This window comes from Petaurus breviceps, unplaced genomic scaffold, assembly GCF_028583685.1.
Source record: "Petaurus breviceps papuanus isolate PSGF00001 unplaced genomic scaffold, PetGlider_PUasm1.0 180, whole genome shotgun sequence".
Lineage (NCBI taxonomy): Eukaryota > Metazoa > Chordata > Mammalia > Diprotodontia > Petauridae > Petaurus > Petaurus breviceps.
The window spans coordinates 3,301,975-3,374,063 of NW_027185782.1; the positions used below are offsets into that span (position 1 = coordinate 3,301,975).

Sequence of the window (72,089 nt, forward strand, 5' to 3'; positions counted from 1 at the left end):
ACTCTCATCCTTTTGCTGTCAATGAAGCAGTTTTGTGCTTACTCCCATGCTTTTTAACATGAAATTTTAAACAATGTTGTTGGACCTCTTCAATGAGGATAAAAACAACATCAAGGTCAGCTACTGATCTAGTTCTTTACATTGAGAAGTTTACAAGCAAAGACCAAAGTGGAAGCAGAGTTGGTATGGGACTTTTGGTTTGCTGATGATTGTGCAGTCTGTGCAGCCTCTAAGGCAGAGATACAATGGAGTATGGGCTGATTCTCTCTTGCTTGTGCAAATTTTGGCCTGATATTTAACATCAAGAAAACATGTTCTCCACCAGTCAACATAAGACCATGAATATGTGGAACCAAACCATTGATTATGGCACATGGAAAAATGTTGAATAGTGTGTATAAGTTCACCTACCTTGGCAGAATTACATTCCAGGAACATACCCATAGATGATGACATTGATATGTGCATTGTCAGAGCTAGCTCAGAGTTTGGGAGGCTCTGAAGAAAAGTGGGAGAGAGAAGAGGTAGTAGGTTGCCTACCCAATGGAAGGCCTACAGAGCAGTTGTACTGACCTCATTCTTGTATGCCTGTGAAACTTGAACAATATGGCAGTTCTATGTCAAGAAATTGGCCTTCTTTCATTTCAATTGTCTTAAAAAGATTTTGAAGATCAATTGGCAAGAGAAGATCCTGGACATTGAGTCTGAGTTGAACTGCCAGGCATACAAAATCTTCTTCAGAAAGCACAGCTACAATGGGTTGTCCATGTTGTTTGAATGCCAAACTACCGTCTCATTAGGGTCAAGCCATACCTTCTTCTTTCCACATCAAAGGACACTAGAGACAAGCCTCTTCTGAAGCCTGAGCATACTCATGGCTGCAGCCACAGCACAGAAAAGGAAAGGAGAGAGTCCCTCCCTGTCTTTAAAGCTGAGAAAAAGAAGAGTCATTTACTTTATTCATCTCTCTTGCCTGGGTAGATGAGGGAAGGGTTGCAGCACCCAGTGTATATGTATGGAGTTAAGGGAAGGGAGGGTAGACTTATTATAGTTATAGCTATGGGATGCTCTGAGCTCGTCTCCGTCCTGAACCATGATTATGTGATCAAGTTGAAGAGAAGTCACTGTATGCATCATACATTACTTGATGTCTCTATGGAACAACAAATTTTTTTTGTACCAGGTGCAAATAATTACTCATTCTGTTGATTAATGAAAATTCTTCCTCTCTCGCTGGAAAGCAGGTGAGAGCAGATGGAAGTGAAACTTTTTGCTAGTTACTGAGAGAACAGATGAGGTCACTAGCTCTGATGCAGAATTAGAGAGTCTCTTAGCTGGAAGTAACTTTAGAGGCTAATTTTAAAAGCCAATTAATTTTTTTAAATTTATGAAATAAAGTAGGCATTTCTATAACACAGAACAATAAAGAAGATGATTGTACATGAAATTGAATATTGTGCATAATTTTCTATTCCTTTTACGTTACACAACAAAATTATCATAGAAATTTCTCTTTTTTTCTTCCCTCCCCTTGCCTTATCCTAGAGATGTCTACCATTACACACAAAAAGGTAGATATATGTAAAATTATTCTTTACATACTTCTATTTATCAATTCTTTCTCTGGATGCAGACAGCCTCTTTCTTCATGAGTCCTGTATAGTTAATTTGGGTATTTCTAATGACAAAATAACTTATTTGATCAAAGTTGTTCTTAAAACCATATTGCTCTTAGTGTATATGATGTTCTCATGGTTCTGTTCATTTAGATCTTCATTACTGAAAGCAAGTCTATGTTTTTCTAAAATCATCAAGCTCTTCATTTCTTTTAGCATGATAGTATTCTATAACAACCATATCCTACAACTTGTTCAGCCATTTCCCAAATTATGGGCATGCCTGCAATTTCCAGTTGCTGTAAACATTTTAAACAATATAGCTTCTTTTTCTTTTTCCTTAATCATCTTTGGAAATAGAACAAGTAATAGTATTGTTGGGTCAAAGAGTATAGGTAGTGTAATAATTCATTGGGTGTAATTCCAGATTGCTCTCCAAAATGGTTGGATCATTCTACAATCCACCAATAATGAATTAGTGTCCCAATTTTTCCACATACTCTCTAACATTTGTCACTTTCCCCCTCTCATTTTAGCCAATCTGTTAAGTGTAAAATGATATCTCAATGTTGTTTTCAGCTGTATTTCTGTAATTAACAATGATTTAAAGCATTTTTATATGACTATAAATTGTTTTGTCTTCATTGGAAAACTGCTTGTTCACATTCTTTAACCATTTATCAATTGGGAAATGACTCATATTCTTAGATTTGACAAATTTTTTTATATATTTTAGATGTGAGACCTTTATCTGATGAACTGTCTATAAAAACTCCCCACAATTTTCTGTTTTCCTTCTAATCTTGGCTATTATTTGTACAAAACTTTTAAATTTAATGTTATCACAATTATCCATTTTATACCTAACTTTGCTATTTATTATTTATTCATAAATTGTTCACCTATCCATAAGTCTGATAAGTAATGTGTTCCACACTCTTCTAATTTTCTTGCAAAACTTCTCTTTATATTTAGGTCATGTGTCTATTTTGACCTTCTCTTGGTAAATGATGTGAGATATTGGTCCATGCACGGTTTCTTCCATACCACTTTCCAATTTTCCCAACAATTTTTAAGAAAAAGTGACATCTTATCCCAAAATCTTAAGTCTTTATACTTGTCAAATACAAGATTATTATGTTTATTTGTTGCTCTAAATTATCTGTCTACTCTATTCCATTGATCTACCTTTCTATTTCTTAGTATTGTTTTATAACAGTTTAAGATCTGGTACTGCTAAACCTCCTTCCTTTACAGATTTTTTTCATTATTTCCTTTGATATTCTTGACTTTTTGTTTTTCCAGATGAAATTTAATAGATTTAAAGGAATTCCTGATCTAGCAAATTCAACATGTGGTCCTCCAGCTTCTACTTGAAGACTTCCATTGACCAAGAACCAGACATTGACCAGAGTAGCACTTTCTAGTTTGGGAAAAACTTAGCTAGTAAGAACATTGTCTTGACAGTAATTCTAAGTTTGTCAGTTTACAACTTTTGCCTATTCTTATTTAGATTTCTGGGGCCAAAGAAGCTAAGTTTGATTCCTCTTTCAACTGATACTCCTCCCCATAAATGAGGAATAGCTATCATGTCCCCAGCCCTCTGCTCTTTTATTTTCCAGGAGAAAGAGGTCTACTCGTTTGAACCTCTCCTTACACTCAAGGACTTCCATGATCCTGTTGCTCCGCTCTGGGCACTCTCGGGCTTATTAATATCTCTAAGAAGAGAAAAAAACAATCATCATAACTGAAGACTATTTTAATGAAGTTGATATTGTATGTTATGTTCCACATTAATGAACTTTACCTTTAACAAAAGAGCAATGAAGGTGCCTTCTCATTCATCTTCTTGGGAGACCAGTTTGCACTTTAGAATTTCTCATTTTTCAGTTTTTATTCTTAATTGTTATCTCAACTTTATTTCTGTTTATTACCAAGAAATGTATATTATTTTTTGTGTTTATCTTGACTTTCTTTTTATCCTTGACCTCCTTGGTTTCTCTATGTTCCAATGGAATCTTGTGGTCAAAAGGGTCTGGATAGTATACTCATTTTATTTACATAATTTCAAATTGCATTTCAGAATGGTTGTACCAATTCACATCTACACCAGCAATGAATTCGTTTGCCTGCCTTTTCAGAACTCCTTCAGTGTTAGCTATGCTTGCTTTTTGTCCTCTTTTTCAATTTTATGAGCCTGAGGTGGAATTTGTTTTTAGTTTGTATTTCTCTTATTATTAGTGGTTTGAAATAGGTTTGAATAATTAAATCATTTAATAATAGTTTCTACCTTTGAAAACTATTTTTTATATCTTTTCACTACTTTTAAAAATTCGGCAATAGTTTTTGGTTTTGTATTATTCTTCTACTTGTCCATCATGAGGCTTTAGGAGTTGTGTTATAACCTTACATTGCTGAGAGGAGTCCAGTCTAACAAAGTTAGTCATCACAGATATGGTGTGTATATAATTGTGTACAAAGTTCTCCTGGTTCTGCTCTCCTCACTCAGCATTGCTTTATATAAGTCTCTCCAGGTTATTATAAGTTCATCTGCTCCTCATTCCTTATAGCACCATAGCATTGCATTACATTCATATACCACAACTTGTTCAGCCATTCCAAAATTGATGGGCATCTCCTTGATTTCCAATTCTTTGCCACCACAAAAAGAGCTGCTATAAATATTTTTGTACATACAGGACCTTTTCCCACTTTTATGATTTCTTTGGGGTACAATACTAGAAGCAGTATTGCTGGGTCAAAGGAAGGGGTAATCATCCTTAACAAAATCATCCTTAAGGGGTAGTGGAAAGTACAAAGATCATCCACCCCTAGGTCACAGTAAGTTACAATATCATCAGTCAGCACTGAGTACTCAACTAAAGTCTCCCTTCATCTTAGCCCAAGGCTGACTCCCAAACCCCAAGTTCCACTTCCATTCTCCCATTTCTTGCCTGGATTCACCTGACTGCTGCCTGGATTCACAGGTAGGCAGCTTTGCACTCCTGTTCTATTTCACAGTTCAAGGGGACTGCTCCACTCCAAGCTCTTCACAGTTTCTAGGAAAACAAAGCTCAACAGGGCTACAATAATATTTACACACATTTATACACATTATCATCTCAATTCACTTTCTGTCTGAGAAAACAACACAAATCAACAGAGTGCTTCTGTCTGACAAAGTAAGACCAATACAGAACAATAGACAGAGTGCTAAAATCACAGATATTCTCTCTCTGAGCTCTGCTTGGTCCCAGCCCGTGCTGGAGCTTTTATCTGCTCTGCTACTTCCTGTTCCACCCTTCCTGTTCTGCTCTATCAGGAAGCTCCTCCCAATGTGGGCTCCATGTGATAATGTTAGGCCTATCAGGGGCAACACAGTGTATACTGTCTCCAACAAAGACTTGACACAATCAAAGCTGGGGCTCAAAGGGACTTGAATAGCTGAAACAAACAGCAAAGTACTACTTTATTTGCCATTACACCAAGTGAATGGAGTGCCATGCCTGAAATAAGGAATACTGATATTCATGGGTTCAAATCTATTCTCAAACACTTACTACCTGTGCTACTTGTGTGATCTTCAGCAAGTCATATAACCCTGTTTGCCTCAGTGCACTATCTGTAAAATGAACTGGAGAAGGAAATAGAAAATTATTCCAGTATTTTTGCCAAGAATCTCTCAAATGGGGTCACAAAGAATTGGACACGATTGAAGTGATTGAAGAACAACATGAATATATATACGTATATATGCATATTTTTTGTTTTATACGTATAAAAATTATCATATATACATATATGTGTGCATATATATGTATGTACATATCTATATCTATATGATGCTTTGAATGGGACTTCCTTTTGTATTATTATCCCCTGAATCATTTTTACTATTCGATAGAAATGTGATTGCCAATTTTTGGATGGTGGCTATGTCATGTAACTTTGTTGAAACTAGGAATTATAAAAGATTTTTTTGTTGATTCCCTAGAATTTTCTAAGTGTAGCCTCTTTAAGCACTTTGGATAATTATCTCAACTGACATATTGATGAGTTATATCCCCAGAGCAAGGTTTTATCTTCTTATCAGGATTTAGGGGCACTTTTGAGGAGTCATCTTAACTGATTATCTAAATGTATGATTATTAAATGATTATATAATGTATTCAGTTTAAACTTTCTCCAGTGTGTTCTCCCAAGACTAAGCAAATAAGAATCAATTTAGACAACAAGCATTGAGTCATTTGTAGGAAGTGATCTTTACTAAGGTGGCACAGTAAAAAATATTTAATGTGAAACACCCCTTAACTTCTGTATGAGAATCTGTGTCAAATTCTCTCACAAGTATATTTAGAGACCAGGGGAAAGTGTGCTCAAAGTCAGAGAACATATATGGCAAATGGGCAACTCATAGCTCCTGATTGCAGGAAGTCCTGTTTTTTTTTTTATATATACTTGCAGTATCTTTAAAATGAATCTTAGGTATCATGTAAATTCTTTGCTGGGTTTCTTGTGAAGGTTAGTATTTATATCATCTCTCCTAGACTCCTAATGTAGTCAATTAATCAACAAACTTTTTTTTTGCCTTTTTTTTGGAGGGCAGTTGGGGTTAAGTGACTTGCCCAAGGTCACACGGCTAGTTTTTGTGTTAAGTGTCTGAGGCCTCATTTGAAGTCAGGTCCTCTTGACTCCAGGGCTGGTCCTGTATTCACTGTGCCATGTAGCCACCCCCAAGATTCATTATTTTAAATGAGTATCTGGGATATCTTACTGGAAGAAGAAAAGCAGGGGCTACTTTTTGTCCAGGTTTTTAAATTGAATAATGTTCTTCTGGGAGACTTCTGATGCTTAATTTGTGTTTTTAACTCCTCTTATTTTGGTGGTTGGCATATTTCTGTGTCTGGACTGCAAAGCTTCCTATTTCCTGCCACACTGAGAAATTTCATTTTCTCTTATTTTGGTTTTAATGGCTTCTGGTTTGAATTGCTGACCAAACCTACCTGAACTTTGCTCTTTTTTATTATACCTCTAGGAATATCATGAGGAAGCTCATCACTGAACCTCATCACCCTTTGAGGTTCCATCAATCTCTTCATTTCTAATTTGACTGTCTTCCTATGGAGTTCTTCAGATCTTGAGAACACTCATCAACTTGCAAGATTTCATCAGCCTTGATATTCACTTCTCAACAGTATCCTCTGTCTCTCACCTAATTTCATGGGTTCTTCTTGTGTGTTGAGCTCCTCTGTTACATCATATGCTCCTTGTCGGCAGGAATTCTTTTTCTTTCTCGTATCCTCAGGGCTTCGCACAGTGCCTAGAACATAGGAGGTGCTTAAGAAATATTTAATGCCTGACTGGTGGTCAGTAAGCAGGAAGATCCAGTGACTCAATGGATCATTACAAATGGAGTGATGCCACTCCCCCTGTTTCTTCCTGTGACACTTCAGATGGCATTATGTAGGTATGAGATTTCCCATAAAGAGTGAAAGAAGGGTGTTCCTTGACAACTTCTCCCACATTGAAGCTAGATAATGGGATTGAACCAAGTGAACTTGTGGGTTTTCTACTTTGTGTTTCCTGAGTAGGTATGTAAATATCATTTTTGAGTTGCATTCTGTATTTGAGAGATTCTGGAACCATTGGCTGAAGCTGACTGGCAGCAAGGAGAATTTCTTTGAAAGTGAAAAAAAGTTTTTTAACCTCATTTTTTTCCTGAGAAGCCTGTGATTCTCAATCTGGAACACTGAGATCAACATGAGTTACTGTCTAGAGATTATATTTTCTGTATTTTAACATCATTGTTTTTTTTTCTTTCCTTCTTAGATTGTCTATGACTTTAGTGTATTTGCATGTTCCTATGTATTGTTTTCTTTTTCACTTCTTCAGAGATTTGCCATGGTAAATTAAAGTATCTCTATTCTGCAAATACTTTCTGCTATGCAAGTCATACAAGTTGCCATTTATTCTCATGGGGTAGAGTGATGACTTTGCTGACTTCACTTAGTTTTGCTTCTTACCCTCGATTCCTATGCATGTCAATCACATAAGGTCCTGGGAGGGATTCAATCCCTTGGCATTTTAGTGTCTACATAGCTCCTATTGGTCCTTTTATGTAGATAAAAATAAGGAGGAGGATTTGGGAGATGCACATAATTCATGATTTAATAGAAATTAGAAGGAATTCTCTACTTTTATGTATGAAAGTTGTCTGAAACCAAAGATATATGTTGAACTACAAACATTCTACAATTTCTCCCCACCACATTGTCCCAGACCCTATCCCATGCAGACTAGGCTAGTTTTTCCTTTAAAGATTACAAAATTCACCTTGAGACTTAATTGCCCTAGTGAACTAAGGATTATTTCTATAAACTAATTTCTTGGTGGTGCAAGTAAAAAGTCAATGTATAAGAACTCATTAGATTTCTGATCAACAGATGATCATGTTCAGCAAATGACCAAAAATGAGGAGACCAACTTAATTAACGTAAGCACACTGGGAAAAAGTATGCTTTGGGTTGGGGTTTTTTGGCTTGTTTTTGAACCCTAAGAACTTAACACAGTGTCTTACATATAGTAAGTACTTAATAAAATATTGTTTATTTATTGTATCCTGGCTACATTTCCTTTCTCATTGCTGGATAAGTAAATACCATTGTGATAATTGTCCTATAGTCTCTCAGTATTTCACCTAGTTTCTATTTTGAAACTGCAATATTTGAACAGCTTACATTGGGCCTAGTCCATTACAATCTCAAGTCATCAAGAAGCAAGGACACACAAAATACCAGATGATCATAGCCAGTATTGTTCTGGCTTTTGTTGCAACCTACCAGAACAACTCTGTGAACAAAAATTCAGTGTTGGAGATACTGTGAGGGATTATTGAAAAGAAACTCACAAATAAGATGATATTTTAACTTTAAAAGGTGAATTAATGTTGATTGGATAGCCAATATATGATGCTCAAGAGCAGTGGCACTGAGAAGCATTATAACATATCATCATATGCCTTTGTCATTAATAATTGACACTCTCCTTCTTGGTGGCAGTGAAAGTCCTATCTTGGTTGAAGTGCAGAGGTGAATGGGAGAGAGTTTTAGAGATTCAGACCTCTGCCAGTCCCCACTCTGGGGGCTCTTCAAGTGGTAATCTTCCACTGGAACTCTCAATGTGTGTGTCTTCAATCATAGTAATGAATTGGGTTCCAGTTTTTAGAGAAAAGATGGAATAGGCCAACCATGCATACTTCAGGTTGTTAATGGAAAAGACTTTGGGAAGACATGAGAAGTACAGGCAGTCTCCATCATTTCCCTGTTCCTAGCTTGCTGCTATAGAGAATCTGGAGAGTTTCTTTGTGATTGAGATCCAGGGTCTTCTCTCTCAGTTGACCAGTTAGATTACTCCCAATGGGAGATCTCCTTCACTCTATATTATCTGGTCCATATTCTCCTAAATGCATAGCTTGTCTGATTTCTGCTTTGTTCTAATTTAGATGAATGAGTTTCTTTGCTATTTGCTGTATATACTTATTGTAGAAGTTGTAATAGGTGGAGAAAGGGTCAAGCCTTGGATTGTGGTCACCCTCCTCAATACAATAAAGTGATCAAAAGTTAAATGGAACCTGATCATATCCCCTAGAGAAATAATATTTAAAAGGGCAAATATATATCATTACCATTTAGTTCCCCCCTCTCTCTCTGAGAACTGAATAGTCTCTGGCACCAAACTTCTGCTTATCTTCCTGGCAGAAATAAAAACCCTTCTTGGAGAAGGGAGGGGGAAGAAGAAACTAGAAACATCTGATCTGCCTCTTTTGAGGCACACATACAATAACAGTGTCTTCATCATGTGGGAACCCCTCTCTACACATATTGAGTCCATATTTCTTTCTTTTTCCAATTTATTATTTTTAGTTTTCAACATTCATTTCCACAAGATTTTGAATGACAAATTTTTTCTCCCCATCTTACTTCTACCCCCATCCCAAAATACCAAGCCTACTGAATTCCCCTTCCCCTAATCTGTTCTCTCTTATATCCTCCACCATTCCCCCCCCTAACTTTCTAGTAGGACAAGATGGATTTCTTTGCTCCGGTGCCTGTATATATTATTTCCCAGTTGCATTTAAAAATTAAAAAAAATATTTGTTTTTAAAACGTTGAGTTCCAGATTTTTCCTCTTCTTCCTTCCTCACCCACCCCCCACTGGGAATACAAGCAATTCAATATAGGTTGTACATGTGTAGTTTCCCAAAACATTTCTGTAGTAGTTATATTGTAGAAAGATGAACTATTTTCCATCCATCCTATCCTGTCCCTCCACTTATTCTATTGTCTCCTGTGACTCTGTCCTTTTTCAAAAGTGCTCACTTCTAACTACCCTCTCCCCCAATCTGCTCTTCCTTCTATCATACCCCCTTTTATCCCCTTCCCCCTATTTTCCTGTAGAGTAAGATACCAAATTGAGTGTATATGTTATTCCCTTCTTAAGGCAAATTCAATGAGAGTAAGGTTGACCTATTCCCTTTCATCTTCCTGCTCTTCCCTTCCATTGTAAGTTTTCTCTTGCCTCTTTTATATAAGATAATTTACCCTAATCTATCTCTCCCTTTCTTCATTTCCCTTATAAATTCCTCTCTCACTTCTTAATTTTAGTTTTTTAGATATCCCTTCATATTCAACTCATCCTGTGCCCCATGTCTATGTATACATGTACATACATACGCACACACTAACATATATGTTTATACATGCATACATCCTCCTCTATATACATATTCATGTATGTATACATATATACACATATATTCCCTTCAACTAACCTTATACTGAGAAAAGTCTTATGAGTTACAATTATTGTTTTTTGATGTAGGAATGGAAATGGTTCAACTTTAATAAATTCCTTATGATTTCTTTTTCCTGTTTACCTTCTCATGCTTCTCTTGCTTCTTGTATTTGAAAGTCAAAATTTCTGCTCAGCTCTGGGTTTTGCATCAAGAATGCTTAAAAATCCTCTATTTCATTGAATGACCATATTTTCCCCTGAAGCATTATACTCAGTTTTGCTGGGTAGGTGATTCTTGGTTTTAATCCCAGCTCCTTTGACCTCCAGAATCTCATATTCCAAGCCCTTAAATTCCTTAACGTAGAAGCTGCTAGATCTTGTGTTATCCTGGTTGTGTTTCCACAATACTAAAATTGTTTCTACCTGACTGCTTACAGTATTTTCTCCTTGACCTGGGAACTCTGAAATTTGGCTACAATATTCCTAGGAGTTGTCTTTTTGGGATCTTTTTCAAGAGGCGATCAGTGAATTCTTTCAATTTCTATTTTGCCCTCTGGTTCTAGAATATTAGGACAATTTTGCCTGATAATTTCTTGAAAGATGGTGTCTAGGCTATTTTTTTGATCATGGCTTTCAAGTAGTCCAATAATTTTAAAATTATCTCTCCTGGATCTATTTTCCAGATCACTGGTTTTTCCAACGAGGTATTTCACATTGCCTTCTATTTTTTCATTTGTTTGGATTTGTTTTATAGTATCTTGATTTCTCGTAAAGTCATTAGCTTCCATTTGCTCCAATCTAATTCTGAAGGAATTATTCTCTTCAGTGAGTTTTTGAAATTCCTCTTCCATCTGGCAAATTTGGCTTTTAAAGGCATCCTTCTCCTCATTGGCTTTTTGGGCCTCTTTTACCATTTGAGTTATTCTGTTTTTTTTCAGGTGTTATTTTCTTCAGTCAGGCTGTTGATGCATTTTTCATTATTTTCTTGCATAATTCTCACTTCTCCCCCCAATTTTTCCTCCACTTCTCTTCCTTGATTTTCAAAATCTTCTTAAGCTTCTCCATGGTGTATGACCAGTTCATATTTTTCTTGGGAGCTTTTGATGCAGGTGTTCTGACTTCATTGTCTTTGTCCCATTCCATGCTTTGATCCTTTTTATCCCCAAAAAAGGAATCTATGGTTGGATTGCATTTCCTCTGCTTGCTTATGTTGCCAGTCAATTACTTGACTTTTGAACTCTTTGCATGGTAGAACTCTGCTTTCAGAGTGGAGAGAGCTTTGATCTTAATTGGTGGGGTTTTGCAGTTGCTGGAGCTATTAGAGAGGATACTCTCCCTGAAGCCCCCACAAGCTCTGTCACACTGGCCACACACCCCAGGACCATCACCTAAGACTAAGTCCAGATCCAAACAGTTTAAAGGAAGAGCAATTACCCTCTGAATGGTCCTTTGGTCCCCCTATGATCTGCAGGCCAGGAGCTCTGGAGGCAGCCATGTGACAGTAGATACAGCCTCTGTGGCTCCACTGCCTCTTGCCCTGGGGCAGGGGCCACACTTCACTCTTCTGTCTCCCTCTTCCAACAGAGTTCCCAACTGACCTTTTACTTTCTCTTTGGTGTTTATGGGTTGAAACGTCTGGAAACCACCACAGCTGCTGTTGATTCACTCTCCTAAAGTCTGTTCTGGCCACTGCTGGTTAGGGATGCCCCAGGGCTTGAACCACATGGTTAAGTGGGACTGTGCTTGGCTCCCAGCCCAGTACAATAGGCCCTTCTTGTTGGCCTTCCAGGCTGCCTTCAGTGGGAGATTTGTTTCTCTCTGTCACTTTGTGGGTTCTGTAGCTCTAAAATTTGTTTAGAATAATTTTTTATATGTATTGGAGGTGGTTGGAGCTGGAGCCACATGGAGGTCCTGTTTTTACTCTGCCATCTTGGCTCTGCCTCTCTGGAGTGCATATGTCTAATAGGATATGTTTACTTCATTCATGTTTCCTGGTTACCTGTTCCCTTGAATGCGTACCTTTTTGGAAACATGGTATCTCAACATTTGTGGGGACGGCTAGATGGCACAGTGAATAGATCACTGGCCCTGCAGTCAGGGGGACCTTAGTTCAAATCCTGTCTCAGACACTTAACACTTACTAGCTGTGTGTGACTTTGGCCAAGTCACTTAGCCCCAATTGCCTTACCTCCCCCCTCAAAAAAAGAGAAATTGTCACATTTGTGCTTGGAGGTAATCTTTTCTTTTCACATTATGATATTGCTTATTCAATATTATTGAATCTAAAGTGGCATTTTTGAAATGATGAGTCTCTTAGGTGGAAGATTTTTTTTAAAAAGGACATATTAATAAAGGTTATATTTTGTGCATTGTTCCCCAATAATGGACTCCAACCTTTATAAAGGAACAACAAAGGAATCTTCTCATTTGTCTTCTTTGGGGACAATTTTGTGCCTCATAATTTCTCAATATTTAGTTTTAACTATTTTGTGATTGCTGTTCTCTTCACTTTGTTCTGGTTTATTGTCATGAAATGTATGTAGATATTTTTTTGGGAATCATGTCTTTTTTTTTTCTTTGACCTTATTGTTTTAAATATCTATCATTGGAATCTCTGGATATTTTAGTTCCTTTATTTACACAGTTCCAAATTGCTTTCCAGAATGGTTGTACCAGTTAAGATCTCCACCAACAATGAATTAGGGTACCCATTTTACCACAAACCAACCAACATTGACTATGCTTGTCTTTTGTTATCTTTCTCAATTTTATGGGTCCAAGGTGAAGCTTCAGGGTTCTTTTGATTTGTGTTTCTCTTTGTCAACATGGTTAGACAACAATTGATGGAAATAAAAGCAGGGGTTTTTCGTGACATAAAAGTTCAAAATGAGTCACTTGCCTGATATGGTAGCCAGAAAAGATAATTCACTCTTAGACTGCAGTACAAAAAGGAGAGTACCAAGGACAAGGTAGGTGTGACAAAGTTATTCAATCTTTATTTCTCAAACCACATATAGAGTACTGTGTTAGGTTCTTGAAAGACTAGAGACCATCAAGAATAAACCAACCAGAATAGTACATATCCTCCTGACCATATTAGGAGTATTGTGTTAGGTTTTTGAAAGACTAGAGAACATCAGGAAGAAGGAAATCAAAATAGTAAGTGTCCTCCTAATCATATTAGGATCGTTTAAAGAGAATGGAGCTATTAAGATTGGAGAAGAGAAGATGAAGTGGAAACATGGGAGCCATGCTCACATGTTTGAAGGGAGTACTAAGGATTATAGTTCTTTGTTTTTTTTCTTTGAAGGCACGCTTCTTTGCATATGAGTTGTGCTATAGGATCAATGGGGTCTATTTAACCTCTGCTGTGAGTCTGATTTCATGGGATTCTTCTCTTATTTCATTTTTCCAGATTAGAAGTCTCTTTGTGTCTCATTTGTTTCCAGAATATTTAAGGAGGCAGGTAAAGGGATGGTAGGAGGGGGAAACATTCTACTTATGACTCCATGGTCACAGCTGAGACCAGTGTGACAGAGAGGATGTCATTCGGCTTATAAATCACAGGTAGGCCTGCAAAGTCCGGGGATCAACAGAAAAGGACTGATGGTTGGGTAACATAGTGACAGGAAGATAGAGGTAGACAACATCCAGGGAGACTTTGATCAAAATAACTGAGAAAAAGAGTAAAAATAGAGTTGAGTGCATACAAGCTGACAAATGTACTCATGAGTAAAAGAATAATTTGGGTGGCTCTAATCTCAGGGTTACACGGCCAGTTATTTCTGGGTGTGGTGCTGAGTATCTGAGCCCGGATTTGATCCAGATCATCCCGACACTGGAGCCGGTGCTCTTACTTGCTGAGCCACCTGGCCACCCCTAAGCAACTGGGGTTAAGTAACTTGCTCTAGGTTACACAGCCAAGTGTTTCTGGGTGGGTGCTAAGTGTCTGAGCTCAGGATTCAATCTCCAGGTCTTCTCAACACTGGAGCCAGTGCTCTTACTCGCTGGGCTACCTGGCCGCCCCAGCAATACTACTTTTATGGCTGTATCTCAAAAAGACCATATGTCGGGGTTCTCCTGAATAGCCCCAACCCCGCCTCCTACTTACCACCTCCAGTGGCCTTCGGACGTCTCCGGCTCCCGACCCGGGGTGGGGGTTGGGAGAAGAAACCAGGCAGAACACCCGAGGACCGTTCTCAGCTCTTTATTGTCAGCAGAAGTTCCCCCCCAACCCTTCCGCGGTCTCCCTTTTATATCCCTCGCCCTGCGTGCCCCCCTAAAGGGGCGGGGTGCGCTCCTCCCAAGTTCCTCCCTGAGGGTGGAGCCAGCCTGTTAGTGAGGCCACCTCCCTGAGGGTGGAGCCAGCCTGTTAGTGAGGCCATCCCAGTACCCGAAGGGGTAGAGACCTCCAGGCGTCTCACGGTCCACTCAGGGGCTGACCCCCAAGCTTCTCACGATCCACTCAGGGGCCCTGGTCCAGAGCCGACCCCTAACAATCATACATGTGGGAGGAGGACCCATATGAACAAAAATATTTATTGCAGCTCTTTTTATGGTGGCAAAGAATTGGAAATCAAGGGAATTCCCAACAAGTTGTGGTATATGAATGTGATGGAATACTATTGTTCTATATAGAAATGAGGAGCAGATGGACTTCATAGTAACCTGGAGAGATTTATAAACTGATGCTGAGTGAGGAGAGCAGAACCAGGAGAACTTTGTACACAATTACAGACACATCATATGTGTGATGACTAATTTTGACAGACTGGGCTCCTCTGAGCAATACAAAGTTACAAGGCAACTCCAAAAGACTCATGATGGAAAGGGATATCCACATCCAGAGAAAGAACTACAGAGTCTGGATGTAGATTTAAGCAAGCTACTCGCTCTCTTTCTTTTGTGTTATTTTTTGTTTTGTCCCTTCTTTCTCATTGTTCATTCCATTGGTAATCTTCTTTACAACATGACTAATGTTTAATGTGAAGGTATTTGTAGAACCTATATTTGATTGCATGCCACTGTGGGGGGAGGGGGAAGGAGAGAGGGGGAGAAAATTTAAAACTCAAGGGACTGTGGAACTCAATGTTGTAAACTAAAAGTAAATAAATACATTTTTGAAAAAAGAACACATAAAAAATGCATAGCACAGTACCTGGAACATAGTAGGTGCTTAATAATTGCATGCTCTTTTTCCCTTTTCCTGTTCCCTGAATCAGTCCTAATCCATGCTACCTTATTCCATTTGCCTCCTCCTCTGCTTTCTAATTCCTCTGATCTAGGGACTTTTTATTGAGGTCTAACTGAGCCCCAGATGCTTGCCACCCACCTGTGTCCTCTGTCTTTTGCTTTCTCCATCTCACCACCAAATCCACCTCCTAACATGACTTCCAGTGACTATAGATTTGCCTGCTCTTTTCTAATATGAGCCTTGCTGTGTACAACTTCAACACCTGTCATTAATTTGGAAAAATACAAAGACAATTATTTGTTTTTACCCTTCTCTCTCTTTTCATACTCAAAGCCTCTTCTTCTCTGGGCCATTCATTCCCAGTTACTTTTCCTCATGCTCTTACAGCACATCCAGTATTCCACCCAAAATTTTTTTTTTACCATGGGGGTCACCTGCTTCTGAATTTTTTCTAGTTTCCAATGTCCTTCCTAATAAGTGGTCCTGAATTGAAGATATCCTCCCAATATGTTCTGACCAAAGCAGAGTTCTGAGAGACTATCATTCCCCTCATTGTATATTCACTTCAGTTAATACTGCTCTTATCTTATAGAAATCATAGCCACTTACCTATTTTGGTCTCTGCTTCTTGTGTAGATGAGGGAAGCATTGCTTCCTCTGTGTACGTCTGTGGAGTCATGGGAGTGAGGGTAGTCTTATCCTACTTACAGCTATGGGATAACCTGAGCTCATCTCCCCCCAGAGAGCTGTGATTATAAGGTCACATAGAAGAGAAGTGGCATTATCTATGTTGATGTCTCTGAGGAAGAAAAAACTTTTGTCCCAGGTGCTAAAGATTATTCACAACTATTGTTGATTAATGACAATTCTCCCAAGCCTCTCCCTCCCCCCAAAGTAATCAAGTGGTAGCAGATGGAAGGAAAACTTTTCTCTAGTCCTTGGGAGAGTCAGACAAGGTCATTCACAGAGGGTAAAGCAGGGAGGATTGAGGCCTGCTATGCTTGGTTACTACCTCTTTTCTAGAATAACAGAATCTCTTAGGGAGAAAATTTTAAAAATCAGTGAAAGTGAAGAACGTATTACATAACTTCTATTTTATACATTGTTCTCTGTGAATGGACTCCAAACTTTACAAAGGAGTAAGGAAAATGTCTTCTCATTGATCTTCTTTTGGGACAAGTCTGTACCTTGTAAGTTCTCCATATTCAATGTTGATTGTTTTGTGATTGTTCTCTAGACTTTGTTTTCTAGTTTATTACCAGCAAATAGAGAGTTATTTTTGTGAATACCACAGCTTTCTTTCTGTCATTGATGCTCATCGCTTTTATGCCTACTATTGAAATCTCTTGGTTGAAAGGGTCTGGATATTTTAGTCACTTTATTTACATCGTTAAAAATTGCTTTCCAGATTAGTTGTATTAATTCACATCTCCCCCAGCAATGAATTAGTTTGCCTATTTTCCCCCAACTCCTTCAATAGTGACTATGTTTGTCTTTTGTCATCTTTCTCAATTTTTTAAATTTGGGGTGAAACTTTAGGTTTCTTTTTGTTTGTATTTCTCTTACTACTAGTGTTTTGAAATATGTGGTTATTAATAGTTTATACAATTCATTTGTTTATTAATACTTTCTACTGTTGAAAACTATATTTTATATTCTTTCACTTCTTTAAAAATTGGACAAGAGCTTTTAGTCTTATTTCATTCCCTTAATTGTCCAAACCTTTGTTTAGCAAACCCATATTAGAGATATGTGATACAAACCTTTCTTTCCCCTCGGTCAATTTGCTTTCCCTTGTTACCCAGGTGTTTTAATTTTCTTTGTAAAAAATCTTTTCAATCTCCTGTAATCTAAATTATCTATTTGGTCTCTTGTAACTGCCTTTTTTCCTTTCTTGATTAGGAATTTTTTTCTCTACCAATAGCTTTTCCTATTTTATTTTTCATAGTATGACTTTTCATAACCAATTTATGTTTCCATTTTGAATTTATTATAGAACGTGGTATAAAATGTTGTCAATTTAATTTCTTCTAGATTACTTTCTAGTTTTCCAAACAGTTGCTATAAGATCAGGAGTTCTTTCCCAGAGAGTTGATGTTTATGTTTTGGGGTTTATCAAAAGCTGTGTATTGAATTCAATTATTTCTACTTCTTCCTTTTCTAGTTATCAGTTGAGTTACTTTACTATTTTAAATAATGAATTCCAAGTAATTTGGATAATTACTACTTTTCAAGTGAGTCTTGGGTCTGGAAGTATTGTTCCCCTTCATTTCTACCTTTTTTTTCATGATTTTCCCTGGATAGTCTAACTCTTTTGTTCCAACAAATGAATTTTGTTATTATTTTATTTAGCTCTGTTAATTCCATGCTTAGTAGTTTATTAGTATAGTAACAAACTTATTCAATTTACTTTGGGAGTGATGGTATTTCTATGGTATTGTATTGGTCTACCCCTGAGTGGTGAATATTCTTCCAACTTTTCCAGAGTGTCTTTATTTTGTTAGTGAATTTATACAAGTATTCATTGAGTCATTGGCCTCCATTGATTAATACATAAATGTATGTAAATACGTATTATGTATATAATATATATTTTAAATTTAATATTTAAAATTTGAGTTCCACATTCTCTCCCTTGCTCCTTTCCTTCTTCCCCTCCCATTGAAAAGGCATCAATTTGACATAGGTCAAATCAGGCAAAACAAGTTTGAAAACACAGACCAAAATGGGGGAAAAATAAGAAAAATATGCTTTGATCTACCTTTAGATTCCACCAGTTCTTTCTCTAGACAAGGAGAACATTTTTCATAACTCCTTTAGAACTGTCCTGGATCACCTGTGTACAGTGTTTTCCTGGTTCTACTCATCTCACTTTGTTCTTATTTTTTATTTTTTTTGCTTTTTGGAGGGTGGAGGGCAGGGCAATTGGGGTTAAGTGACTTGCCCAGGGTCACATGGCTAGTAAGTATTAAGTGTCTGTGGTCAGATTTGAACTCAGGTCCTCCTGACTCCAGGGCCGGTGCTCTATTCACTGCGCTACCCAGCCACCCCCTCATCTCACTTTGCATCGGTTTATGTAAGTCTTTCCAAAGTCAAACCTTATGTTCCTATGTGGGAAAATGTTACTTGTAACTCCTAATGAAGAATTCACATAATGCTGGCTTCATTGCAAAGCTTCTAGGATTTATGTCATCTGTCCTTGAATTCTAAGGCAGTTAATCATTCAAACCTTTACTTGGCATTATTTGCTAGACACTGTCCTAAGTGCACAATCTGTCTTCAATCCCCTCACCTCCAAGACTTTTTCAAATGCCTCTTCAAAATTGAATGTCCATATTTTTAACTTGATAACCAGGCTCAGGTTTGAAGTGTATGCCATTTTGTATTGTCTCTTGAGTTGTTTTGATTTTTAAACATATAATTTCATGTCTTTCTGGAATTTCTCATGTGTACAGAATAGTCTGGTGTCCTTTGCATTTCTTTTCCTTCATCTATGAAAGTCTTACACATAGATACTTGTAGAATTTGTTGTTTGCATTTGAATTTTTATATTTTATCAGGATTTCTTGGAGTTTGGTGCATCAATTTGTTTTTCAGAAGGCTGGAGGTTTCAATTAGTGCTTTGTTTTCTGTATTCAATAGTTTGGAGCAATTTTTTCTATAATTTTTTGTAATATGTTGTTCTGGTTTTTATTTATATGTTTTAACTTTATTATATTAAGCAAAAAAAGTTATTTCAGAGGGGTTTTTTTGGTTTGTTTTTTTTTTGGAGGGAGGTTTAGAAAGGCAATTGGGGTTAAATGACTTGCCAAGGTCACACAGTAAATGTGTCAAGTGTCAGAGGTCAGATTTGAACTCAGGTCCTCCTGACTCCAGGACTAGTACTTTGTTCATTGAGCCATGTAGCCACCCCCCCTTTTTTAATTCAGAGGGGTTTTTAGCATTTTAATGTCATAGAGTTTATTGCTATGCCATAAAATTTTGTTTTTTTCATCTTTCAAACTAACTTTAAAAAAACTACCTGTTTTAATGTAGGTCGAATTTTTCTTTTCAGAAAGTATTCTCATTATGGAAAGGAGAAATCAAGTTTAGGTTTATTCAGCATCAATCTTATAAGTTTTCCTGTACATTTTGGGAGGCATATTGATGTGTATATTCTCAATGACAAGAGAATCCACATCCAAACACTTGAGTTATACATACCTCTCTGCATTTTTTTGGCATGACCACCAAGAACTCAGCACATATTTTTAAACAGTCATACTGTGCCTAACACCATGCAAAATTCACTAATATATTTTTGAAAAGAAACATATTATTTCTTTAATGTGACATCTTGGTAGCTACTGGGTAGCTTTTAATGTGTTTTTTTCTTGATGTTTAGGACAGTTTCATCTTTGCTTCTTGAACTGGACTCTGACTTGAATTCTTGGCTTTCAGGATTTTACAGTGTTTCTCTTGCTTATGAGAGCATTTCATTATTTTAAATGATTGTCTTTGAAGACAATCCTCTTGAAAAGGAAAAGTAGGGTCTTCTTGGTGTCCATGTTTTTCACTTTATCATTTTCTTCTGGAAGACTTCTGAACCTTAAGTTATCTCTCCTAGTCTGCTTTTCCAAATCAATGACTTATGCTTGTATAGAGGTCACTTTTTAAAGCTCTACTGCCTCTTGCTTATCCTTTTCCAGATTGTCCTTCACTTCAGTGTATATTTGTATTCAAAAATCTATTAGTTTCTTTTTTAGTTATTTGAAAAAACTCATGACCACAGTTTTTTCTACTTTGATAATAATCTCTGTAGAAGTATACAGTGCCTGTCCCATAATAGGTGCTGAACAAATGCTTATTGGTTGATTGTGGACCACATAATCTGACATTTGCTTCCTTTGTATTTCTTTTAGGGTTTTCATGTCTTTTTTGAATCATTTGGAACATCATGTAGATCCATATTCTTTTGGGAATTCAGGAGATTTAGTATCTCATCAGTTATTTACCCAATATACTTTGTCTTGCAATATTTATTTAGAGATAGTTATAACTTTTTGATGTCTTAGTACTTATATCCTCTTTTCTAATTATGATACCATGTGGCTTGGTTTATCTGATCATGCTCTAAATTTTTAACTGACTTTTCTTCCTCTTGAAAACTTTGGTGGTTTTAGCTTTTGCCCTTTTATATTCCACTGTGACTTAACTTTTAACTCCTAATACTTTGATGATTAGCACATCCCTGGGTCTATACCACAAAACTTTCTATTTCCTAACACAATGAAATTTTGTATTCTCTTCCTTTGGTGCTAATGGTTTGTGTGTTGAGGTGTTGACCCAAACCCAGCTGGTATCTTTTGGACTTCTCTATTATGTATCCAGGAACCTCATCAGAAACCTCATCAGGAGTCTCATAGTCCTCTGAGATTTCATTAGGCTCTTCATTTCCAACCTGGATGGCTTCCTTTGGACTTCTTCATCATTCCCTGAGGAACTGCATCACTTCTCAAAATTACATTAATCTTGGCATTCACAACTCAGCAGTATCCTCAGTGCTTTCTGCCCCCTTTCAATTTCATAGCTTCCTTTTTTATGCTATCTTCTCCTTCGGATTGTAAGCTTCTTGTGGGCAGCGATTGTCTCCCTTTTTTTTTTAATTTGGATCCTCAAGGCTTAGCACAGTGCAAGGCACATGGTAGGTGCTTAATAAATGTTAAGTTCCTGACTAGTGGCCAGTAAGCAAAAAGATTCAAGGAATCAATGGATCAGCACAAAAGGAGCGACTCTATTCTTCTCCATTTCTTTCTTTGACCTTTCAGGTAGTATTATACAAATATAATAATTCCAGTTAGGAGTGGAATAATGCTGCTCCTATGCAACTGCTACCACATGGAAATTAGATAGAGGAATTCAATTAGGTAAACTTGTAAGATTTCTACCTTATCATTCCTGAATAAGTATGTAAACATCCTTCATGAGATGTTTCACATGTTTTGAGTTACTAGGACCATTGGTAAAACTGAGTGACAGCAAGGAGAGTTTATTCATGTAGAAAATAGCTTTTTTCCCTCAATTTTTCTGCTCTGGGATCCCAGATATGATTCTCAATTTGTTGCCCTGAGACCAATGTATTTTCCTATATAAATATTTCATTTTTTCTAGCACTATTGCTTTTTTCTTTTCTTCTTCCAGATTGTTTTTCACTTCCGTGTATTTCTTTCTCATCTATTGTTTTCTCTTTTACCTCTTCAGACATTTGCCACAGTCAATTAAAGTATCTCTATTCTGCTGATCATTTCTGCCATTCAGATCATGCATTTTACCATTTATCCTCATTCCAGTGGGATAGAGGGATGATCTTGTCAATTTCATTGAGTTTTTCCCCTTATCCTAGCTCTTTATGCATGTCAATTATATAAGATCTTAGGAGGGATTCAGTCCCCAGAGTTTCAGTCTCTACACAACTCCTATTGGTGTTCCTTTTATGTAGATAAAATAGGAAGCAGGCTTTGGCAGATACAGGCTCATAATTCACCATGTAATGGGAGTGATAAAGAACTTTCTAGTCACCATCAAAAAGTTGTCTGACACTAGATTTATGTTGTAGGACCGTATTATGGTTTTGCTGTTGATATGATCAATTATACTGATAGTTTTCCTAATATTGAACCAGACTTGCATTCCTGGAATAAATCCTACCTTATCAAAGTGTTTTACTCTCATGATGAGTTGCTGTAATCTTTTTGCTAATATTTCATTTAAAATTTTTTGCATCTATATTCATGATGGAAATCGGTCTATAATTTTCTTTCTCTATTTTGACTTTTACTAATTTAGGTATCAGTATCTTATTTGTATCATAAAATGAATTTGGTAGAACTTCTTCTTGACCAATTTTCCCAAATAGTATATGAAGTATTGGAATTAATTATTATTTAAATGTTTGATAGGATTACTTATAAATCTATCTGACCCTGGAGATTTTTTCCCCTATGGAGGTCATTGATGGATTGTTCAGTTTCTTTTTCTAAGATGGATTTATCTAAGTATTTTACTTCCTCTTTAGTTAATCTGGGCAATTTACATTTTTGTAAATATTCATTCATTTCACTAAGATTGTCAAATTTATGGGCATACAATTGGGCAAAATAATTCCTAATCATTGTTTTAATTTCCTCTTCATTGGAGGTAAATTCACCCTTTTCATTTTTAATCCTTGTAGTTTGGTTTTATTCTTTCCTTTTTTGAAAAAAATCAAATTGACTAAAGGTTTATCAATTTTGTTGGTTTTTTTCATAAAACCAACTCTTAGTTTTCTTTATTATTTCAATAATTTTCTTAATTTCAATTCTATTAATCTCACCTTTGGTTTTCAGTATTTTTAATTAATTTAGTATTTAATTGAGGATTTTCAATTTGTTCTTTTTCTAACTTTTTTTCATTTGCATGCCCAATTCATTGATTTCCTCTTTTTCTATTTTATTCATGTAAGGATTAAGAGATATGAAACTTTGCCTAAGAACCAATTTTGCTGCATCCCATAAGGTTTTTTTATATTGTCTCATTATTGTAAGTCTCTTGAATGAAGTTACTGATTGTTTCTATGATTTGTTGTTTGACCCACTCATTCTTTTTTCATTTTTTTTTTGCATTTTAAAAAATTATTTATTTTTAGTTTTCAACATTCATTTCCACAAGATTTGGGGTTACAATTTTTTCTCTCCCTGTCTTTCCCCTACCCCCACCCCAAAATAGCAAGCCTACTGAATACCCCTTCCCCAATCTGTTCTCTCTTATGTTCTCCCCCTTCACCTCCCCTAACTTTCTAATAAGGCAAGATGGGTTTCTGTACCTTAGTACCTGTATATCTTATTTCCCAGTTGCATGTAAAAAACAAAACAAAACAAATTTTAAACATTTGTTTTTAAAACTTTGAGTTCCAGATTTTTTTACCTTCTCTCCTTACCCACCCCCACTGGGAATATAAGCAATTCAACATAGAGTGTACATGTGTAGTTACCCACATCATTTCCATAGTAGTTATACTGTGAAAGACTAACTATATTTCCCTCAATCCTATCTTGCCCCCCACTTAATCTATTTTCTCATTTGACCCTATCCCTTGTTTGCTTCTAACTATTCTCTCCCCCCAAGCTGTCCCCCCTTCTATCTTCTCCCCTCTTATCCCCTAACCCCCTATTTTCCTGTAGGGTAAGATACCCTATTGAGTGTGTATGTTATTCCCTCCTTTGGCCAAATTCAATGAGAATCAGGTTGTCCCATTCCCTTTCACCTTCTTGCTCTTCCCCTCCATTGTAACAGTATTCTCTTGCCTCTTTTATATGAGATAATTCACCCTAATCTATCTCTCCCTTTCTCCTCCCTATAAATTCCTCTCTCAGCTCTTAATTTTATTTTTTAGATATCATTCCTTCAAATTCAACTCATCCTGTGCCCTCTGTCTATGTGTACATGAACATACAAATGCCCACACTCAGATATATATTTGTATATACATACATGCTCCTGTACACACACACACACTATATATATATATATATATATTCCCTTCAATTATCTTCATACTGGAAAAAGTCTTATGAGTTACAATTATTGGTTTTCCATGTAGGAATGTAAATAGTTCAACTTTAATAATTTCTTTAGGATTTCTTTTTCCTGTTTACTGTTTCATGCTTCTCTTGCTTCTTGTATTTGAAAGTCAAATTTTCTATTTAGCTCTGGTTTTTTTTTCATCAAGAATGCTTGAAAGTCCTCTATTTCATCGAATGACCATATTTTTTCCCTGTAGTATTATACTCAGTTTTGCTGGGTAGATGATTCTTGGTTTAAGTCCTAGCTCCTTTGACCTCTGGAATATCATATTCCAAGCCTTTCAATCCTTTAATGTAGAATCTTCTAGGTCTTGTGTCATCCTGATTGTGTTTCCACAATACTCAAATTGTTTCTTCTTGACTGCTTGCAGTATTTTCTCCTTGACCTGGGAATTCTGGAATTTGTCTATAATATTCCTAGGGGTTTTCTTTTGGGAATCTTTTTCAAGAGGTGATCTGTGAATTCTTTCAATTTTTGTTTTGCCCTCTGGTTCTAGAATATCAGGGCAATTTTGTTTGATAATTTCTTGAAAGATGGTTTCAAGGCTCCTTTTTTATCATGACTTTCAGGTAGACCAATAATTTTTAAATTATCTCTCCTGGACCTATTTTCCAGGTCAGTGGTTTTTCCAATGAGGTATTTCACATTGCCTTCTATTTTTTCATTTGTTTGGATCCATTTTATAGTATCTTGATTTCTCATAAAATCATTAGCTTCCAATTGCTCCAATCTAATTTTGAAGGAGTAATTCTCTTCACTGAATTTTTAAAGTTCCTTTTCCATCTGGCAAATTCAACTTTTTAAGGCATTCTTCTCCTTATTGGCTTTTTGGGCCTCTTTTGCCATTTGAGTTAGTCTATTTTTTAAAGTGTTATCTTCAGGGGTGGTGTAATGGGAATGCAAATTTGGAAGATCTTCCCTGCCCCTAGTCTAAAGTGCACCTGAAGCCTGGGATGGGAGGCTTGTTTTTCAGTAGATACTTCTTGATTGGCCAGTGAGTCAATAAGGTTGTTACATTCTCTGAGCCAGGAGAAGGGTTTATAAACCCTGATTTGAGGCTTTGTTTTGGGGGCTCACTTTGAGAAGTGTTCTGTGATTTGATCTGGATTCTGGGAAGCCGTTGTCCAGAGGCCCCCCCCCCCCCGGCTTTGAAAAACCCAGATGTGGAAACCCAGATGTTGACTGGGTATTGATGTAATGGTTGGACAGTTTGGAAATCTGTCTACTTGATCTGTTCCTGTCTTGATAATTCTGCCTGTATACTTTGAAGTTCGGGGTGCTGACCTTTTTCCCCTGAACAAGGTAAACGATATATGTCTTCTCAAAGTAACAACCATGTTAGAACTCTGTTTCCAGAATGGAGAGAGCTATGCCCCAAATCGCTGGGGTTTTTGTAGATGCCTGAGCTATTAGATGGGCGCCCTCTCTACAGCCTCCATACACTCTGGTTCACTGGTCACACACCCCAGGACCACCACCCAAGACCACAATCCAGATCCAAGCAGGTCAAAGAAATTGCTCTTAGCCTCTGAATGGTCACTTGGTCCCCCTACAATCTGTAGGCCAGCAGCTCTGGAAGCAGCCATGTGGCAGCAGCTTCAGCCACTGTACCTTCCCTACTTCTCACTCTGAGGGTAGCAGCCAGACCTTACTCTTCTATCCTCCCCTGGACCAACAAGTTCCACCCTGACCTTTTACTTTGTCTTTGGCATTTATGGATTGAGAAGTCTGGAAACCACTGCAGCTGCTGGTGATTTACTCTCATGAAGTCTGCTCTAGCCATCACTTGTTGGGGCTGCCCTGGGGCTAAAACCATGGCTCAGGTGGAACTGCCCTTGACTCCCAGTGCGCTGCCATGGAGCCTTCCTGCCAGCCTGCTGGGCTTCCTTCAGTGGGATATTTGTTTCTCTCTGTCACTTTGTGGTTTCTGTAGCTCTAAAGTTTGTTTGGAGTCACTTTTTACATGTATTGGAGGAGGTGGAAGGCAGAACTACACGGAAGTCCTGTTTCTACTCCACCATCTTGGCTCTGCCCTGACCCACTCATTCTTTAGGATTAAATTTTAAATTTCTAATTAGTTTTTAGTCTGTCTTTCCATGGTCCTTTATTACATGTAATTTTTGTTGCATCATGATCTGAAAAGGATATATTTAATATTTCTGCCTTTTTGCACTGGATTGTGAGGTTATTGTGCCCTAGTACAAGGTCAATTTTTGTGTATGTGACATGTGCCACTGAGAAGAAGGTATATTCCGTTTTATCCCCAAGCAACTTTCTACAGAGGCCTATCATGTCTACCTTCTCTAAAATTCTATTCACCTCCTTAACTTCTTTCTTGTTTATTTTGAGGGTAGATTTATTAAGTTCAGAGAGGGAGAGGTTGTGGTCCCCTGCTGGTATACTTTTGCTATCTTTTTCTTTCTGTAACTCCCTTAACTTCTGATCTAAGAATATGGATGCTATACCACTCAGTGGTATAGCATATATATAAACTTACATATGTTTAATAATGATATTGCTTCATTTTCAATGGTGCCTTTTAGCAAGATACAGTTTTCTTCCTTATCTCTTTTAATTAGATTTATTTTTGTATTTCCTTTGTCTGAGATTAGGATTGCTATCCCTGCTTTTTTTTTAAGTAAAAACTTTAGCTGATGCATAATATATTCTCTTCCAGCCTTTACCTTTACTCTGTGTGTATCCCCCTGTTTCAAATGTGTTACTTGTAAACAGCATATTGTAGGATTATGGTTTTTAATCCATTCTGCTCTCTGCCTCTTTTTTATGGGAGACTTCATCCCATTCAAATTCAGTTATGATTGCTATCTGTGTCTTCCTCTCCATCCTATTCCCTCCCCTGTTTATGCTTTTCTTTCTCCCTTCCCCTCTTTAAGAGTTTTCCTTTTGACCACCACCTCTCTCAATATTCCCTCCCTAACAGCCCCCTCCCTTTTCCTTTCCTTTCCCCTTACTACTTCTTCCCTTCCTTCTAAACCCCCCCTTATTTCCCCTTTCCCTTCCTAATGCTTGTAGGGCATATTACATTTTTATACTTAACAAAATATGTAATTTCCTCCTTGAACCCAATCCAATGAGAGTTAATCTCAAACAATGCTCCTATACCTCCCTTCTTTCCTTCTACTATATTTTTGTGTCTCTTCAGTTTAGATTCCTATACTTAACTGAATATGTTAATCCCTCCTTCAACCAAAACCAATGAGAACAAAGCTCATACAATATTCATCTCCCTCCCTTCTTTTTCTCTATTACACTTTTATGTTTCTTCATGTGGCATAATTTACCTTTTTTTGCCTCCTCCTTTCCTCTTCTTCCATTACAATCCCTTTTCACCCTTTAATAAGGTTTTTTTTTATCATCACACTAGTTAATTTATATCCACACTCTCTCTATATATATAAACTTTTATATCCACATTCTCTGTCTATCTATCTATCTATCTATCTATCTATCTATGCCTTTTAAATGTGATTATTATGCAATTCTCAATATTAACAGGTATCATCCTCCCATACAGTGATGTAAACAGTTTGCTCTTATTGAATAAACAAGTTGTGTGTGTGTTTTCCCTGTTTACCTTTATATGTCTCTCTTGAGTCTTGAATTTGGAGATCAAATTTTCCATTGAGCTCTGGCCTTTTCACCAGGAAGGTCTGGAAGTCCTTTGTTTCATTGAATGACCGTTTTCTTGCCTGAAAGATTATGCTCAATTTTGCTAGGTAGTTGAACCTTGGTTGTAGTCCAAGTTCTTTTGCCTTATGAAATATCATATTCCAATCCCTCTGATCTTTTAATGTAGAAGCTGCTAGGTCCTGTGTGATTCCTACTGTAGTTCTGAGAGATTTGAATTGTTACTTTCTGGTTGCTTGCAATATTTTCTCTTTGATCTGATAATTCTGGAATTTGCCTACAATATACCTTGGAGTTTTCAATTTGGGATCTCTTTCAGGAGGTATTTGGTGGATTTTTTCAATAACTATTTTACCCTCTGGATGAAGGACCTCAGGGCAGTTTTCCTTAATGATTTCTTGGAAGATGTTGTACAGGATCTTCTTTTCATCATGGTTTTCCAGTAGACAAATAATTCTTAGATTATCTCCCCTGGATCTATTCTCTAGGTCAGTTGTTTTTCCAATGAGGTATTTTACATTTTCTTCTATTTTTTCATTCTTTAGATTTTATATGACTGATTCTTGATGCCTCATAGAATCATTTGTGTAATTCTCATTTTTAGCAAATTGTTTTCCTTATTTAGTTTTTTTAAACTCCTTTTCTATTTGTGCAGTTTTTCCTTTTAAGAAGTTATTTTCTCCAGTTACATTTTGAACCTCCTTTACCATTTGACAAATTTTACTTTAAAAATTATTTATTTGCTTTTAGTTTACAACATTTAGTTAGACAATCCCTTGAGTTTCAAAATTTCTCCCCCTGTTTTCCTCCCTCCTTCCCTGATGGCAGCATGCAATCAAATATAGGTTCTACAAATACCTTCACAACAAGTAGAAAATTTGGAAAAATTTTATAGCCAGTTTCTCAGATAAAGGTCTTGTGTCTCAAATATATAGAGAACTTTGTCAAATTTATAAGACTAGGAATCATTTCTCAAATTGATAAATGCTCAAAGGATATGATCAGGCAGTTTTTGTAAGAAAAAATCAAGGCTATATATAGTCATATAAAAATGTTCTAAATCATTATTGATTAGAAAAATGCAACCTAAAACAACTTTGAGATATCATCTAATACCCATCAGATTGACTATCATGATAGAAAGGGTAAATGTCAAATGTTGGAGTGGGTGTGGAAAAATTGGGACACATACACTGTTGGTGGGACTGTGAACTGATTCAACCGTTGGGGAAAGTATGTTTCATGGCTACATGTTTCCTGCATGTCTACCTTTTCTGAAAGATGGCATATAAACTTTATGAAATTATTGCATTTGTGCTGGGGAGAAGGGACATCTTTTCTTTTCATGTTATGATGTATTGCTTATTCAATGCCACTGAGTTTAAAGCAATATTTTCTCTGCCTGGCAAATTCCTCTAGCTGGTCAGCATTTTTTTAGTGCTCATACACTGGGGATTTGATGGAGGGCTTATTCAGATAGTAGATTGAACTTAGAAAAGTTTTCTCATGGCCCATGTGAAGGGAATGATCACAGTATTACAAAATAAAATGAAATGCAATAGGAAGACAAGTATTTTTTTCACATTGGTTCAAAAATTAACCTCAGAAGGAAAAGATGGAGTTCACATGGCAAGATAGCTATTAATACAACATTTATTCAACAAATAAAAGTTGGAATTTTATTGCTTAAAAGCTCAAAATGAGTCACCTGTATGATGTGGTAGCCACAAAAGATAATTCACTTACAGGCTTCAGTAAGAGAAGCAAGGTATCAAGGACTAGGTAGGTGTGATAAGTCTATTCTTCTCTGTTCTGGCCAAGCTGCATATGAAGTATGGATTTAAGTTCTTGAAAAACTGGAGAACATCAGGAAGAGGGCAACCAGAATTGTAAGTGTTCTTCTGATTATATTAGGACCACTTGAAGGGGATGGAGATATTAAGGTTGGGAGACAGAAGATTAAATGAGAACATGGTAGCCATCTTCAACTATTTTAAAAAGGATATCATGTGCAAGATCAATTAAACTTATCCTACTCATCCACAAAGGCATCCTTCCTTGCATATGGATTTTGCTATAGAATCTCTGAGGTCTGTTTAAACTCTGTTATGACTCTGATGTTAGCATCATGAAATTCTGATTTGATTTTATCTTTCTGGATTAGAGGCCTCTTGAGTTTTCTTCATAGTTTCAAGAACATTCATCAGGCAGGTAGTGTTAGGAGCAAATATATTTTGCTGATGCCTCTGTGGTTACAACTGGGGCTAGCGTGAGAATGGGGAGTTTTATTTGCTTAGACAATCAGGGAATCCTGAGAGCTCTGGGGATTAATACCAAGGGACTGATGGTTGGGTAACATAGTGACAGGAAGATAGAGGTGGACAACATCCAGGGAGACTTTTGATCAAAATAACTGAGAAAAAGAGCAAAAATGGAGGGGAGTGAATAAAAGCTGACATAGGAGCTCATCAGTAAAAGGATGGTTTGTGTGGCTCTGATCTCAGGTTGCCTTCTGGGTGAGAGTTTAGTGCTCTGAATATGTTGGACGTGCTGGTGGTGTTTGAGTAGGAGAAGCACCATGTAGCCACTGGCCAAGACCATGAGTCCCAAACAGAGCACATTTCTCAAAGTGGTTATTATCACATAAATATTCATAATGTGTTTTGAAGTACAAAAGACAAAATCAAATGCATTTGTAAAGTTGCTGCTGTTTTCTGGGCCTCTTACACTTATTGGTACAGGAATTTCTATCAGCAGATTGAGGACCCAACAGGAGAGAAAGAATGGTTTGACTGTGATTTTCATTTTTAATTTTGCCCACCTGGAATTGCTGGGGCTGATAGTGATGGCCTGGAAGGTACACAGGAGGCAAGTCAAAGAAATTGAAAGGCCCTCACTCACTTTGCAAAGGTAAAATACAACTTTACACCCAACATCATCCAGGAAATAGTTCCACCCAAAACTCTGTAGTGTCTGTGGGACACCCTTGCTAAGAAGCATAGTGGAGTTCACTAGGCTCAACTGGATGAATAGAAGGATTAAAGAACTCATCTTGTGATCAGCAAAGACATTTAAAATATGAAAGATAAAGAAGAAGTTTCCTACAATACCTACTGTGGTTGCAGCAAGAAACGTAATCCCAAGGCAAATGTTTTTAAAAAGCATTCAATATATCTTAAAAAGAAAAATTGAAGTAGGAAAAAAAACAGAACATAAAAATGCTGTGTGACTATTCCACTTTGAAGTTCCAATCCTTAGTAGAGGTTCAAAACATTACTTCTTTCTCATTCCTATGCCTTTCCTGGTGGATATTCCAATTTTAGGAAAGTTACTCCACTCTTTCCTTGTTCAAAACCTTATTTATCAGTTCCTCTAACTCAGGCCAATGTGGGGAGAAGGTAATAGAGCTGAATTCAATTATGGAGACTGAGGATTTTAATAAAATTGTAAATGTTTTATTTATAATTTGTAACTACCACTCAAGATAAAAATCAACACTGTCATTTTGACTGTAGATTCTCCTTCACTGAGTTCTGCAGATCAAATTAAAGAAGGATAAAACCAATCCAAAATATACACCAATGATCTTTTTGTAGTCCTGTGTGTGAAGGGAATAAGAAGAAAAGGGAAAAGAACCAAGTTAATCTCATAGCAAGGGGTATAAAAATTATTATATTACCATTTCTTCTTCTTCTTTGAATTTTGTAATATTAGTCAGAAGGGATATTTGTGGTCTTTCAACACAGTGATGTCAAACTCAAATAGAAATGGATAGTTGCAGGTTGCATATTGAATTAGAAAACCACAAATCAATATTTTTGTATTGTATTTTTATTCATTTCTATTAAGCATCTCCCAATTAAATATCTACTGTTTTCAGGCCACATGTAAATATTTTGCTGGCTGAAAGGGACCTGTGGGGGTGGGGGTAAGTGTTATAGCTCAGCTCTATGTAACGATTACCTTAACCATGACTTCTGTCTATACCTATCTTTGTTATGTCCCTTATCTCCTAAAGGAGTACTCTGGACATAATGTGTACTTAACAGGTTTGATTTTTTTGCTTATAAGTTAAGGTGAGATATTCCTTGTATAACCCCTCCTCCTCTGGACTGCCCCCTCAGTCTGATTTTTCACTCTTGGGTTGAGATATCCAAAGGATGACTGAATAGTTCTTCCTTTGGGATCCTAAGGAACGAGTAAACCTCTGACTTTTTAACACTGTTGTTCATGATCCCCACACTCCCAATGATGGAGCAGAATTTGTGATCAAATAAGAGACAGAGAGGTTTCCAGTGGTTGATACAAATAATTTTGATTACATAAAATTAATAAATTTTTTACCTAAACGAATGCACTTAAGTGAGAAGAAAAGCTACAAATAGGGAAATCCCTGCTGAAATTTTCTCTGATAAAAGTCTTTTAAATATATATACATAGGGGCGGCTAGCTGGTGCAGTGAATAGAGCACCAGCCCTGGAATCAGGAGGACCTGAGTTCAAATTCCACCTCAGACATTTAACACAAAAAAAACTAGCCATGTGACTCTGGGCAAGTCACTTAACCCCAATTGCCCTCCAAAAAGCAAAAAAATAAAAAAAATTATATATATATACATATATATACACATATATATGGAGCTGAGTCAAATTTACAAGAAAGAAGAGTCATTTCTCAAAAGACAAATTGTTAAAGAATGTAAATTAGTACATTTTAGAGTAAAAAATTCAAATAAACAATAACCATATAAAAATTCTTAATCACTAATAATTAGAGAAACAGAAATTAAAACAACTCTAGTGCCTCCACTGCACATCTATCAGACTGACTAAGAGGACAAAAAGAGAACATGAAAAATAATGGAGGCACTACTGGTTAACAAGTTCTAATGCTCTGTTTGCAAATATGTCAATTAGTCCTACCATTCTGGAAGGGAGTTTGAAACAAGGCTACTAAAGCTATTAAACTATGCATAATCTTTGACTCAGTAATACTGCATCTAGGTATATGCCCAACAAAAGAGCTTATGGACTGTTATGTCAAAAAATATATTTTGTGGTGAAAAAAATGGAAACAAATTTAACTGGGTAATGACTGAAAAAGTAATGCAATATGAATAGGATGGAATGCTATTGTGTTTTAAGAAACAATGAAAGTGATGTTTTCATGAAAATCTGGCAGAGCTTTTATGAATGAAAGCAAAGTGAAATGACCAGACTCAGAACAATTAGTAACAATAATAGCAATATTGTAAAGATAACTTATCAACTTTGAAGGACTTAGTAATTCTGATCAATACAATAATAAACTCAGTTTCCAAAGGACTCCTGATGAAACATGCCATCCACCTCCAGATGGAGACAAATGGATTCAGACTTCTAATTTAAAACATACTAATTTTCTTTTCTTCTCTTCCTTCCTTACTTCCCTTCCCTTGCTTCCTTCCTTCCCTCCTTCCTCTCCCTCACTTCCTTTTTTTCCTTCCTTGATTTCTTCCTCTTTCTTTTTTTTTGTCATGGCTAACATAGCATTTTTCCCCATGACCATATATATTTGTAATTAGTTTTGCAGGGTATTTTTTTTACCTTTTCTGGGGGATAGAAAAGAGAGGAAAAGAGAAGAGAATTCAGAACTAAAACTAAAATTAAATTGAATTAAAAATAGAAAAGGACATCCAAGGAACATATTATATTTTGAAAAATAAAAGTAATTGAGCTCAATAAGTCAGTTTTCAGTAAAATAGAAAATACAAATTGTTTAGGAAATAATTGTCTATCTGCCAAGAAGACTTAGAAAAACTGGAAATAATCTAGGTCACATCATAAAAAATGAGAAGTAAAACAAATTATATACTCTTCCTAGCTATGAGTAGGAAATGAATTCTTAATGAGACTAGAGTTAATGACAATTACAAAGAAAAAAAGATAATTTTGATTATAGATGGAGCATTTTTTTGCTTATCATTCTGCTTTAGGAATGATCTTAAACAGAAATTAACTGTGCTTGTCCCAAGGTACTATTGAAACCTGGTGATTTTTTTCTTCTCATATTTCTTCCCACTTTTGTATTGCTGCCTGGAAAACTAGCATGGATTACTTTAAGTATTTCATTCTTCTTAAAAATTTTGTTCAGTTTTGGTTTTTACTTTAATGTTGAGTTTTATCTCCAAGAAAAGTAATTTTGATTGCATGTTCAGTGAATGTTTTGCTGTAAAGAGTGAGCAAAAAAGTGGAAATACAGTAACTACTTGGGATTTACAGAGGTTATTCATAGGGTAAAGATTCCAGACTCTGACCAATGGTGAGAGAAAATTTTTTGTACCTGGGGTTTGAGTTAGACAATTAAATTAGTAATTTGTTGTCATGACTTGTCGCGATCCTATGATTTCTAGCTGAATCACACCTCTCCCAGGCCTTCAGTGTGCATTCTGGTCACATTCCCACGTGTTTGCTTGCATAAAGGAGAAATCAAGTCAGTGGAAATAGAAAGAGGCACAGCTTTATTGGCAGGACAGGCATGTGGTTACATCTCTCCCTACCTCTCATGCTTCAACCCTTAAATCCCCCAAAGTGTACTTGCAGAGCTCATGGACAGCTCATGAATAGCTCATTATAGAAGATAGGGGGCTGATCAGAGAACAGGGAGACTGTGTCCAGAATAGCTTGCATACTCCTGCACAGTTACCCTTTGATCCTGAGATAAACTTCAGGGTAACAGGGTATTTGTGTGACAGTACACAATCTGGGTGCCTCAGCACTTCCTAGAGGTCAGGACTCCCTGACCTCGGATAAGATAAGCACATACTATGAAGTGCCCTGTTACCAGACCTGAACTCAATGAGGCTACCTGAGACCTTTGGGGGGGCCCAGACCCCAACATTTGTATTTATAATCTCTAAATATTGCTTTAAGAATTAGTAGAAGGACTTTCAGATTATCATTATCATCATCATTATTATTCTCATCTTGGGTATGAGAAAAATACATGTGCATGCACACACATGTGCATGTGCACACACACATGTGAAATATACATCTTTAGTGCCTCATTTTTGTTGTTAGGTCATTTCAGCCATGTCCAACTTTCTGTGATCCCATTTGAGATTTTCTTGAGAAAGATATTTCTCTAGCTCATTTTACAGAGATAGAAACTGAGGCAAACCACCCAGAGATAGTAAGGGGGTCAGACAACTAGTTAGAATAAGATTGCAGGGGATCCCTTGCTGGCACTAGATGCAGTGTCTGGTGCTGATTGGCAATGCTTTTGCCCATATGTAATTCTGGTTTACAATTTCAATGGGTAAAGGACTTTGTCATTGGGGTCCTTGGCACAGTTCCAAGGCAGAGAAGACCACTGGCACTTTTGGCTTCAGGATAGCAGGGTCCCTGGTCACAGGTCGAGGGCCAAAAGGAGCTCTAATACATGCGGCTGCAGGAGAACTGGAACCCTTTCTGGGTAACAACCATAGCAAGACCAGGAGAGCAGTAACCACAGCTCTCCCTGGATCATATCACCTTGGAAGCATTGAAAACTTCCAAACCCCAAGAACCTACTCTGAAATCAAAAGCATGAAAAATATGAAGCTTGAGACAGTGCCTCCTGGACCTCAGGTTAACAGAGTCCAACTTTAATATAATCTTCAAAGTCAAGAAATAGGCTGGGGAAGAAAAAACATTGTAAAAAGCTACTATGGTAGCAGGGAAGACCAAGAGACAAACTCAGAAGAAGACAATAATATGAAAACAGCAACAAGCAAAGCCTCCAAGAGAAATGCCAATCAGACACAAGAATTCCTAGAAGAGTTAAAGAAAGAAATAAAAGTAATAAAGGAAAAATTGAGAAAATACATCAGAGTGGTACAAAAAAACTATGAAAATAAAATTAATAGTTTGTAAATGAAGCACAAAAATGCAACTGAAAATAATATTTTATTACATTAAACAAAATAAAAATAGAATTGACCCAACAAGAAAAGAGGCACATAATTTCACTGGGGTCAAGAACTTCTTAAAAAGCAGAATTGACCAAATGGGAAATAAGATACAATAGCTCACTGAAGAAAGTAATTCCTTAACAATTAGAATTGGACAAGTAGAAGCTGATAACTCCATGAGACATCCAAAAACAATAAAACAAAGTCAAAAGAATGAAAAAATAGAAGAAAATGTAGTTCATCAGTAAAACAACTGACTTTGAAACCAGATCAAGGAGAAATAAGTTAAGAATCATTACCCTATCCAAAAGCCATTATAAAAAAAATCCTGGAGAAGTCCTGGAGAACATTTTGAGAAATCATAAAAGAAAACTGCCATGTTATTTTGGAACCAGTAGGTAAAATAGAAATGGAAAGAATACACTGATCACTTCCTGAAAGAGATCCCTTAATGAAAACTGCCAGGAATATTAATGCCAAATTCCAAATCTTCCAGCTTCTTAAGGAGAAAGTATTGCCCAACATCCAGAAAGCAACTATTCAAATATGGTGGAATAACCCAAGATTTAACTGCTTCCATGTTAATGGAACAGAGAGCTTGCAATCTGATATTACAGATGGCAGAGGAACTAAGATTACAACCAATAATAACCTACCCAACAAAACTGAGTATAATCCTTCAGGGGGGAAATGATCATTTAATAAAATAGAGAACTTTCAAACATTCCTGAAGAAAAATCCAGAGGTGAATAAAAATGTTGACATTCAAACACAAGACTAAGAAGAAATGTAACAAAGTAAACATGAAAGAGAATTAACAAGGGACTCAATAAGGTTAAAATCTTTACATTTCTATATGGCAAGATGATACATATAGCCCCTAAGAGTTTTATCTTTATTAGGTAAGTTAGAATAACTCTATATAGACAGAGATGATGGGTATGAGTTGATTATGTTGGTATGACAAAAAAAAATAAAGTGCTAAGAAAGAGGGATGCATTGGGAACAATTAGAAGGGTGAGTTATAGTGGGGAAATTATGTCACAGAAAAAAAAGACACACAAGAAAGAGCATTTACAGTGGAGGGAAAATGGGGGGGGGGGGGAGGGCAACACTTGAACATCATTCTCAACTAAATTGGTCCAAATTGAGAAGAATATATTTTATATCTATTTCTATACCCTCATTGGACATAGAAATCTATCTTACCCAAGAGGGAAGCAGGAAGAAAATGGGTTAAGAGAAAGGGGGTCGGGGCAGCCAGGTGGCATAGTGAGTAAGCGTACCAGCCCCAGCATCAAGAGACCCAGGATTGGTTCCAGCCTCAGATACTTGGCACCCACACAAAATAACTGGCCATGTAACCTTGAGCAAGTTACTTAACCCCAATTGCTTTTAAAAAAGAGAAAGGGGGTGACAAAAGGAAGGTGGACTAAGGGAGACAGTGATCAAAAGCAAAACAGAATTTTGAGGAGGGACATGAGGGGGGAGAGAGAGAGAGAAAAAGAGAGAAATAGAAGAAAATAAGATGGATGGAAATATATAATTAGGAATCATAACTTTGAATGTGAATGAGATATACTCATTCATAAAATGGAAGTGTAGAATAGGATGAATTAGAAACCAGAATCCAACACTATGTTGTTTATAAGAAACATGCTTGAAATAGAAAGACACAAACAGAGTTAAAATAAGGAGCTGAGATGAACTGATGCTGAATGAAGTGAGTAGAACCAGGAGAACATTGTACACAGTAACAGCCGCAGTTACTACAATGACTGATTTTGATAGATTTAGCCCTTCTCCGCAATGCAGTCTTAGATAATGGGATGTAAAACTTCAGGTAGTGCCTGGATTTGGTCCAGAGACCATTTTGCCTATAGAAGAGAAATCTCAACAAGAATATAAAACATTTCACCACACCCAGAAATAACTGGCCATGTAACCTTGAGCAAGTTACTTAACCCCGATTGCTTAAAAAATATATATATATAAAACATTTTATAGTTCTAAAAGTTTCTTTCAACTACCTCTCTATCTCTTCTTTCTCCATATATGCACTATATGTATATGTATGTAAGGTGTGCACACACATATATGCATATATATTCATATGTGTGTATACAGTGGAATAATTTCATTGGTGTAAGAAGATTATTTTGCAGAACCTTCATCTAGTGATGAAGACTGGGCTTTGTTCTATTACAATATTAGAGACTATTTTGGGTCTCCAAGGTCAAATGATTTGGCCAGGGTCAGATTTCCAGAATGTCAGGGATGGTAAAACACATTGTCAAGTACAGTTTGTCACAAATGCATTATTTGACAATATGGGGACATTTGGTATGTGAATATATATGATTGGCATAGTAAATGGAAGTATTTGCATTCATCTGGATTCAAGGGATCTCTCCAAAGACACCAGTGATCTCTTAATTGCCAAACCTATGGTCTTTTCTCAATCTTCGACCTTTCTTGAGCTCTCCAGCCTATGACCCTAGTGATAACTCTCTTTTTTTTGTGCTTTCTCTTCTCTAAGTGTTTGTTACATTGATTTATCCTGGCTCTCCCAAATGTATATTTGCTCCTTCTCAGTACCCTCTCTTCATCCAGGTAATGCCCACTTATTATGGGCTTCTCTCCTGGGCTCTCTTCTCTTCTTCAATGATACCATCTTGCTCAGTGATTTCATCAGCTCCCATGGGTACAATTTTCATCTCTATGCAGACAATTCTCAGATCTTTATATTCAGTCCTAACATCTCACCTTAGCCCCAGTCACATGATCAACTTACTTTTGGAATCTGAAACTGGGTGTTCCACAGACATCTCAAACTCATCATATCCAAAACAAAAATTCCTTAATTTTTTCCAAATTCTCCCTTCTTTTGAACTTCTTTATTCCTATTTAGGGCATTGCCATTCTCCCAATCACCCAGTCCTGTAACTTAGGAATCATCTTTGACATTTTTCTTGAGCTTATTCCACATAATCTATCTGTTGCTAAGTCTTAGCATCTCTACTTTTCCAGCATCTCTTGTAAGTATCCTCTTACATTTAGCAAAGTAAACAGTCTCTCATCACTTAAACTATGGAAATAGCCTTCTAGTTGGCCTCCCTTCCTCAAGCCTTTCCCCACTCCAATTCTTCCTGTGTTCAGCTGTCAAACTGGTTCTTCCTAAGCACTTGACTGACCATGCTAACCTCCTTTTTAGTAAACTCCAATGGTTCTCTGTTATTTCAAAAATCAAGTCTAAAAGGGTATTCTTTTTGCATTTAAAGCCATTCACTGGCTTGTCCTTTCCTAATTTTCCAGTTTTACACTGTTTCTTTAAGGTTCACAAACAAGCTGCCTTCTTGATGTTCCGTACACACTATACTGCCCCTCCCTATGCCACACTTTTTCACTAGCTGTCTCCATTTTTCGGAATCTTCACCCTCTTTACATCCACTTACTCTCATTTTCATTCAGCTTAAATTCTTTTGAAAGGAAGCTTTTTCTGGCTCCCCCTTTCCTTAGTGTCTTCCTTTTGAAATTACCTTCCACCTACTCTGTATAATCTTGTTTCTACATAGCTGTTTGCATTTCTCTAATCCGTTGGAATATGAATTATTCAAGTGCAGAGACCCTGTTTTTATCTCTTTTTCATTTGACCTCTATCAAGCAGTTAATAGAGACATTTTTCCTAGATGAATGATGCCTATGACACATTCTGATGATCACTTTCACAAAGTAGGTAAGAGGAATATTCCTAAAACTCAGAATCCAAATTTCTTGAGCAAGGGAACTATCTTTATTTGTCTAATATTTTCACTACTTGGCACATAAACCTTAGAAGTTTTAGATTTGCTGTTATTTGATTTGAATTTTGATTTGAATCCTGTTATTGATTTGCACTTAAAGGGAGTTTTCTTGTTGAGTTTCCTCATTACCAATCAAATCACAAATCTGGACCAACTATTCTTGCATCTGAGAATAGACATGTTTTCTCTCTATTAATACGTACCTTGTGTTTACATCAGTATTAATTGTTTTCATCCCTACATTATAAGAACAGTTTTGATAATGTAGAGAGGATTCAGAGGTGTGAATCTGCTCTAGGTCATTCCAAAAGAATATTAGGTGAAAGAACTGGAGTTGTGTCACCTGGAGAAGAGAAAATTTTCTGGGTGGGGTTTGCTGTCTTATAGTATTTGAAGGGCTGTCAAATGGAAGAGGCATTAAACTTCTGCTTTGCTCCAGGAATAAACACCAGGAGACTTGAAAGGTACAGAGATGTTGATTTAGGCTTTATGGAAGAGGGAAAACTGTCTAAAAATTAGACCTGAGGTGCGATGTACTTTCAAAGTAGGGTTTTCCCCTCACTAGAGGTCTCCAAAAAAAAATTTCAAATGAAAACGACCACTTATTTGGTATGCTGCAGACAGGATTATTGATCAAGTATAGATTGGAGATGGTTGCTGAGATCCCTTTCAATTTAGAGATTCTCTTATTCACAGATTCATAATGAATGAATGAATGAAAGAAAATTCTCTTGCTGTGTTCCACACCCTCCTAAAGGATAAGGATATAAATACAAATACTTGTCTTGTATTTTAATTGTAAGAAGGAACTCACATAAGGACCAGACCAAAGTTTGAGTCTTTTTTCTCCCTATCAAGTCTCAGATAAAGGGACCTGTTGCGCCTCTCTGATTTCACCAGGATTAACTAGGATACAAATCATGGCCATAATATGTCTTGGGGCTGCTCTGAGAATGGTATCATTTTAGTATCCCTCTTTTCCTTCCCCAACTTGTTTAACACTGGAATATCTTCCACATCGACATCTATTTCCATGGCACAGCATTCCCAGAATCCTAGAAGCTCAAAGGTGGATGGGACCTGAGATGGCTACTGGCCCACACCATTTAGCATACAGTCCTTCTTCAGTATTATCTAGTCTGTGCTTGAAGGCTTCTAATTAAGGAATCCATGATGTCACATTCCTCTTTGAGAAAATTTTAACTAAGTGGATATTTTCCCTTCTATTAAATGGAAATCTGCCTATCTATATATTGTATCTATTGCTCCTGGTCCTAATAGCATCACCTTAATAAAGTATAATCCCTCTTCCATAATACAATTATTCAAATCCTCAAATGACAATCAGTTGCCATATCTAGCATTGGTGTGAAGAGCACTGGACTTGCTGTAACAAAGATCTGAGTTTAAATCCTACCTTAGTCACTTATTACTTGTACAATTCTTAGCAATTTTTTTGCTTTGCTTTGCTTTGCCTTGGTTTTCTCATCTGTAAAATGAGAATACTAAAAGAATCCACATCCCAGGATAGCTGTGAGGGTCAAATGAGGTAAGAGTTGTCAAGTTCCTGGAAATCTTACTACAGAAACATTAATTGTTTTTAATGATCTTTATTCTGTCATTTATTTTTGGGCTAAAATACCCTTTTTAATGACAATACAGCAGTGGCAGGGTTGTTAGCTAGATGATTCTTATTCCCTCACCCTCCTGTTCAACCTTCTTGAATAAACTCCTCTTTTCAATTCAAAAGGACTCAATACCACATCTTCCATTATGGTCTCTGACCAGGGAGTAAGAAGGAGGAATTACTCAGACCTTGTTTCCAGAAACATGAGTTTCACATAGCATAATCACATAATATGAGAATTTGAAGGGACCTCAGAAGCTACCTGATCAAAACTATGTAGAAGGAGTATTCTTACATCTCAGAATGCAAATTCATAGCAGGACATACCTCTTTTTTTCTTGTATTGTGCTTTGCACAAAGAAGACCCTTAGCAAATACTTGTAAAATTCACAATGAGATTGGCAGTTTTATTGATTCTATATTCATAAAATCTGTTGTTTGTAATGACATATCCATTGCATAATTCTAACCTCCATTCCTTTTTGCCTCAACCATGGTATTTTTGTCCTAAATGGACAATAAACTAGTCTCTCCAATTTGTACACCAAGTGTTCTCAAAATAATCTTAAATAAGGGTCTGACCACACGTTTTTTCCCCTGAGATATAAACTTCAGTGGCTTCCTATTGTCTTTGATCAAAATACATATTTTTCATATCTCCATTAAAAGTCTGTAACTATCAGGCTCCAGCCTACCTTTCCAGGCTTCTTACTTTTTCAGACTTTCTGTCTTTCAACCAAACTGGTTGCTTACTCTTCCATAAACTTAGCACTCTATCTGATGCTTCTGTGCTTTTGTACAGGCTATCACCTTGTGCTTGGATGAATTGTACCCTCACCTCTGTTTTGCCTCAGTCACTCATCCAGCCACCCCTCTCCAAACACTTGAACCCAGCACTAACTTCGCAAAGTTGTTGGGAGGATCAAATGAGATCATATTTGTAAAGGTGTTTGTTCCCTTTTCCATTCTGCCTTACTATTTCCTCCATCAGCCCTAATCCATGTTACTTGCCTCCATCTGTCTCATGCCTCTAGACTGTTTCTTCTGATCTAGGGCCTTGTTATTGAGCCTTGAGTCAGGCCCAGATCCTTGCCACCCACCTATGCCCTCTGTCTTTGTTTTTTTTTTCATCCTGCCATTAAATCCACCTCCTAATATAACTCCCACAGTCTATAGCTTTGCCTTCTCTTATCTAATGTGAGCCCTTCATTACACAACTTTACCACCTGCCTTTAGTTTGGAACTTAAGGAAGGATCTTTAAGAATCTTGTTACTTATTGCTGACTTTAATCTCTCTCTAGTGAAATTGTGAACTCATTCCTCAAGAGTTAGCATGCTACTCTCCTAATACCTATGCTTCTCAATGCCCAGCTGCTAATGTAGAAACTCAGCTCTCCATACCTAAATTTTCACTTCCTCCTCAACACAATTCCACACTCTCTTCCCCCTTCTTTCTCCAGCAATATCTCACTCCTTATCTACCTGCTTCAACTATATTCTCTGAAATGCTTGCTCCATAATTTTAAAAAATGTTCCTTTCATAACTTTTTACTTTATCACTCATTCCATCTTCTGGTACCCACTGATACCAATTCCCTCTTGAAGATTTTGCATTCTTGGCTACTTTTTCTAAAACTCATTGCACTTCCATTTATACTTTACAACTCATTGGAGTTCAAATACTTCTTGCTGCCCATGGTCACTTCCAGATTCTCTCTCTAACTCTATTGCATAGCAACCTCTCCTCTGTTGAGGTTCTTTTTATTCAAATTATGCAGATCCTGGTGACCATTATTTATTCACTCCCAGGATATTTTTCTTCCTTCCTCAGTGATTTTAATAATTGACTTACATCTTTTGCTCCATTCCAAATCATGCCCTTTCAATAACGGACTTGAACATACATATTGATGCTCTATCAAATATCCTAATTTCCCAATTGCTAAATCTACTCATTTCCAACATCTTTCTTCTCCCCTCTACATTAACTATACACACAGAAGGCAACCTCTTTGATCTTGCCATCATCTATAAGAGGGTGTCCCAGTTCCACCTTCATAAATTTCAAAATTCTTTCATCTAATCATAATTTATTTTCATTCCAGATTTCTCTACACCTTATAAGCCTTAGTCTTTTTCTCTGTCCTCACTATGACCTACAATCCCTCCATCATTCACTTCTTTCGTAGGCTATCATGTCTTTATGTATTCTACTTTCTTCTCTTTATGATCTCAAAACTTTGTGAAGCATTGTAACTGTAAACTATTTTCTACACTTTGATCTCTTGCCCCCTTGTCTAATCACTGACCAAGCCATGTCAAACACACGTCTTCCACTATCTACCTCCTTTGCTTCTACCTATATGCTGCAGAATGGAATTAGACAAAATAATTAAATCTATCCTCTACAAATTTAGGTAGCATCATCTCAACTGGGCTCTTCCTGCACCAACATGACCATTTTATACATCCTTAATCAATTTGCCCTCTTGCTTGTCAGAGAAGGTATCAGAGCAGCTACCATACCCTTTTCTGTCCCCCCTCAACTCTCCTATAGCACTGCTTGCCCCTACCCTCTTAACTGAGAAGACCTAGAGTCACATTTCAATAAAAATCTGAATATTCACTGTAGCTTTCTTTATCATCTCATTTCTATCTGAAAATTCCACAACATATGTACTATTGTCAAACTGAAAAGATTCCAATTTATTGATACTCTTAGAAGGTGGGTGAGGGTAACATGTACCCATTATAGAATAGTCCTTAAAAATACAAGTATAGAGAGTTATTGATGTTTACCTCTCCATCTCCTTTCCCACTTAGAGTGTCCTCTTCTCTAGACTCTCCATTCCCATTTCCTTTAACTTACGCTCTTATGGCACAACCATCATGCCATCCCAATTTCTTCACCATTGTGGTCACCTACTCTAAACTTGCTCTAATTTTCAATACTCTTCCTAATAAGTGGCCCTGAACTGAAGATATCCTCCCAATATGGTCTGACCAGACCAGAGTACAGAGAAGCTATCATCTCCTTTATTTTATGTTCTTCATAGTGAATACAGGTCTTCTCTAAGGTTTATGCTATTTTCTTCAATGAAACACCTGAAGACTTAATATGATGAAAGGTCTAATATGATGAATTGTCTATTTTGACTCTTCATTTCTTTTCTGGAACACATACACCCTTCATCCCCAACACTGTCCCTGTGACTGAGAAATAGAAAAGCCACTTACCTATTGGTATCTGCTGCCTGGGTAGATGCAGTGAGGACTATAGGACGCTGTGTATGTGTGTGGAGTCATGGGAGCAAGGTAGTCTTACTGTAGTTATAGCTATGGGATGCCCTGACTTCATTTCCCTCAGGAGCTATGATTATAAGGTCAAATTGAAGAGAAGTGACACTTTATACATTGGGAGTCGTTGGTGTCTCTGAGAAAGAACAAACTTTTGTTCCAGGTGCTAACAATTATCCACAATTAATGTTGATGAATGACAATTCCCTTAATCCCCTTCACCTCAAAATTAAATGAGTGGTAGCAGATGGAAGGGAAATTTGTCTCTAGTCCCTGGGAGAATGAGGTAAGATCATCCATAGTGGGGAAAACATGGAAATTTGAGACATGGGTATGTTTAGTGATTGCCTCTGTTCTAAAATGACAAAATCTCTTAGGTGGAAGAAGAGAAAAACATTATTAAAACTGAAGAATATGTTTTAAAAGTTTGTATTTTGTGCATTATTCCCCATTAATGGACTTCAGTCTTTGCAAAGGAGCAAGGATGGTGCCTTCTCAATTATCTTTGGAGACAAGTGTGTGCCTTGTTGTTTCATTTCTGGTTGTTTTGTGGGTTTTGCTTTATTTTCAGTTACTTATCATGAAATGTACAATTATAAATATTTTTGTGTGTTTATTATGGCTTATTTTTTTTATCATTGACCTTACTTATTGTCTTTGCAATTTGTTGACCAAAAAGCTCTAGAAGTTTCAGTCAATTTATTTACATAATTTCCAATTGCTTTCCAGAATGGTTGTACCAATTTACATCTCCACCAATAATGAACTAATGTGGTCTTTATTTCCACAAACCCTCCAACACTGACTATGCTTGTCTTTTGTCATCTTTCAAAATTTTATTGGTCTGAGGTGAAACTTCAGTGTTGTTTCAGTTTATATTTCTCTTATTACTAGTGGTTTGAAATGTATAGTTATTAAACTGAATAATTCATTTATTTATTAATAGTTTCTACCTTTGAAAAGTACACTCTTAAATATCTTCACTCCCTTTAAAAAATGGGGAATAGCTTTTGGTCTTATATCATTATTTTAATTGTCCATATAAAAAACTCTGGAATACAAATCTGTTTTTCCCTCAGTCAATGACTTAAAACCATTATATTCCCTTATAAGCTAGGTATGTTAATTTTGTTTTAGGAAAACCTTTTAAATTTCATGTAATCTAAATTATCTATTTTGTCTCTTGTAATTGTTACTTTCCCCCTTTTTTTATTAGGAATTCATTCTTTACTCATAGCTGTTTCTATTCTATTTTTTTATGGTATGGCCTTAAATAATCAAGTCATATATTCATTTTGAATTTATTATGGAATATGGTGTGAAATGTTACCCTAAATTTATTTTCTTCCAGGCTATTTTCTAGTTTTCCTTACTGTTCTGATAAGATAGTTCTTTATCTGATGGTTTAAATTTTGAGGTTTTCCCAAAACCTGTCTATTGGGTTCAATTATTTTCAATTTTTTCTTGTCTATTCTTCCACTGAGTTATAGTTCCATTTTATTTAACCAATATCAATCAGTTTTGATCACTGCTGCTTTCTAAGGGTTTAAAGTCTGAAATTGCTATTCTTATTCATTCCTACTTTTTTTTTTTGCTTTTTTTTGGAGGGCAATTGGGGTTAAGTGACTTGCCCAAGGTCACACGGCTAATTTTTGTGTTAAGTGTCTGAGGCCGAATTTCAACTCAAGTCCTCCTGACTCCAGGGCCAGTGCTCTATTCACTGCACCACCTAGCCACCACCCCTCCCATTCCTACTTTTTTTTTTGGTGATTTGCCTTGTAATTCTAGATCTTTTCTTCCTCCAAATGAATTTTGTTATTATTTCAGTTAGCTCTGTAAAGTCTGCCTTTGGTAACTTGATTGGTTTAGCATTAAACTTACAGAGGAGATAACCCAGGATATCATTGATGAACCAAAGACTTGGATTATAATTCAGAGGTGTAAAGGTGGTAATGCAAACAAAATTGTAACTTGTCTATTGCTTTCTATAATGTCTAACTGCTGTGGTTTTATACCCCTTTCTAGTAATGTCTATAAGGATATGATTTTGCTTCTTGGAATTTTGCAACTGTGAATGTTATTCTTCCTATCTTTAAGGAATGTAAATGAATCAACATTGTTATAAAATATATGTATGATTGCACACTTTAATATGCAACTATTGATAAGTTTTATAAGAACCTTCAAGAATTGGACATTTATTTTCTCTCCCCTATGGAATATAAATTAACATTTCACATGCAGAAACATATGTAGGGCAAAAAGAGAAAAACATATGCACTCCTATATAGTCTTTGATTCTTCGATTGAGAAAATAACACCAGCCCAACCTCTTGCTACTGGCCAGATAATAAGCATCTAATCTATAAGTCTGAATAGTCCCAATATTTTTCACTTTTACTCCTAGAATCATCTGAGATTTCACCTTTTTTAAAAAATTTTGTCATTCCAATGCACATGAGGTGGCAACTCAGCATTTCTTTAATTTGTGTATCTAGATTTAATAGTGATTTGCAACTTTTCAAGAAATATGAATATTGATAGTTTGATTTCTTTCTCAGAAAACTTCCTATTCATATCCTTTGATGTGGAAAATGACTCATGCTCATAAATTTGAATTAGATCCCCGTATTTCTTGGAAATAAGACCTCTGTAACTGTTTTAAAATATATATATATGTGTATATATATATATACACATATATATATTCAGTAGAAAATGTAAGATTTTTTATTGAAGTCCTATTGTAAAATATATCTTAAATTCCCTTGGTAGTTCCCTATTGCCTGCTGCTCCTAGAGAGTCACATCATATAAAAATAATAGTTTTAAAAATAAGAAAGGGGCAATAAGAAAAATCAATGTAACTTATCAATAGAAGAAAAAGTCTAAAAATATGTGCAATGTACCATACTCGTACACATGCCTCTCACAACTAAAAAGGAATATGGTGGGGCTATCTTCTTATATATATTCTTTCAAATCTTATTTTCTTTTGTAATTTTATAATACTTCATTTGCTTTTTTCATTATTGTTATTTATATTTACATCTTTGTTATAATTATGTGTATATGTATACATACATTGTCTCTCTTTAACTTCATTATATATCATTACTTGTAGACTATACAAGCTTATCTCTATTCAAGTTTTCATTCTTGTCTCTATTCATCATAGCTGAGTTTGGGGTTTTTATCATATTTTTTAGATCATAATTATGTAGCCCAATTTGTTTAGCAACTTCCAAAACAAAAAGGCTGCTTGTTTGTTTCTAATTTTTTTGCTATCAGAAAGTGTTGCTACATTTTGTTATGCATAGGAACTTTCTTATGAAAAAAGATATTCTTGGGGCATAAACCCCCTGTTGGGGTCCCTCAGTCAAAGGATATGGACATTTAAATTTATATATTTGCATAATACCAAATTACTTTCCAAAATCATTTTAGTGATTCACAGATCCATCAAAGAAGCACCAGGGCGTCCATCTTCCTCAACACTCCTGAAGTTGATTTCATCATCTCTTGCCTTATTTGCCAATTTTCTGGGTATGAAGTCTAATCTCAGGATGATTTTGGTTTGCTTTTCTCTAATTATCAATGATTTGGAGTATATGATAGTTAATACGGTAAGATATTTTATGTAATATATTATCATAGTTAATAATTTGTATGATAGTTATGATAGTTAATACTTTGCAATTCTTTTTAAAACTGTAGGCTTATATCCTTGGATCACTTATAAAATACAATATAGCTTTTGCTATAAGTTAATTATCTATATATAGTTTAACAACTAAGAAATTGGAAATAATGAATAATGATTCCCCACCCCCAAACATTTTCCTCCTTGTCCTAGATGGATTTACCTTTATTGTGTAGTTTTCCAGTTTCATATAATGAATATTATTTTATCTTTTATAGTTGACTCTGTCCCTTATTTCCTTTTGTTTTCCCTACAACTAAGAAGTACAAGTCATCCTCTTCTTTTTGTAGTATAATATATTTTAATATTTGATAGAAAATTTATAGGAGCACAGAAGACAGACAGCATAAAAAAATTTACTTGCATGTAGGACAACTCAGGAAAGCACAGTGAATGGATGGAATCTCCTAAATGATACAAACATCATTGAGTTGCTAACAATAAGAAATTTGCTTTTTAAAAGGTCCAAATGCTAGAAACAGGTTTATTTTAAATTATTATAAAGTTAAGTTGTTGAAAATTATTGAAAACATCTTTTGACTATTTGAATCCTTTGTGTCCTTATATTTACATTCAAGATTCACATACACAGTGGGGCAGAGCCAAGATGGTGGAGTGAAAGCAGGAACTTGCTTGAGCTCCTGCTCCAACTACCTCCAATACCTGTAAAATATGACTTTAAACAAATTTCAGAGCTCCAGAACCCACAAAGTGATAGCAAGAAACAAATCCCCCACTAAAGGAAGCCTGGCAGGCCAACAGGAAGGGTCAATGGCACTGGATTGGGAGCCACACATAATCTCATATGAGCTGCATGGGCTCAAACCAGTGGTACAGAATGGCCAGAGCAAACTTCAGAAGAGTGTATCACTAGAAGCTAGGGTGGTTTCCACACCTCTTGACCCATAAATGTCAAAAAGAAATTAAAAGGTCAGTGGGAAACCCTGTCAATCCTAAGTGAGAGAAGAGGATGGTCGGCCCCTGACCCTGGGGAGGCAGAGGTGACAGTGGCTACAACTGCTGCCGATGCTTCTGCTTCCAGCTCCAGGCCTACAGAATGTAGGGGGACCAAGCGACTATACAGAGGGAATTTTCAGGAATCTCTCTGCTGGCACTGGGGCAGGATTCTCTTGCTTTGCCCTGGTTGGATCTGGGTCACAGTCCTGGGGGCTGGTCCTGGGGTGATGAGTGCTGGTGTGGCAGAGCTTGTTGAGGCTGTGGAAAGAAAGTCCTCCTCACATTTCTGAGGCAGGTGACTGGAAAAAACTCTTACAACAGCTGCACAAACCCCCAGAAATTTGGGACACAGCACTTTCCACTCTGGAAGCAGAGTTCTACAGTGGCAAAGAGCTCAAAAGTCAAGTAATTAGCTGGCAAGATGAGCAAACAGAGGAAGGACAATTGGACTATATAATCCTTTTGTGGGGACAAAGAGGAACAAAACATAGAACCAGAAGTCAAAAAAGTCAAAACTCCTGCATCAACAACCTCCAAGAAAAATATGAATTGGTCACAGGCTATGGAGGAGCTCAAGAAGGGTTTTGAAAATCAAGTAAGAGGAATAGAGGAAAAATTGGGAAAAGAAATGAGAATGATGTGAAAGATCATGAAAAACTAGTCAAAAGCCTGACTGAAGAAAGTGGCGCATTAAAAAATAGACTAACTCAAATGGAAAAAAAGGCCCAGAAAGCCAATGAGGAGAATGCCTTAAAAAGCTAAATTGTCCAGAAGGAATTTCTTTCTTCCCTTTTTTTTTTTAGAATAACAAAAAAATATTTTACTAAAACATAAGATTTACAGAAGTTTCCATACAAGCCATACAAAATGATCACAAGCTTTTCTTGAAGGGAGATTTCTACACTTGACAGCAGAATCATGATATTAGTGAGGGCTGTGGTGTTTAATGTTCCCATTTTTGTTCAAACAACCAAGCTTGTCCATCTACAGTGTCTAAGGAGTTATACTTGACTAGAGGGCATATTCTAAAGTACAACTGGTTAGCTGCTTTAACCAGTGCAATTAGCATCACCATAAAAAGGGAAAAGGAGCCCACAAAACTGGAAGAAAAAAAGACACACCCCTACAGCTAACTGACAACTACTTTCATTCACAGTGCTGATACTTAAACCATGATGGGAGAAATGAATAAAAGCAGAGCTGGGCCACTGCTTTTAAACAATTTTGCAACAATCCAGATGATACTTCTAGCCTCTGCTCATGCATTACAACAGTGAATCAGGACAAGACAGAAATTTGCTAATGTGCATTTAATCACCAAAGGACTGAAGATGGTCTGGGTTTTCATTCTGTAATTTTTCTAAGACTGTGTCCATTAAATGCAAACAAAAAAGGAAGAGGAGAACAGGAGAAGTGATGAACACTTGATGTTGAGATTGAATTTAAATATTATTCATGGCATATAGCCTAGTCCATGCTGTGGCTGTTTCTGTGGCTTGGGCTTCATTGGTCTTCCACTGCTTGGCTACATCATTTGCTAATGGATCATCTGGATTGGGAGCACTTAACAAAGCTTGGATTGAGAGCAGCATTGTATGGATCTGCAATGCTGGAGACCATTTATCTTTCAAAATATCTATACATATTCTTCCCAACTTGTCTACATTAGGGTGATAAATTTTGGTCATGAAATGTACTTTAGGAGCTGCCATTGGGTATTCTTCTGGAAGAAATAGTTCAAGTTTAAAAGTCCCTCCCTCAAAGGGGGAATCCTGTGGGCCTACAATGACCACATGAAAATAACGTGCATTACTTTCATTGGGTTCTGCTTTTATCCCAGGAACTGGTTCTGCCAGCAAATGCTGGGTTTCCTTAATAATCCTGTGGGGCAGCCCGACCAACTTGTCTGATCTGGAATTCAGCCTCAGGGTCTCTTCTCCAGGAAAAGAAATTTCAAAAACTCACTGAAGAGAATAATTTTTTCAAAATTAGATTAGAGCAAATGGAAGCTAATGACTTTATGAGAAGTCAAGATGCTGCAAAACAGATCCAAACAAAGGGAAAAATAGAAGACAATGTGAAATATCTCATTGGAAAAACCACACACCTGGAAAATAGTTCCTGAAGAGATAATTTTAAAATTGTTAGACTACCTGAAAGCCATGATCAAAAAAAAAAGAGCTTAGATATCATCTTTCAAGAAAATATCAAGCAAAATTGCCCTGATATTCTAGAACCAGAGTGCAAAATAGAAATAGAAAGAATTCACTGATCACCTCCTGAAAAAGATCCCAAAAAGAAAACTCCTAGGAATATTATAACCAAATTCCAAAACTCCCAGGTCAAGGAGAAAATATTACAAGTAATCAGGAAGAAGCAATTTGAGTATTGTACAAACACAATCAAGATAACACAAAATCTAGCAGCTGTTGCAATAGGAGATTGAAGTGCTTGGAATATGATATTCTGGAGGTCAAAGGAGCTAGGATTAAAACCAAGAATCACCTTCCAAGTAAAACTGCGTATAATTCTTCAGGGGTAAATGTGAACATTTAATGAAATAGAAGACTTTCAAGCATTCTTGATGAAAAAACCAGAGCTGAACAGAAAATTTGACTTTCAAATAAAAGAAGCAAGAGAAGCATGAGAAGGTAAACAGGGAAAAGAAATCATAAGGAACTTAAGTTGAACTATTTACATTCCTACATGATAAAATGATAATTGTAACCCATGATATTTTTCTCAGTATAAGGATAATTGAAGGGAATTATATATGTATACATACATATATATGTATGCATAGGGGGGTATGTGTATATATATATATATTTATGTGTATGTATGTGTATATGTGTGTACATGTACACATAGAAAGAGGGCACAGGAGCAGTTGAATAGGAAGGTTTTGCTTGGTAAGTGATTCTTGGTTTTAATCCTAGAGACTTTGACCTATAGAATATCATATTCCAAGCCCTTCAATCCCTTAATGTAGGAGCTGCTAGATCTTGTGTTATTCTGTGATTCCACAGTACTCGAATTGCTTCTTCCTAATTGCTTGCAATATATTCTCCTTGGCCTAGGAACCCTGGAATTTGGCTATAATATTCCTAGGAGTTTTCTTTTTAGTATCTTTTTTGAGAGGTGATAAGTGAATTCGTTCCATTTCTATTTTACCCTCTGGTCTAGAATATCATGGCTGTTTTCATGATAATTTCTTGAAAGATGATGTCTAGGCTCTTTTTTTAATCACGGCTTTCCGGTGGTTCAATAATTTTAAAATTATCTCTCCTGGATCCATTTTCCAGGTCAGTGGTTTTTCCAATGAGATATTTTACATTGTCTTCTTTTTTTCATTCTTTTGGATTTGTTTTATAATATCTTGATTTCTCATAAAGTCATTAGCTTCCATTTGGTCCATTCTGATTTTGAAGGAATTAGTTTCTTCAGTGAGCTTTTGGGCTTCCTTTTCCATTTGGCCAATTCTTCTTTCTAAGGCATTCTTCTACTCATTGGCTTTCTGAATCTCTTTTGCCATTTGAGTTAATCTATTTTTTAAGGTGTTGTTTTCTTCAGTATTTTTGTGTTTCCTTTAGCAAGCTCTTGACTTATTTTTCATGATTTTCTTGCATCGCTCTTATTTCTCTTCCCAATTTTCCCTTTACTTCTCTTACTTGATTTTCTTTTTTTCTTTTTTCTTTTGTAGGGGGTAAGGTAGGGCAATTGGGGTTAAGTGACTTGCCCGAGGCTACATGGCTAGTTTTTTGTCAAGTATCTGAGACCAGATTTGAACTCAGGTCCTCCTGACTCCAGCACTGGGTCTATTCACTGCACCACCTAGCTGCCCCTCTTACTTGATTTTCATTTTTTCCTTTTTGAAAAAATTTTATATTTCTTTTTAGCTTACAAAATTCATTTCCACAATATTTTGAGTTACAATTTTTCCCCATCTTTCCCTTACCCACCACCCCAGAACAGTGATCCCACTGAATACCCCCTCCCCAAATCTGCTCTCTCCTATATCCTCTCCCATCCCCCTCCAACTTTCCAGTAGGGCAAGATGGATCTCCATACACCATTATCTGTATATCTTATTTCCCAGAGCATGTAAATATATACATATATGTGTGTGTATATAATATTTTTTAAATATTTGATTTTAAAACTTTGAATTCCAGATTCTTTCCCTTCCTCACTTGTCACCTACCCTTATTGGGAACATAAGCAATTTAATATAGGTTGTACATGTGTAGTTTTACAAAACATTTCCATAGTTGATACATTATGAAAGACTGAGTGTATTTCTCTCCATCCTATCCTGCCCCCCAATTCTTCAATTTTCTGCTTTGATCCTGTTCCTTTTCAAAAGTACATGCTTCTAACTACCCTCCTGCCCAATCTTCCCTCCCTTCTATCATCCCCCCACTTATCCCATTCCCCCCAACTTTCCTGTAGGGCAAGATACCCAATTTAGTGTGTATATTATTCCCTCCATAAGCCAAATTCAATGAGAGTAAGGCTGACCCATTCCCTTTTGCCTTCCTCTTCTTTCCCTCCATTGTAACATTTTTCCTTTGCCTCATTTATATGAGATAATTTACCCCCATTCTGTTGCTCCCTGTCTTCTCTCATTATATTCCTGTCTCACCTCTTAATTTTTTTTTATAAATATCATCCCTTCCTATTCAATTGATCCTGGGCCCTCTGTCTATGTACACCTGTACACATATATACACACACTCACATATGTATTTATATACCCATATACACTCCTATATAGACATACACACACATTTATATTCCCTTCAACTATCCTCATACTGAGAAAAGTTTCATAAGTTACAATTATCATTTTTCCATTTAGGAATGTAAATAGTTCAACTTTGATAAGTTCCTTAGAATTTCTTTTCCCTGTTTACCTTCTCATGCTTCTCTTGCTTCTTGTATTTAAATGTCAAATTTTCTATTCAACTCTGTTTTTTTTTATCAAGAATGCTTGAAAGTCCTCTGTTTCATTAAATAACCATATTTCCCCCTGAAACATGATACTCAGTTTTGCCAGGCAGGTGATTCTTGGTTTTACTCCTAGTTCCTTTGTTCTCCAGAATATCATATTCCAAGCCCTTCAATCCTTAATGCAGAAGGTACTAGATCTTGTGTTATCCTGATTGTGTTTCTACAACATCCAAATTGTTTCTTCTTGGATGCTTTTAATGTTTTCTCCTTGATCTGGGAACTCCAGAACTTGGCTATAATATTCCTAGGAGTTTTCTTTTTGCAATCTTTTTCAAGAGGTGATTGGTGAATTCTTTCAATCTCTATTTTGCCCCCTGGTTCTAAAATATCAGGGCAACATTCCTAGAGAATTTTTTTTTAAGGATCTTCTTGTTTTTATTGTTGGGATCTGGGTTACTTGAGAGGGATGAAACGAGAAGAGTGGGTGGCTCCAATACCAGGTCGGCCATGTTTCACAGGCTTGTAGGTGATGGAGAATTCGCCCAGGTAGTGTCCAATCATCTCAGGCTTAATTTCTACCTGATTGAAGGTCTTGCCGTTATAGACGCCCACCATACTTCCCACCATCTCAGGCAGGATAATAATGTCTCGAAGATGTGTCTTCACTACCTCAGGCTTTTCCATTGGGGGGGCCTCCTTCTTGGCCTTCCTCAGGTGCTTCAGGAGGGAATGCTGTTTGCGCCTCAGACCCCTGTTGAGTCGCCGTCGCTGTCGAGTGCTGTACAGCTGTATGAGCTGTTCATAGGACATGTCCAGCAACTGATCCAGGTCCACACCGCGGTAGGTGAACTTCCAGAAGGTTCGCTTCTTCTTCTGCTCCACTTCCGCCATCTTGTCTGCTGTCCTAGAGAATTTCTTGAAGGATGATTTCTAGGTTCTTTTTTTTCATCATGGCTTTCTGGTAGTCCAATAATTTTTAAATTATCTCTCCTCGATCTATTTTCCAGGTCAGTGGTTTTTCCAATGAGATATTTCACTTTGCCTTCTATTTTCTCATTTATTTGGATCTGTTTAATAGTATCTTGATTTCTCATAAAGGCATTAGCTTCCCTTTGCTCCAGTCTAATTCTAAAGGATTGATTCTCTTCAGTGAGCTTTTAAGATTCTTTTTCCATCTGGCAAATTTGGCTTTTTAAGGCATTCTTCTCCTCATTGTCTTTTTGGGCCTCCTTTGCCATTTGAGTTAGTCTATTTTTTAAGGTGTTATTTTCTTCAGTCAGGCTATTGACTGTCTTTTCATGATTTTCTTGTATCATTCTTGTTCCTCTTCCCAGTTTTTCCTCCACTTCTCTTATTTGGTTTTCAAAATCCTTTTTGAGCTCCTCTGTGGCCTGTAACCAATTCATATTTTTCTTGGAAGCTTTTTGTGCAGGAGTTCTGACTTTGTTGTCTTCCTGCCATTCCATGCTTTGATCCTTTTTGTCCTCAAAAAAAGAATCTAAGGTTTGACTGCTGTGCTTGCTTTGCTTCCTTTGCTTGCTCATGTTGCCACTCAATTACTTGACTTTTGAGCCTTTTGCCACAGGAGAACTCTGCTTCCAGAAAGAAGAGCTTTGTCCCAAACTGCTGGGGTTTTCACAGTTGCTGGAGGTATTAGTTGGGTGCTCTCCCTGAAGCCTCCACAGGCTTTGGCACCTGGACACACACCCACGACCTCCACCCACGACAGTGATCCAGATCCAAGGAGGTTCAAGCAACAGCCATTACCCCTCAGAACGGTCACTGGATCCCCCTAAAATCTGCAGGCCAGGAGCTCTGGAGCAGCTAGGCAGCAGCAGCTGCCTGGTTGCAGTGCCTCTGCTGCTTCTCACCTTCTTACCCTGGAGGCACAGGCCAGACCATGCTCTCAGTCCCCCCTATTCCCACAAAGTCCTCACTGACCTTTTACTTTGTCTTTGGCATTTATGGATTGATAATTCTGGAAATCAACACAGCTGCTAGTGATCTGCTCTCCTGACATCCACTCCAGCCACTGCTGGTTGGGGCCACCCTGAGGCTAGAACTGCAGGCTTACTCAGGGCTGGGCTCAGCTTCCAGCATGCTGTGATGGACCCTTCCTGCCAGCCTGCTGGGCTGCCTTCAGCAGGAGATTTGTTTCTCTCTGTTACTTTGTAGGTTATATAATTCTAAAGTTTGTTTGGAGCCATTTTTTTAGGTATTTGAGGTGGTTATGGGGGGGTTCTCACAGAGTTTTCCTGCTTCTCTGCCCCTCTTACTTGATTTTCAAACTCCTTTTTGAGCTCCTCCATGGCAAGTGACCAATTAATAGTTTTCTTGGAGGCTTTTGATGCAAGATTTTTTATTTTGCTGTCTTCTTCTGCTTCTATGTTTTGATCTTCTTTGTCACCAAAGAAAGATTCTATAGTCTGATTTTACCCCCTCTGTTTGCTCATTTTTCCATTCAATTACTTGACTTTTAAGTTCTTGCCAAGGAAGAACTCTTCCTTCAGAGTGGAGAGTTCTGTGTCCCAAATATCTGGCATTTTGTCCAATTGTTGTCAGAGCTACTTCCAGGCACCTGCCTCAGAACTGTAAGAATGACTCCCTCTCCACAGCCACCACAACCTGTTCAATGCCAGCCCTCCTTCTCACCCCAGGACCACCACTGAAGACTGTGACCCAGATCCTAGCATGGCAAAGCAAGAGAATTCTGTCTCAGCTCTAGAAAAGAGATTTCCGCAACTGCTCTGTAATCAGTTGTTTGGTCCCCCCACGATCTGTGGGTCTGGAGTTACAGAAGCAACAGCTACTGCTGCTGCTGCCTCCACCACCTCCATTAGCCAGGGGACAGGGGCCAACAATACTCTTCTCTCACCCAGGTCCAACAGGTTTTCCCCACTGATATTTTATTTTCTCTTTGGCATTTGTGGGTTGAGAAGTCTGGAAACTGCCATAGCTGCCAGTGATTGAGTCCCCTGAGTTCTGCTCTAAGCTGGTCTGTGCCAGTGTGACCTGCAGGACTATGCTTCACTCCCAGTTCAATGCAATAGACCCTTCCTTTCAGCTTGCCAGGCTGTCTCTAGCTGAGGATGTATTTCACTTTGTCATTTTGTGAGTTCTTTATCTCTAAAATTTGTTTAGAGTCATTTTTTTTACAGGTATTGGATTTGATTGGGGAATGATCTCTAGCAACTTCCTGCTCTTGCACAGTTTTCCCAGTAAAAAAAAATAAATATGGAATTTATTCTTAAGTGATATCTGTTTTCAGTTTTTTTTTTTAAGCAATTGGGGTTAAGTAACTTGCTCAAGGTTACACGGCCAGTTATTTCTGGGTGTGGTGCTAAGTATCTGAGCCCAGATTCAATCCCAGGTCATTCTACTCTGGGGCCAGTGCTCTTACTCACTGAGCCACCTGGCCGCCCCTAAGCAATTGGGATTAGGTAACTTGCTCAAGGTTACATGGCCAGGTGTTTCTGGGTGGGTGCGAAGTATCTGAGCCTGGATTCTATTCCAGGTCATCCCAACTCTGGGGCCGGTGCTCTTACTCACTGGGCTACCTGGCTGCCCCTCTCTTTTCAGTTTTATCACAGTTTGAATTAATAAGTTTTACTGTTTCAGATTCTCTGTTGTCTAGTCTATTCCAATGACTGATTTCCTTTTTTTTATGAATAGAAAAGATTCGGACTCCTGCTTCCTAATATAGTTTTAATTCTAGAAGTTTTATTACTCTTCACCCCTATTTTTGTTCATTTTTCCCTTGAAATTCTAGATATTCATTTCTTTAAATGAATTTTTAAAATAATTATATCAAGTTCTAAAAAGTATCCCCTTTACAGTTTTAGTATTGAAACTATTAATTAACTTTAATTATGTTATCATTCATAAAATTTTATTTGTATAACCCAGACATTAACACTGATTGTTGCCAGAACATTTTAAACTTTACTTTGTTCCTCTGAAGAGTTATTTGTAACTGAACTCCTACAGGGTGTTCCTAAAGTCTGGACACACAGGAAATATCATTATGTATATTTTGGTTTTTTGGTTTTTCTTTTTGGAAGGGGGAAAGGTAGAGCAATTGGGGCTAAACTTCTTGCCCAAGGTCACATGGCTAGTTTTGTGTTAAGTGTCTGAGGCCGGATTTGAACTCAGGTTCTCCTGACTCCAGGGCCAGTGCTCTGTTCACTGTGCCATCTAGCTGCCCCAACTATGCATATTTTCAAGAAATGAAATAAATGAAATTTTCAAAATTTTATTTAATTAGCATGAATGAGATTTCATAGGAAGACATAGGAGACACATAGGAAATCTCATTAATTAATTAAATTAAGATCATTAATATGAAAATAGTCCCCAATGACTAATGAAAGCTTTTATTCCATTTTAAATTGTCATGGCTAAAATTTATGCTAATTAAATAACATGCTGTTGAAAATTTCATTCATTTCATTTCTTGAAAATATGCATAGTTAATGAGATGTCCTTTGTGTCCATACTTTAGGAACACCCTGTATATGTGTTTTGTTTTCTTTGGTAGATTGATTACCAAATATTTTATACATTATATTATTTAAGATGATATTTCTATTTCTATTATTGACTCTTTTATTTGGTTATTAAGATATAGAAATACTGGTGATTTCTGACATTTTATTTTGGAAACTAACTTTGTTGAAGTTATTGACTCAATTACTATCTTTGCTATCTCCATATGATTTTTTTTTTGCCTTTTTGAAGGGAAATTGGGGTTAAGTAACTTGCCCAAGTTTACACGGCTAGTCTTTTTGTGTGTGTGGGTGTTAAGTGTCTGAGGCCAGAACCGAACTTGGGTCCTCCTGACTCTGGGACTGGCTCTTCACTCACTGTGCCACCTAGCTGTCCCTCCATATGATTTTCTAGATAAATTATTGTCATCAGCAATTTAATTATAATTAACATATAATGTATATTTATATATAATACATGATTATATAGACAAATAATTTTGATTATATAAATATATGATATACAGAGAAAGCCTCTGACAAAGAATACATTTACATAAACTTAAAGGTCTATACAGAGGGACCAATTTCTAATATTTGAAGAATTATCTGTCTAATGTTCTAAGCCCATGGAGGAAGATCCACCTGAGAATAAGAAGCTGTTATAGTGTTTCTGTGATTGTCTTCCTCTCCATCTTTTCCCCTTTCATCTTCCTGACATGGATCTAATATGTATATAATGGAGGAGTCTGAAGTGGCTGGGGCCTAGAAACTTATTGATACCAAAGCTGTCAAAAGGTTTAAATTTCATTTTCAAAACCAAATCAAGCAATCCTGCAACCTTGGCTACCCAGTCATGTTTATGGCTATTGAGAGGTGATGTTTTTATTTGTTTGATTAAAGGCAAATGAATTAGTGCATCGGGTGTTCATGCACACCAATGCATTAGTGGTTGGTCAAACTGTGAACTGAGTCAACCATTCTAGGGAACAATTTGTAAGTATACCCAAAGGACTATCAAATTGTGACTCAGTGATAGCATTATTAGATCTTTATCCTGAAGAGATTAAAAAAAGGAAACAGGATCTGTATGTATAAAAATATTTATAGGTGGTAAAGAATTGGAAATTGAGGGGATGTCTGTCAATTGGGGAATGACTGAAAAAGTTTTAGAACGTGATTGTGATGAATCAATATTGTGCTATAAGAAATTAGAAGAGGGATGATTTCAGAAGAAAACATGGGAAGACCTCTATGAACTGATGCAATGTGAAATGAGCAGAATCAGAAAGTCATGGTATATGCTAACAGCAATATTTTAATGATGACTAAGTGTGAAATACTTAACTACTCTGATCAATATAGTAAACCAAGACAATCTGGAAGAACTTATGATAAAAAATTGCTTTACTGGGATGGCTAGGTGGTGCAGTGAATAGAGTACTGGCCCTGGAGTCAGGAGGACATGAGTTCAAATCTGACCTCAGACACTTAATACTTACTAGCTGTGTGACCTTGGGCAAGTCACTTAATCCTAATTTCCCTGCCTTCCCCCTTCAAAAAAAAAAGCAAAAAAAATTGCTATACAACTCCAGAGAGAGATGTTATGAACTCTGAATAAAAATTAAAGAATATTTTTCTCATTTAAAATTTTTTTCTTGTGTTTTTGGTGATATATCTAATATGGAAATATGTTTTGCATGGTTTTACATGTGTAATGGGTATCATATTTCTTGCCTTCTCAGTGAGTGAGGGAGAAGTAAAGGGAAAAAGAAAATTTGAAAATCAAAACTTAAAAAAAACCAAAACTTTTAAAATAATTAAATAGGAGAAAAAAGAAAAAGGACCTAAAAGTATAAAGTATTTATAGCAGTTCTTTTGTGATGTCAAAGAATAAGAAATGGAGGGGATGCTCATCAATTGAGGAATGACTGAACAACTTGAAACATATGATTGTGATGGAATAATATTGTGCTATAAGAAATGACAAGCAGGATGATTCAAAAAAATCTTGAAAGAACTATATGAGCTGACACAGAATGAAGTGAGGAGAATCAGAAGATTATTGTACACATTAACAACAATATTATAATGATGATTCACTGTGAAACACTTATGTACTCTGATCAAGACTATGATCTAAATTAATGCCAAAAAACTCATGATGAAAATGCTATCTACTGCCGAAGAGATAACTGATGAAATTTGAGTGCAAATTGAAATAAAACATTTTTTCTTGCTTTTCTTTTTTTGCAAGATAGCTAATGTGGAAATATTTTGCAAGATTTAATACATATAATTTCTATCCTTTTGCTTTATGTGTAATGAAGGGACTTGAGGGAAGGAGACCTTTGGAACTAAAATTTTTTAAATGCTATAAATTAATAGCAAAATTAAAATTAAAACCAGAACATATCTAACTTAAAAATGAGAACACAAAGAGATATAGAACAACTTTCTTTTTATATTTTTATTTTTTAAAGCAATTGGGGTTAAGTAACTTGCTCAAGGTTACACAGCCAGTTATTTCTGGGTGTGGTACTGAGTATCTGAGCCCGGATTTGATCCAGGTCATCCCGACACTGAAGCTGGTGCTCTTACTCGCTGAGCCACCTGGCCACCCCTAAGCAATTGGGGTTAAGTAACTTGCTCAAGGTTACACGACCAGGTATTTCTGGGTGGGTGCTAAGTGTCTGAGCCCGGGATTGGATCTCCAGGTCATTCCGACACTGGAGCCAGTGCTCTTACTTGCTGTGCTACCTGGCCACCCCTAGAACAACTTTCAAAAATAAAATATACAAAATAACCAAAGAACAAATATAGATCTTAAATAATCACCTCAGTAAAAAGGAAATAAAATTAAGAGTACTGGAATAAAAATGAAGAGTAATTAAGTATAAAGGACATATGAAGAAAGATGCTATCTGCATCCAGAGAAAGAAGTGATAAATAGAAGTATGTAGAGAATAATTTTACATACATATACCTATTTGTGTCTAATGATAGCCATCTCTAGGTCAGGGAGGAGGGAAAAAAATTTACATGATAATTTTATTATGTATTTGAAAGGAATACCAAGTTGTGCATTGTAGATTTGCAGTCTCATATGCAATTGTGTTTTTATTGTACTGTATTATGATTTTCCCCAATATCATAGAGCTGGCAAGTGTCTGAAACTCTGGACTTAAATTTGTAACTTCCTGACTCCAGACCCAGCTCTTTATCCACCGCACCACCTCACTCCCTCTGTAGAAGGCTTTTGTTCTCTAAATTTTTTTATTGTTAAAAATTTTCCTTTAAATTTTGAGAGAATATTTATTTAAATGCATAAGGACTAAGAGTAATTACTGCTCTGTTGTGATTGCTGCTATTATTGTTAGTGCTATTGCTATTGGTATTGTAGTTATCCCATTACAGCCAGTTTTGTTTCCTTTTCTCAATGAGTTACTAAAATCTCTATGTGTTCTTTGATTAGTGTGGATAATTTGTATTTTTGAAGATATTCTCTATTTTGTATTCTCACAAATAAAACAATTCATTTAGAGATATGCAAACACATGTATCTGTATCTATGTTTCCCACTCCCTTCTCTCTTCCCTTCTATCTCCCCCCTCTCTCTCTTCTACCCCCCTTGTCTTCCTTTCTATCTATCTCCCTAAGGACTGCATTAATGTAATAGTATTTTAAATTTGAATTTGAAGTTCCCCTTGTATTGGTAGGTACTTAGCACTTAGTTTCAAGTTAATTATATCAAGCCTCTGTTAAGAAACAGAAGGTATGAACCACTCTTGCTGATGTAACAGGAAGGGGTGGAACAAGGAGGAGTTTATATTAGGGAGAGCACAAGCTGGAGAATTGGAACTTTTTGGGGTAAGCCATGTTGAGGCTGAGGAGGAGAGGCCCAGGTTGAAGAAAGGGATTTTGATTTTGAAAATGGAGCTTATGGTGGCAGAGATTCTTTAAGAATCAGCCAGAACTTCAAGGAGAAAGTGATTTTGAGAACAGAGCTTATGGTGGCAGAGCTTCTTCTGAGAGTCAGCCAAAACTTCTGCCGAGAGCTTCCGAGAACCAGCCGGAGCTGTCAAAGACTTCTAAGGGCCAGCCAGAGCTGCCATAGGAAGCATGACTGTAGTGTTGGTACTTTGTCTGTCTGTTTTGTGTCTATGTTGATTTCACAGGCAGAAAGTGATTTTGGTAAGGGTGCCAATAATGTGAATGAATGTTATTGTGGCTTTGTTAAGATTTGTCATCCCAGGAACAGAATCTGTGAAGGACTTGAGGTGGAATGGACATTGCGAGCTTCAGTATGGAACACAAACTACATGGAGAGCTGGACAAGAAACTGGGAGCTGTCTGCCTTTGAACTCAGGTGACAGTGGGATAGATTCCACCAGGAGCTGGGACTATGGAAGAGGAACCATGGAAGCTGAGAGCCTGCCTCAAGTCAAGATGAAAAGACCTTTCCTTGGGTATTTAATGTTGACAGATGAGATTGTAATTTACTTGTGACCTAGGAGTAGATGGCCTTTGTATTTTCCACTACCCCTTAAGAGGGTACTGAATAGTGATTGATGATATTGTAACTTAATTGTGACTTGGGGTGGATGGCCTTTGTACTTTGTGATTGACTAAATGAATGTACTTTGTTTAAGAAGGAAGACATTCTTATTGAAGAGATTAAGATGATGTGACCTAGGGGTGGACTTTGTGATTGACTAAATGAATGCACCTTGTTTAAATGAGAACTTTAACCTTTATACTTTGTGATTGAATTAAGTATTTACTAAATGAAGGATTTACTAAATGAATGTTATCTTTTGCTTAAAACTATGTGACCACTTTGGTAAAAACTATGTGGCGATTTTACTGATAGGTTGTGAAGTTATAACATTCTGAATGCTGTACTTTGTTTTCTGTGAATGTTTTGCTCTAATTTGTTACTGAATAGAGAGTTCACTATACTGTGTAATCAAAACTTTGAAAGCTGTTCACAGCAGCAGTCCTCTGGAAAGCTGCTCATGTTTGGCTTTACAATTAGCTGTAGAACCATTTGTAGAAATGGTTTCCAAGAGATACTCTGATTTTCATAGACTTTAAAGTTTCACATGATATAAACATGTTGTCTTTGTGGTGATTCCTTTCCAGCCTTAGGGATAACCAGTAAAAATCTCTGAGGCTGAGTGCTTTATATAGTGTGGCCAAAAAGTCCCGATGCATTTTTAAGTAGTTCAGGCTTAAAACTTAGGTCTGGGTGCAGGTGTAAAGGTCTAAGACAGTTAAACAAAGGATTGTATATTTGATCCAAGGTGTAATAGAGAATGAGTGTATTGATTAAAGGATTGACATGGTCATAGCTGTTCTTCAGAAAAATCACTTTGGCAGCTGTAGGGAAATGAAATGGAATGAAGATTAATGTTTTACCTTACATAAGAAAACAGGGCATATCCTTGTTCCTTGAGGTAACAATACAAAGGGACTGAGAGTTGGGAAACATAGATTGATAACAGCATTAGTGGGCAACATCCAAAAACGGTGTTGATAAAAATAGGAGACACAAAGTGAAAAGATAGAAGAGAGTAAGTAAAAAATGACAAAGGTGCTCACCAGCTGCAAAATGGTCTGGGTGGCTTTGACCTCAGGGAAGTCTCTGGATGAGAGGCTTATGCTATGAATGGTCTGCACTTGTTGGTGGTGTCTGTGTAGCAGAAGCACCATGTTGCCACCAGCCCAAAGGATGAGCCCTACACAGACAATATTTCTGACACTGACCAAAATGTAGTAAGCCATTATATAACTTAGAATAGAACAATGCAAAAAATCAAACTCATGTGTACTGTTGCTTGAGCTTCTTGGGCCAGTTAAGCCCAGTATAACAGGTATTTCCATCAGTAGATTGCAGATGCAAAGAAATATTAAGAAGGGCATAATAAGTTCTGAGGCCCTGGCTTTGAATTTTGCCAACCTGGAGCTAGGGGGGCTGATGATGATGGCCTGGAAGTTACACAGGTAGCAGGTGAAGCAGATTGAAAGTGCCTGGGATACTTTGTGAAAGTAAAAGACAAGTTTACACCCAACATCATTCAGGAAATTCTCCCTGCTCAAAGCTATGACTGTCTCTGGGCCTCCTTTGCTAAGGAGCATAATGATGTTGGCCAAGGTTAGATGAGCAATAATCACATTTACAGGCTTCAAAATGTGGTTAGTGAGGAAAATGAAAGAATAAAGAGACAGAAGAAAGAAGTTTGCTAAGATTCCAACTCCAGTCTGGAAGAGGAGGACCAGTCCAAAATATATGTTTCCAGCAGTCATGGTCTCTTTGTCTTGGAGAGAATCCTTGAGTCACAGTGTCCTAGAAAGAAATAGAAAGTCTGTGTGACTGTCAGATTATGGGATTACAGTCATTAGAGGAGCCTTCAACCATTTCTTCTATTTCAACCTCATGCATATGAGGCTTCATGTTGAAAGGAACTGTATTTTCCATGGATAAATTCTTATCTGCAAGTACTGGAAACTTCCCATATCGGGGTAGCAGGAGCCTGAATTCTAAGCTTGTGCAAGGGGCAGGGGGCAGGGCTGAGAAAAATAATCCCTTTAGATGTATTACTGCATTATTTGTAATTAGCCAAGAACATTGCTCCCCCAAAAGTAATTAAATATATAAACAAATTCCCTAGTTTTACAGTCACTGTCCTAAAGTTATGAAAATCTTATTGAGGGGGCAGAGTCAAGATGGAGGAAGAGTCAAAGAGCAGGAAAACTCCTTGAGCTCCCCTCATAACCACCTCAAATACCTATAAAATATGACTCTAAACAAACATTAGAGCTACAGAACCCACAAAGTGACAGAGAGAAACAAACTTCCCACTGAAGGAAGCCCAGCAGGTGGACAGGAAGGGACTATCACATAACGCTAGGAGCAGAGCTGTAGCAGCAAACACCCCAGGGTCCCCAGGGTGGCTGCCAATACAGGTTCTTAGATCTGCTTTTACTTTAATCAGTCAAATATGTATCGTTTACCTAGTTCAGGGGAAAAAGGTCAGCACCCCAAGCCTCAGAGTATACAGACAGAATTATCAAGACAAAGAAACAGATCAAGTAGACAGATTTCCAAACTGTCCAACCATTACATCCATACCAAATCAACATCTAGATTTTTCAAAGCCGGGGGGCTCTCAACAATGGCTTCCCAGAGTCTCATCTGATCAAATCACAGCACACTTCTCAAAGTGAGCCCCAAAACAAAGCCTCAAATCAGGGTTTATATAGCCTGCTCCTGGCTCAGAGAATGTAACAACCTTCTGGACCCACTGGCCAATCAAAAAGTATCTACTGAAAAACAAGCCTCTCACCCCAGGCTCCAGGTGCACTTTAGCCTAGGGGCAGGGAAGATCTTTAAATTTGCATTTCCATTACAAGAGCCCATCCCCAAATGATCCTGTGGTTTTAGCCTCAGGGTAGCCCTGACCAGCCATGGCTGGAGGGACTTTGGGAGAGTGGATATCAAGGAGGCCGAGGCAGCTTCCAGAATTATCAACCCATAAATGCCAGAGGCAAAGTAAGAGGTCAGTGTGGACATTGGGAATGGGGGACTGAGAATGTGGTCTGGTCTTTTCCCCCAGAAGGACAAGTAGCTGAGGTGTGGTGCCATTGCCATGTGGCTGCTTCAGAGCTCCCGTCCTGCAGATTGTAGGGGGACCAAGCAACCATTCAGAGAGGTAATCACTCTTGCTTTAACCTGCTTGGATCTGGATCACTACCCTGGGTGGATGTCCTGGGGTGTGTGACCAGGTGCAGAGCCAATGGAGGCTTCAGCGAGGGCACCCAAATAATACCTCCAGCAGCTGTGAAAACCCCAGCAATTTGGGACAAAGCCCTCCTCTCTGGAAGCAGAGTTCCACTGTGGCACAAGGCTCAGAAGTCAAGTAATTGAGTGGCAACATGAGCAAGCAAAGGAAGCAAAGCAAGCACAGCAATCTAACTTTGGATTCCTTTTTGGGGGACAAAAAGGATCAAAGCATAGAATGACAGGAGGACAATGAAGTCAGAACTCCTTCACCAAAAGCTTCCAAGAAAAATATGGATTGGTTACAGGCCATAGAAGAGCTTAAGAAAGATTTTGAGAAACAAATAAGGGAAGTGGAGGAAAAATTGGGAAGAGAAATGAGAATGATGCAAGAAAATCATGAAAAGAGAGTCAAAAACCTGACTGAAGAAAATAACACCTTAAAAAATAGACTAACTCAAATGACAAAAGAGGCCCAAAAAAGCCAATGAGGAGAAGAATGCCTTACAAAGCCAAATTTGCCAGATGGAAAAAGAATCTCAAAAGCTCACTGAAGAGAATCATTCCTTCAGAATTAGACTGGAGCAAATGGAAGCTAATGCCTTTATGAAAAATCAAGATACAATTAAACAGATCCAAACAAATGAAAAAATAGAAGGCAATGTGAAACATCTCATTGGAAAAATCACTGACCTGGAAAATAGATTCAGGAGAGATAATTTAAAAATTATTGGACTACCTGAAAGCCATGATGAAAAAAAAAGCCTAGAAATCATCCTTCAAGAAATTCTCAAGGAAATTTGCCCTGATATTTTAGAACCAGAGGGCAAAATAGAGGTTGAAAGAATTCACCAATCACCTCCTGAAAAAGATCCCAAAAAGAAAACTCCTAGGAATATTATAGCCAGGTTCTGGAGTTCCCAGATCAAGGAGAAAATATTACAAGCAGCCAAGAAGAAACAATTTGAATATTGTGGAAACACAATCAGGATAGCACAGGATCTGGCAGCTTCTACATTGAGAGATCGAAGGACTTGGAATATGATATTCTGGAGGTCAAAGGAGCTGGGATTAAAACCAAGAATCACCTACCCAGCAAAACTGAGTATAATGTTTCAGGGGAAAATATAGCCATTCAATGAAATAGAGGACTTTCAAGCTTCCTTGATGAAAAAACCATAGTTGAATAGAAAATTTGACATTCAGATACAAGAAGCAAAAGAAGCATGAGAAGGTAAACAGGGGAAAAAATCATAAGGATCTTATCAGAGTTGAACTATTTATATTCCTACATGGAAAAATGATAATTGTAACTTATGAAACTTTTCTCAGTATGAGGATAGTTGAAGGGAATATGAATGTGTGTGTGTGTATATGTATATATACATATATGTATACATATATATGTCTTTATAGGAGGGTATATGGGCATATGAATACATATGTGAGTGTGTGTATGTATATATGTACCAATGTACATAGAGGGCACAGGACCAATTGAACAGGAAGGGATGATACTTAAAAGGTGAAATTGAGAGGTGAGAGAGGAATATAATGAGTGGCAATAGGGAGAGATAGAATGGAGTAAGTTATCTTATATAGAAGAGGCAAGGGAAAACTGTTACAATGGAGGGGAAGAACAGGAATGCAAAAGGGAAAGGGTCAACCTTACTCTCATTTAATTTGGTTTAGGGAGGGAATTACATTCACACTAAATAGGGCATCTCAACCCATAGGAGAGTATGGGGGAAGGCAATGAGAGGGGGGATGAAGGAGGGGAGGGCAAGTTGGAGAGGAGGGTAATTAGAAGCACACACTTTTGCAAATGGACAGGGTCAAAGTAGATAATAGAATAAGTGGGGGGCAGGATAGGATGGAGGGAAATATGGTCAATCTTTCACAATATATTCACTATAGAAATATTTTGCATGGTTGCACACATACAAATTATATTGAATTGCTTATCTTCCCTGTAATGGTGAGTGACTAGAGAGGAAGGGAAAGAATCTGGAATTCAAAGTTTTAAAATCAAATGTTTAAAAAATATATATTAGGGTTTTTTTACATGTAACTGGGAAATAAGATATACAGGCACTGGGGGGTGGAGATCCATCTTGCCCTACTGGAAAGTTGGAAGGGGTATGGGGGAGGATTTAGGAGAGAGCAGATTGGGGGAGGGTGTATACAGTGGGATTGCAATTTGGGGGTGGTGGGTAGGGGAAAGACAGGGAGAAAATTTGTAACTCAAAATCTTGTGGAAATGAATGATGTATACTAAAAATAAACATAAAATTTGATTTAAAACATAAATAAATTTAATGAAGTTTCCAACTGAAAAATATTGGAAGGATCATAAGAACTACAAGAAAATGTCATGCCTTTGGTCAGAGCAAAATAAATGGGAAATAAGAAACATAAAACAATACTCCTCATTTAACAGACATATATGTTCAGACACACACACACACACACACACACACACACACACACACACTCCTATAGTGAAAAAAAAAGCCAGCTTAATCACTCTAAGATTAGTGAGGTGATACAGGATTGTAGCTAGAAGAAAGTTTGCATGGAACTGAGGTCAATTTAGAGCTAAGCATTAATCCACATACTATACTACACTATTCAATGGAAAAATCTGCTTCAAAGAGAGGCTAAAAGTAGGAAACAGAAACTGGCCAGGAGTGATTACAGCCAATCCTGAAATTTTTAGAGATTTTCATGTTTGAAGATAAACTTTCTTAAACAGAAATGCAACAGGTTCACAATCTCTTTCCATTGGGGTGAAGTAATCAAGCTAAATTAGCTCATTCTTTGGTCCCTATGTCCTTTGCTATGTAGAGTGATTGAATACTTTAAAAATAGATACCTTTAGTCTTTCTTTTTACAAAAGAAATAATAATGACCTTTTTAGTGAGAAGAGGAAGTCCCTAGACTATAGAGAAAATCTCTATGAGAAAACAGATATTTCTAGCAAGAAATGGATCTGAATCCATATGATTTTCCTTACCTTTCTCTCCTGGTTAAGTGGGTAGTGCTTGGAAGAGTTTGAGAAAGGAAGCAGGATGGCATCTCTCTTTGCTGTTCCTGAGATTTATCACATTAGAAATTCAAGAGAAAAAAAAATCATGTGTGGACTGGGAAAAGGGATTAAATTATTCAATGAAAGTTGCTCAATTTTTAAAAAGATCCTTAAAGTTTTGCCTCATAACTTACAAAATGGCAAAGATGACCAAAAAAATGGCAATACCCAATATTGGAGGAGTTACGGAATGATAGGCACAGTAATACATTGTTGATGCAACTGTGAAATGGTAAGAAACAATTTGCAATTATGTGAATAAAGTGATTAAAATGTCTTTACCTTTAGACCCAGAGACGCATCTTGGAGGTTAAGGACGATACCCTAAGAAAGTCATGTATGAGTAAAAAGACCCCCAAAACACATGAATATTTAAAGCAGCACTTTTTGTGATAGTAAAGAATTGGAAACAAAGGAGATGCTCATCAGTTGGAGAATGACTAAACCAATTGTGGACATGACTGCAATGGTATATTAGTGTACTGTAAGAAATTATGTATGTTATGAATACAAAGAAACATGGAAATATCTACTTGAATTGATATAGAGTAAAGTGAACAGAACTGAAAAGACAATATACATAGCAGCTACCACAATGTAAATGGGGGGAACAAAAAAATCAAAAGTAAATATAAAAAAATTGTAAAGATCCAACATGACTTAAATGAAGAGATAAGAGAAGACACACCAAACTCCTTTCTTGGAGGAGGGGAACGTAAAGGTGTTGTACAGTATACCTTTCCCAGACCATTTTTTAGTATGCTGACCAATTAAATTGATTTTTTTCTTCTTAGAAAGACTCTGTGTTGTATGAAATGGATCTCCAGGAAAAAGAGAGGAAAAGATAATAGGAATAACAATGATATAAGAAGACATCAATAAAAGCATAAAAAAGAAAGTTATGGATTACTTCTCAATGTGCACGAACAAAATATGATGTTAAAGAGTTTTAGAAATATTTTTAACACATTCTGGGAGTGCCTGCTAACTTGCATACCAACTTGTTGATTGAATCTCCTAAAGGGCAACTGACTATTCTCGGGTTTTTAGGAGCGATTCTATGAGTCTATACTTCCAATAAAGTAATTTTTAGGCAAAAATAATATTCCTTCCCACTAATAATCAGCAATTAGACTTAGTTATGGTTAGCAAAGGAAGTCTAAAGATGACATAACAAAAAGAGTTCATACCAATCATCTCCTCCAAACCTTTGGAATTTGCTCTTCTACCAAAAGACTAAGGTCCATGAGAAGAATGGGCTCAAAACTAGAATATAACGTTGGTGGTGTACACAGATAGGGAACACATGTTGCAAAGGGATAAATCACAATTCCTTTTACTATAAATGATTTCTGCCTCCATCACATTCTTAATCAACTGCCACAGGATGCAGTTCGCTACTGGGGAGGCTACTGACTTGTGCTATATCACCAATTGTTTTCTTGAGACCATATCTGGCATGACATTTCACTACAAGAGGGAATGCTCACAGAACTGGGAGATAAGATATACAGGCACTGGGGTATGGAAATCCATCTTGCCCTACTGGAAAGTTGGGGGCATGATGGGGGAGGATATGGGAGAGAGCCGATTGGGGGAAGGGGTATTCAGTGGGCTTGCTGTCTTGGGGTAAGGGGTAGGGAGAAGATGGGGAGAAAAAATGTAACTCAAAATCTTGTAGAAATGAATGTTAAAAACTAAAAATAAATGTTTTTTTAAAAGAGGGCATGCTCATTAAAATTTGCTCCTTCCTCAAGTAACTGCCTTTGTGTCTCTACATGCTCTGGATGCAAAGGTGTTGTCCCATGCTCCCAGGACTCACAGATATTTGAGACCTTCCTAAACTCACAAGGTCACTGTTGGTTCTGGATATTTTGATTATGAATACTCATTCTCCTAAGAAGATGGAAAAAATATGTATATAAGAAGAAAACTTCAAGTGTTCATGGCCACATGGAGGCCAAGTGCTAGTTAGGATTCCTGTCCCTTTTCCCATCTCATTCTTGGGTCTGACCCAAAGAGCCCAGGGGGTTCACAATCAGAAAAAAAATCAACAACTCAAAAACTTGGTTTTTAAGTAAGCTCTGAGTCATTAGGTGTTCTGTCCCAGTAATCAATACTATTCAACATCATCCAATATAAGCCATGATGTAAAGGAGAAAGTAACCTTCCATAAGGTGACTAAAACTGGACTTGTGCTTGTTCTAAAGAATGGATTTTATGGGCCAATTTATCCAATTACACTCATGGGGGAAATGTTCTACTGGGGCTCTTGTTTTATTCCCCTTAGCCTTATTAAAACTTATTTGTCTTCTGGAAATTGCACAAGCATGAACCAAGTCCTTTGCTGCTCTTCTCCTGTACAGTACCTCCTTCTGTGATACCTCTCCCTCAGAAGCACCCATTTTGATACATAGAGAGTTTGTGAAATACAAATATTTTCTTAAACTCAATTCTGAATATACAGATTTATGTTCTATCTAATGAAAAAGCATTCATGTATTTAATGTTTAAGCCAAAAATGAAAAACATGTATTATTGTGTTGAACTCTGTTGGTGGGAGGATAATAATTTGGAGCAATGACTTAATATTTAGAAAAATTCTATACT

At 37.0% G+C, this 72,089-nt stretch overlaps 3 protein-coding genes and 1 pseudogene across 3 annotated transcripts; all 4 read right to left on the reverse strand.

Annotated features, from left to right (window-relative positions):
- Positions 1–30,153: 30,153 nt before the first annotated feature.
- LOC138160178 (vomeronasal type-1 receptor 3-like) lies at positions 30,154–31,017 on the reverse strand. Its single transcript, XM_069086711.1, has one exon. The coding sequence runs from the start codon at positions 31,015–31,017 to the stop codon at positions 30,154–30,156; it is 864 nt and encodes a 287-aa protein (XP_068942812.1).
- An 18,931-nt stretch (positions 31,018–49,948) lies between these two features.
- On the reverse strand, positions 49,949–51,750 carry LOC138160157 (ubiquitin-conjugating enzyme E2 N-like). Its single transcript, XM_069086698.1, has 3 exons — positions 51,741–51,750; positions 50,596–51,104; positions 49,949–50,470 (listed from the first exon to the last, which is right to left on the reverse strand). Exons 1-2 carry the CDS (start codon positions 51,748–51,750, stop codon positions 50,614–50,616), a joined length of 501 nt encoding a protein of 166 aa, XP_068942799.1. The 3' UTR covers positions 49,949–50,470; positions 50,596–50,613.
- A 2,784-nt stretch (positions 51,751–54,534) lies between these two features.
- LOC138160179 (small ribosomal subunit protein uS19 pseudogene) lies at positions 54,535–55,026 on the reverse strand (annotated as a pseudogene).
- Positions 55,027–64,017: 8,991 nt separating this feature from the next.
- Positions 64,018–64,917, reverse strand: LOC138160158 (vomeronasal type-1 receptor 3-like). The gene has a single exon (XM_069086699.1). It carries the CDS (start codon positions 64,915–64,917, stop codon positions 64,018–64,020), a length of 900 nt encoding a protein of 299 aa, XP_068942800.1.
- Between the last annotated feature and the right edge of the window lie 7,172 nt (positions 64,918–72,089).

What these genes read in the sequence shown, in the direction of transcription:
- LOC138160158 (XM_069086699.1), bottom strand. Translation starts at nt 64,917, where the DNA reads ATGACTGCTGGAAACATATATTTTGGACTGGTCCTCCTCTTCCAGACT.
- LOC138160178 (XM_069086711.1), bottom strand. Translation starts at nt 31,017, where the DNA reads ATGCTTTTTAAAAACATTTGCCTTGGGATTACGTTTCTTGCTGCAACC.